At 48.3% G+C, this 72,089-nt stretch overlaps 1 protein-coding gene across 3 annotated transcripts; it reads right to left on the reverse strand.

The window, feature by feature from the left end:
* Positions 1-21,704: 21,704 nt before the first annotated feature.
* Positions 21,705-39,694, reverse strand: LOC140716031 (uncharacterized). Of its 3 annotated transcripts, XM_073028694.1 has the most exons (6): positions 39,599-39,643; positions 38,624-38,753; positions 36,480-36,710; positions 30,597-30,827; positions 30,268-30,519; positions 21,705-22,492 (listed from the first exon to the last, which is right to left on the reverse strand). In XM_073028694.1, exons 1-6 carry the CDS (start codon positions 39,626-39,628, stop codon positions 22,365-22,367), a joined length of 1,002 nt encoding a protein of 333 aa, XP_072884795.1. In that variant the 5' UTR covers positions 39,629-39,643; the 3' UTR covers positions 21,705-22,364. The 3 variants fall into 3 exon arrangements, with proteins under 3 accessions (XP_072884795.1, XP_072884797.1, XP_072884796.1); XM_073028696.1 differs by lacking the exon at positions 38,624-38,753 and having other exon boundaries at positions 30,268-30,522; positions 39,614-39,694; XM_073028695.1 differs by lacking the exon at positions 38,624-38,753 and having other exon boundaries at positions 30,268-30,522; positions 39,599-39,680.
* Between the last annotated feature and the right edge of the window lie 32,395 nt (positions 39,695-72,089).

Below are 72,089 nucleotides of genomic sequence, written 5' to 3' on the forward strand. Positions count from 1 at the left end.
ATCTCCTTCAAACATTTTCCCCTTTCACTGCAAATACATGCCATCACCCTGTGGATAAAGATACCGGCTGTCTGCTCTATCTGTGCCTCTCATAAACCTCTATCAGATCTTCCCTTTTGGCCTCTGCTGCTCCAGAGAAAGCAACCCAGCCTCATAGCTCGTGCCCTCAAATCCAGGCAGCACCCTGCTCTGCACACTGATGGATGCCGCTGCCTCAGTGCAGGAGAGGGTTATGACCGTGATGGAGCTGGCTGAGCCTGCAAGCCTCTATCCTGTGCAGTGGTCCCTCCGACCAGTCAGAATGCTCTCCATGGTATAGGAGGCACCTTGTAAACGGTGGGGAGTGTTGAGGGACCTCTGTGTGCAAAGGTAGGACACCTCATGAATGGAGGGGAATGTTGATGGACAGAGGGGCTTCTGTACACACCATGAATGGTGGGGAATGGAGAGGGGCAGGGACGGTGTACAAGGGTAGGACATCATGGGAATCAGAATTAGATTGAGGTTTAATATCACTGACATAGGCCATGAAATTTGTTCTATTGTTGCGACAGTGCAATATGTTGAGTGTGTGTCTTCGGGTACCTTCTCCCTGGCACTAGCAGTGAGCATGTCCAGGGTGGTGAGGCTCTTTAACGACAGATGCTATTGAAGTACCAGCTATTTTTCTAATGTGTAAAGAGGCACGAGGGGTACCACCCAAGCAGTTTAAATAGTACAGGCTAGTACTCAGGCCCTTCAGCCCATCGAGTCTGCCAACTTTTATCCTGCCCAGTACTAATGACCTCCACCTGGATCGTAACCCTCCAAACTTTATGCCCACAAAACTAAGATAAGGAACGGGTAGTTTTGATGAAGCAGAGTCTGCAGAATAGCTGAGACAGATTAAGAGAATAGGAAAAGTAGCGGATGGTATTCCATCTGTGTTGGGAAGTTTACTGTCATGCACTTTGGTAGAAGGAAATAAAACGCACTAATTTCTGAATTTGGTCCTTTTTCAGAAATTAGAGGTGCAAAGTGACTTAGGAGTTCTTGTGCAGGATTCCCTCTGAGTCAGCGGTGAGGAAGGCACATGCCATGTATTTCGAGACAACTAGAATATGAAAAATAAGGATGCAATGCTGAGGCTTTATAAGGCATTTTTCAGTCTGCACTTGGAGTGTTGTGAGCAGTTTTGGGCTCTTCAGAAAGGATGATCCAGAGCAGGTTCACGAGAATGATCCTAAAAATGTAAGGTTAACATGAGGATTGTTTGACTTCTCTGGGCCTGTATATGCTTGACTTTAGAAGGAAGAGGGAGGAATCGCATTTGAAACCCAGTGAATATTGAAAGGCCTAGAGTGGATGTGGAGAGGTTGATTCCAATAGTGGGAGAGACTAGGACCAGAGGGTACAATCTCAGAATAGAAGGATGTCCCTTTAGAACAGAGAGGAGGAATTGCTCTAGACTGAGGTTGTTGAATCTGTGGAATTCATTACTTCAGGCAGTCGTGGAGTTCAAATCCTCTGGTCTTTTTGAGTTGCTGTTCCAGATTAGTAAAGGTGTCAAAGGTTACAGAAAGGCAGGGCAAGGTTGAGAAGGACAATAAATCTATCATGGTAGAATGGTAGAGCAGACTCAATGAACCAAATAGCCTAATTCTGCTATGTTTTAAGAACTTTAAAAGGAAAAGGATAAGTCCATAATTAAAATATTATTTTTCAGATGTACAACAAAGCATGTACAACAAAGATTATGCATTGTTTTCTGACAATGACCAAGGAGGTTGTGCAGGGGCCAGGCCACAAATGTTGCCATGCATACAGCGTCAACATAGTAGGCTCACAATTTACTAAACCTAATGTGTACATCTTTGGAATGTGGTTGGAAACCGGAGCGTCCGGAGGAAACACACACAGTCTTAGAGAACGGACAAGCTTCTTGCAGACAGGTATAATTAAATGCAGGACGGTGATCACTGGCTCTGTAAAGCAGTATATTAACTGCTACATTACACTGTTGCCGCATTGCTGCAAATTCAGTAATCAACATTCATCTCTGCTCAAAATGGCATGAGAGATTTCAGAATATAATCACCAATTTGAGCACGGGCTTAAAAAGACTCAGCACCCTTGGCTCCACCCAGCTCACTGGATCCTGGTACCTTCTCTCTCCGCCCCCATTCACTCCCTCATTATAACAAAACACCGATCATTCCCTTTACCCATCTCGTTCCTCCACACCCACCCTGCAACGTCGTGTTTCCAGTCAAAGGCATAGTGGCAAGGAAACAATGGCGGCTACATTACCCAGCATGCATTGGGCTGTGACAGCCCTCTGGCTGGATGGGGCGGCGCCGGCGCCGTCTGCCATTGTCCGAGGTTTGGCCAGGCGGACGCAGGGCCATTGATACAAACCTCGCCGCCCCGGATATCGGTTTCACCTGGCCAGGGAGCGAATACTGTACCGGTATTTACAGTGGTCAGAGTTTGCTAATCCAACCCGGATACTGGGAGAGGGGCTACCACGGGTGTTTTTTTTTCCCCGTGACCAGGGTTCGCAATTACCCCTCGGGTCGGTTGGGACAACAGTAGGGGTGGGGCTGCAACGGTGGCGGAGGGACTACAGAGTGAACAGCGCACTGGGGGTGGGGCTACAGTGCTCGGGCGGAACGATCATATGGTAGCTGGATTGGAGGGTACTCCAGTTAAACCAAGGTCGGTTTCCACAAGTGAAACCTCTAACTCTTACCCCTCATCTCCTCCCCTCCACATCCCACCCAATCGATCCTCCCCTCCACACACCCCCATCCAATCCCTCTCTACACTCCCCCAATCATTCTCAACTCCACACACCCACAACCCATTCTTCCAAACCATCCTCAACTCTACACTCCCCAATCCAACCTCAACTCCATACTCATTCCAATCCATCCTCACTCCCCCAATTCACTCAACTCCACACACTCCCAACCCCACCTCAACTGCACACTCCCCAATCCCTCAGCACCCCACCCCCTTCCACCTTCCCTTTGGCCCCTCCTTTTTCCCTACCTCTTCCTCCCACATCCCCATCTCCAGGGGGCCGCGATGCGACACCAGGTGTTGTATGGAAGCCGGAGCCTCCATCTGGACCTGCGGCCGGCGGTGAGTGGGAGCTGTCCGCCGGTGGAGCCGGGGAGATGGCGGCGGACGGACAGTTAATTAACTGGACAGCTTTAACCGGCTGTCAAGTCTGCAGCAGCACCGGCGAGCGGCCGTTCCGTTGCCCGCGGTTTCAATCAGGCCTCCAACCTGGCCCGACACCTGCACACGCATGGCAGCGGGTCCTGGGCGGCGAACACCCACTCTCTCATTAAACGGACTCTCATCTTTCTGTGCCCCTGACTGCCGGCATCCAGAGCCAGTCTACGGAGTTTCCTCTGTTCCGGGAAAGGGGAGTAAACAGGGATCCAATGCAGAGGTTTATATTTAGATTAACAGATCCCCAGGAGTGGGTTACAGGCTGGGATCTAATCCAGGAGTTCGAGGTTTATTATAGAATAACGGATCCCCAGGAGTGGGTTACAGGCTGGGATCTAATCCAGGAGTTCGAGGTTTATTATGGAATAACAGATCCCCAGGAGTGGGTTTCAGGCTGGGATCTAATCCAGGAGTTCGAGGTTTATTATGGAATAACAGATCCCCAGGAGTGGGTTTCAGGCTGGGATCTAATCCAGGAGTTCGAGGTTTATTATAGAATAACAGATCCCCAGGAGTGGGTTTCAGGCTGGGATCTAATCCAGGAGTTCGAGGTTTATTATGGAATAACAGATCCCCAGGAGTGGGTTTCAGGCTGGGATCTAATCCAGGAGTTCGAGGTTTATTATGGAATAACAGATCCCCAGGAGTGGGTTTCAGGCTGGGATCTAATCCAGGAGTTCGAGGTTTATTATAGAATAACAGATCCCCAGGAGTGGGTTTCAGGCTGGGATCTAATCCAGGAGTTCGAGGTTTATTATAGAATAACAGATCCCCAGGAGTGGGTTTCAGGCTGGGATCTAATCCAGAGAAACACCAGAGGACACTTCATTGGGTATAGTAAAAGCATAGGGTGATAGGTTCTTAATAGTCAGTGTGTCCAATTTGCGGGGAGAAGGTAGGGGAATAGGCTTGAGTCATAATGGAATGGTGAGCAGACACGATAGGCAGAATGGCCTAATTCTGCTCTTAAATCTTATGATTTTAAGGTACAACCCCAATCTATTCTTAGTGCAACATTACAAGATTTGGAGGCAGCTGACGGAGAGGGTTAACACCGACGGTACAAGAACACTGTGGAGACCGCCTCCTGGGCATTGTGCACAGGTCCAGTGCCTCTCCCTGAGGACGGGCCGAATCACTGCAGAGCAAGTGCAGCTGGAGTTTCCCAGACGGTATTTGCCGAACATGGACAGAAAGAACAGAAAGGGAGTGGATTCCCTGGGAGAACGAAGGAAATCGTACTGAAAAGGCTCCGTGGTAAGGGGCGAGGGGTGTTGTTTGCCCCCGCCCCCCGGGTTGCAGGATAAAGCGTCGTGCGTCTGGGGTGATTTCGTCCGCGAGAGGCGGGGACGGGGTGGAGCAATAGAATTCGGACCCCCAGAAGCCCCGTCAACGAGTTTTCTGGATGTGGAAAGATGTGTTGGGGGGGGGGGGGGGGAGAAGAGGATGACGCGGGACTGGGGAGGAAGTGGGGTGGGATTTGGGCCACTGGGAAGGGAGGCGGGGGAGAGGACGCTGGGGGACAAGGCAGGGTTCTGTGGGATAGGGGAGGAAGCTGAGTCCGGCTGCCGCCCCCGGTGTGTGATCTGCAGGTAGCGGCTGGGTCTCCGAGCTGCCAGACACTTCATTGAACGCACGGACTGCAGAGTTTCTGGGAGGGCTGGAGATGGACGCCCCAGATCCAATAGAGATTCCCAATGATATAACAAATCCCACCCACAGCTATTTATATCCACACACACACCCCAGATCCAATAGATTCCCAATGATATAACAAATCCCACCCACAGCTATTTATATACACACACACCCCAGATCCAATAGAGATTCCCAATGATATAACAAATCCCACCCACACCCATATCCACACACACACACCCCAGATCCAATAGAGATTCCCAATGATATAACAAATCCCACCCACACACCCCAGATCCAATTGAGATTCCCAATGATATAACAAATCCCACCCACAGCTATTTATATCCACGCACACCCCAGATCCAATAGATTCCCAATGATATAACAAATCCCACCCAAAGCTATTTATATCCACACACCCCAGATCCAATAGATTCCCAATGATATAACAAATCCCACCCACACCCATATCCACACACCCCAGATCCAATAGAGATTCCCAATGATATAACAAATCCCACCCACAGCTATTTATATACACGCACACCCCAGATCCAATAGATTCCCAAAGATATAACAAATCCCACCCACACCCATATCCACACACCCCAGATCCAATAGATTCCCAATGATATAACAAATCCCACCCACAGCTATTTATATCCACGCACACCCCAGATCCAATAGATTCCCAATGATATAACAAATCCCACCCACACCCATATCCACACACCCCAGATCCAATAGATTCCCAATGATATAACAAATCCCACCCACAGCTATTTATATCCACGCACACCCCAGATCCAATAGATTCCCAATGATATAACAAATCCCACCCACAGCTATTTATATACACACACACCCCAGATCCAATAGAGATTCCCAATGATATAACGAATCCCACCCACAGCTATTTATATACACACACACCCCAGATCCAATAGAGATTCCCAATGATATAACAAATCCCACCCACAGCTATTTATATCCACACACACCCCAGATCCAATAGAGATTCCCAATGATATAACAAATCCCACCCACAGCTATTTATATCCACGCACACCCCAGATCCAATAGAGATTCCCAATGATATAACAAATCCCACCCACAGCTATTTATATACACACACACCCCAGATCCAATAGAGATTCCCAATGATATAACAAATCCCACCCACACCCATATCCACACACCCCAGATCCAATAGATTCCCAATGATATAACAAATCCCACCCACAGCTATTTATATCCACGCACACCCCAGATCCAATAGAGATTCCCAATGATATAACAAATCCCACCCACAGCTATTTATATCCACGCACACCCCAGATCCAATAGAGATTCCCAATGATATAACGAATCCCACCCACAGCTATTTATATCCACACACACCCCAGATCCAATAGAGATTCCCAATGATATAACAAATCCCACCCACAGCTATTTATATCCACACACACACCCCAGATCCAATAGAGATTCCCAATGATATAACAAATCCCACCCACAGCTATTTATATCCACACATACCCCAGATCCAATAGAGATTCCCAATGATATAACAAATCCCACCCACAGCTATTTATATCCACGCACACCCCAGATCCAATAGAGATTCCCAATGATATAACAAATCCCACCCACAGCTATTTATATCCACACACCCCAGATCCAATAGAGATTCCCAATGATATAACAAATCCCACCCACACCCATATCCACACACCCCAGATCCAATAGAGATTCCCAATGATATAACAAATCCCACCCACAGCTATTTATATACACGCACACCCCAGATCCAATAGATTCCCAATGATATAACAAATCCCACCCACAGCCATATCCACACACCCCAGATCCAATAGATTCCCAATGATATAACAAATCCCACCCACAGCTATTTATATCCACACACACACCCCAGATCCAATAGATTCCCAATGATATAACAAATCCCACCCACAGCTATTTATATCCACACACACCCCAGATCCATTAGATTCCCAATGATATAACAAATCCCACCCACACCCATATCCTCACACCCCAGATCCAATAGATTCCCAATGATATAACGAATCCCACCCACAGCTATTTATATACACACACACCCCAGATCCAATAGAGATTCCCAATGATATAACAAATCCCACCCACAGCTATTTATATCCACACACACCCCAGATCCAATAGATTCCCAATGATATAACAAATCCCACCCACAGCTATTTATATCCACACACACCCCAGATCCAATAGAGATTCCCAATGATATAACAAATCCCACCCACAGCTATTTATATCCACACACACACCCCAGATCCAATAGATTCCCAATGATATAACAAATCCCACCCACAGCTATTTATATCCACACACACCCCAGATCCATTAGATTCCCAATGATATAACAAATCCCACCCACACCCATATCCTCACACCCCAGATCCAATAGATTCCCAATGATATAACGAATCCCACCCACAGCTATTTATATCCACGCACACACCCCAGATCCAATAGATTCCCAATGATATAACGAATCCCACCCACAGCTATTTATATCCACACACACACCCCAGATCCAATAGATTCCCAATGATATAACAAATCCCACCCACAGGTATTTATATCCACGCACACCCCAGATCCAATAGAGATTCCCAATGATATAACAAATCCCACCCACAGCTATTTATATACACACACACCCCAGATCCAATAGAGATTCCCAATGATATAACAAATCCCACCCACAGGTATTTATATCCACGCACACCCCAGATCCAATAGAGATTCCCAATGATATAACAAATCCCACCCACAGCTATTTATATACACACACACCCCAGATCCAATAGAGATTCCCAATGATATAACAAATCCCACCCACAGGTATTTATATCCACGCACACCCCAGATCCAATAGAGATTCCCAATGATATAACAAATCCCACCCACAGCTATTTATATATACACACACCCCAGATCCAATAGAGATTCCCAATGATATAACAAATCCCACCCACACCCATATCCACACACCCCAGATCCAATAGAGATTCCCAATGATATAACAAATCCCACCCACAGCTATTTATATCCACACACACCCCAGATCCAATAGAGATTCCCAATGATATAACAAATCCCACCCACAGCTATTTATATCCACACACACACCCCAGATCCAATAGATTCCCAATGATATAACAAATCCCACCCACAGCTATTTATATACACACACACCCCAGATCCAATAGAGATTCCCAATGATATAACAAATCCCACCCACAGCTATTTATATCCACACATACCCCAGATCCAATAGATTCCCAATGATATAACAAATCCCACCCACAGCTATTTATATCCACACACACCCCAGATCCAGTAGAGATTCCCAATGATATAACAAATCCCACCCACAGCTATTTATATCCACACACACACCCCAGATCCAATAGAGATTCCCAATGATATAACAAATCCCACCCACACCCATATCCACACACCCCAGATCCAATAGATTCCCAATGATATAACAAATCCCACCCACAGCTATTTATATCCACACACACCCCAGATCCAATAGAGATTCCCAATGATATAACGAATCCCACCCACAGCTATTTATATCCACACACACACCCCAGATCCAATAGAGATTCCCAATGATATAACAAATCCCACCCACACCCATATCCACACACCCCAGATCCAATAGATTCCCAATGATATAACAAATCCCACCCACAGCTATTTATATCCACACACACACCCCACATCCAATAGAGATTCCCAATGATATAACGAATCCCACCCACACCCATATCCACTGAACGAATATAACCTATACACATGCACTGAACCAACAGACCTCACCCAGTGAACTAACAGATCCACCCCACCATATGTGTTCTGGAAGGTTTCCTGACACAATATGTAGATAAGCCTACAGGAGGAGAGGCTGTACGTGATCTGGTATTGGGAAATGAACCTAGTCAGGTGTCAGGTCTCTCAGTGGGAGAGCAATTTGGAGATAGCGATCACAATTCTATCTCTTTTACCATATCATTGGAGAGGGATAGGAACAGACAAGTTAGAAAAGCGAGTAAGGGGAAATATGAGGCTGTCAGGCAGGAACTTGGAAGCATAAATTGGAAACATATGTTCTCAGGGAAATGCAAACGCGAGGAAATCTGCAGAAGCAACACACACAAAATGCTGGTGGAACACAGCAGGCCAGGCAGCATCGATAGGAAAAAGTATAGTCTACGTTTCAGGCCGAGACCTTTCGTCAGGACTAACTGAAAGAAGAGATTTGGGAGGGGGAAGGATGAAGCTAAGAGCTGGAAAACTGATTGGCAAAAGGGATACACAGCTGGAGAAGGGAGGGGCGCACCAGAGGGAGATGGTGAGCAGGCAAGGAGTGATTGTGAGAGGGACAGAGGGAGAAAAGACAAAAAAGGGGGGAAATAAATAAATAAATAAATAAATAAGGAATGGGGTAAGAAGGGGAGGAGGGGCATTAACAGAAGTTAGAGAAATCAATGTCCATGTCATCAAGTTGGAGGCTACCCAGATGGAATAAAAGGTGTTGTTCCTCCAACCTGAGTGTGGCTTCATCTTGACAGTAGAGGCCATGGATAGACAGGGAAATGTACGGCAGAAATGTGGCAAATGTTCAGGGGATATTTGCGTGGAGTTCTGGACAGAACTGTTCCAATGAGACAGGGAAAGGATGGTAGGGTACAGGAACCGTGGTGTACAAAGACTGTTGTAAATCTAGTCAAGAAGAAAAGAAAAGCCTATGAAAGGTTCAAAAAACTAGGTGATAGAGATCTAGAGGATTAGAAGGCTAGCAGGAAGGAGCTTAAGAATGAAATGAGGAGAGCCATGGAAAGAATGGTAGGGTACAAGATTCATGGTGTACAAAGGCTGTTGTAAATCTAGTGAAGAAGAAGGGGAGAGCTTACGAAAGGTTCAAACACTCGGTAATGATAGAGATCTAGAAGATTATAAGGCTAGCAGGAAGGAGTTTAAGAATGAAATTAGGAGAGCCAGAAGGGGCCATGAGAAGGCCTTGGTGGACAGGATTAAGGAAAACCCCAAGGCATTCTACAAGTATGTGAAGAGCAAGAGGATAAGACATGAGAGAATAGCATAAATCAAGTGTGACAGTGGAAGAGTGTGTATGGGACCGGAGGAGATAGCAAAGGTGCGGTACTTAATGAATACTTTGCTTCAGTGTTCACTATGGAGAAAGATCTTGGCGATTGTAGGGATGACTTGTAGCCTAGGTAGGGACATATTCAGCACAAATTTTTGGGCTGAAGGACCTGTATTGTGCTAGAGGTTTTCTGTGTTTCTATCCACCCTTTCAACATTAAATAGTTTTCAATGAGGTCACCCCTCATTGTTCTGAATTCCAGTGAGTACAGGCCCAGAGCCATTAAATGTTCTTCATATGACAAGCTGTGCGATCCTGGAATCATTTTTGTGAACCTCCTTTGAACCCTCTCTGAGGTCTGCATATCTTAGATTAGAGGTCCAAAACTGCACGCAGTACTCCACACGAGTCTTCACCAGTGCTTTATAAAGCCTCAACATTACATCCTTGCGTTTATATTCTAGTCCACTAGAAATGAATGTTAACATTGCATTTGCCTTCTTCACCAGAAGCACAATCTGTCAATTAGCCTTTAGGGAATCCTGCGCAAGGACTCCCAAGTCTGTTTGCGCCTCAGATTTTTGAATTTTCTCTCCATTTAGAAGATAGTCTACACGTTTATTTCTTCCAACAAAAGAAATATATAGACTATACACTTCCCGACACTGTATCCCATCTGCCATTTCTTTGCCCATTCCCTTCATCTGTTTAACTTCCTCAAAACTGCCTCCCCCTCCACCTACCTTTGTGTTGTCCACAAAGCCATCAATTCTATCATTCAAATCATTGAGCTATAATGTAAAAAGTATCGATCCCAACTCAGACCCCTGTGGAACACCGATAGCAGCTGACCAGAAAAACCTCGCTTTATTCCCACACCTGACAATCAGCCACTGCTAGAATCTTTCCTGTAATACCATGGGCTCGTAGCTTGTTAAACAGCTCACGTGTGGCACCTTGTCGAAGGTCTACACAACATCATACCGATTCTCCTTTGTCTATCCTGCTTGTTATTTCTTCAAAAGGATTCCGACCCATTTGTCAGGCAAGATTTTTCCTTCAGAAAACCATGCTATCGCCTCTTTTATCATGTGCCTCAAAACCACATCCTTAACAATCGACTCCAACATGTTCTCAGCCACTGAGTTCAGAATAACTGGCTGATAATTTCTTCTGCCTCTCTCCTTTCTTGAAGAGTGGAGAGACATTGTCAATTTTCCAGTCTTTCAGAACCATGCCAGAATCTATTGATTCTTGAAAGATCATTACTAATCCCTCCACAATCTCTACAGACACTTCTCCGAGAATCCTGGGGCGCAGACCATCTGGTCCGGATGACTTAATTACCTTCAGACCTTTCAGTTTCCCAAAAATCTTCTCCCTAGCAATAGCAACTTCAAACACTTCTGCCCCCTGACACTATTGAACTTCTGGCATACTGCTAGTATCTTCCACAGTGAAGACTGATGCAAAATGTTTATTCAGTATGTCCGCCATTCCCTTGTCCCCATTATTACCTCTCCAGCATCGTTTTCCTGTAGTCTGATATCAACTCCCACCTCTCTTTTACACGTTAATGGATCTGAAAAAAATCTTTTGGTATCCTCTTTAATATTATTGGTTAGCTTACTGTCATATTAAAAATTCCCTTCTTTATGACTTTTTTTATTTGCCATCTGTTGGTTTTTAAAAGCTTTCCGGTCTCACTTTCCACTAATTTTTACTCTATTATAAAAAGTTCAAAGTAAAATTTATTATCAGAGTACATACATGTCACCACCTACAACCCTGAGGTTCTTTTTCTGTGGACATACTTAGCAATTCTATAGAACAGTAACTGTAAACAGGAGCAATAAGAACTTATGATTTTTTTCAATCCCTATCCACAATAACGCATGCACATCCTCCCGTATACTTTAATTCATCTCTAGATTAGTTATAATACCTAATACAATGTAAATGCTATGTAAAATGGTTGTTATACTGCATTGTTTAGGGAATAATGACAAGAAAAAAAGTCTGTACATGCTCGAACAGCAAGTGCTGGAAGAGCACTTCCGTGTTTTCGCAGTTGGTTGAATTCGTGCATGCGGAATTAGATAGATAGATAGATAGATAGATACTTTATTCATCCCCATGGGGAAATTCAACTTTTTTCCAATGTCCCATACACTTGTTGTAGCAAAACTAATTATATACAATACTTAACTCAGTAAAGAATATGATATGCATCTAAATCACTCTCTCCAAAAGCATTAATAATAGCTTTTAAAAAGTTCTTAAGTCCTGGCGGTTGAATTGTAAAGCCTAATGGCATTGGGGAGTATTGACCTCTTCATCCTGTCTGAGGAGCATTGCATCGATAGTAACCTGTCACTGAAACTGCTTCTCTGTCTCTGGATGGTGCTATGTAGAGGATGTTCAGAGTTATCCATAATTGACCGTAGCCTACTCAGCGCCCTTCGCTCAGCTACCGATGTATTCGATGAATTCGCGGATAAGGAGGGCCGACTGTAAATAGCAATAAGTGATGAGCATGAAATAACAAGATAAAGAGTCCTTAAGGTGAGACTATCGGTTGTGGGAACACCAGAAGCAGAATGAGTGGAGTTAACCCCTTCTGTTCAAGATCCTGATGGTTGTGGCGTATTGTTCAAACTTGGTGGTGTGAGGCACTGAGAAAAGATGGTATCATGGCCTGGGTGCTGAGGATCTATGATGATGAATGCTGTTTTTCTTTGGTAACATTTCATGTAGATGTGTTCAATGCCCTCTCTTTTGCTTTTATGTTGGCTTTGACTTGTCTGGTCTGCCACTATTGTGTCACCCTGCCTTTAGAATACTTCTTCTTTGGGATGTATCTATCCTGTGCCTTTTGATTTGGCCCAGAAATTCCAGCCATTGCTGCCCTGTCATTATCCGTGCTAGTGTCTTCTCTTTTGGCCAGCTTCTCTTTCATGCCTCTGTAAATACTCCACTGTAACACTAATGCATCTGACTTTAGCTTCTCGCTCTCAAATGGCAGGGTGAATTCTATCATATTATGATCACCATCTCATAAGGGTTCATAGAAACATAGAAAACCTACAGCACAATACAGGCCCTTCAGCCCACATGTCCCTACCTTAGAAATTACTAGGCTTACCCATAGCCCTCTATTTTTCTAAGCTCCATGTACGTATCCAAAACTCTCTTCAAAGACCCTATTGTATCCGCCTCCACCACCGTTGCCGGCAGCCCATTCCACGTACTCACCACTCTCTGAGTAAAAAACTTACCCCTGACATATCCTCTGTACCTACTCCCCAGCACTTTAAACCTTTGTCCTCTTGTGGCAACCATTTCAGCCCTGGGGAAAAAGCCTCTGACTATCCACACGATCAATGCCTCTCATCATCTTGTACACCTCTATCAGGTAACCTCTCATTCTCCTTTGCTCCAAGATGAAAAGGCCGAGTTCACTCAACCTATTCTCATAAGGCATGCTCCCCAATCCAGGCAACGTCCTTGTAAATCTCCTCTGCACCCTTTCTATGGCTTCCACATCCTTCCTGTAGTGAGGCAAACAGAACTGAGCACAGTACTCCAAATGGGGTCTGACCAGGGTCCTATATAGCTGCAACATTACCTCTCAGCTCCTAAATTCAATTCCACGATTATTGAAGGCCAATACACCGTATGCCTTCAAAACAACAGCATTAACTTGTGCAGCTGCTTTGAGCATCCTATGGACTCGGACCCCAAGATCCCTCTGATCCTCCACACTGCCAAGAGTCTTACCGTTAATACTATATTCTGCCATCATATTTGACCTACCAAAATGAACCACCTGACACTTATCTGGGTTGAACTCCCATCTGCCACTTCTCAGCTCAGTTTTGCATCCTATCAATGTCCCACTGTAACCTCTGACAGCCCTCCACAATATCCACAACACCCCCAACCTTTGTGTCATCAGCAAACTTACCCATCCATCCACTTCCTCATCCAGGTCATTTACAAAGGTCATGAAGAGTAAGGGTCCCAGAACAGATCCCTGAGGCACTCCACTGGCGACCGACCTCTATGCAGAATATAACCTGTCTACAACCACTCTTTGCCTTCTGTGAACAAGCCAGTTCTGGATCCACAAAGCAATGTCCCCTTGGATCCCATGGCTCCTTACTTTCTCAATAAGCCTTGCATGGGGTACCTTGTCAAATACCTTGCTGAAATCCATATACTCTACTTCTACTGCTCTTCCTTCATCAAGGTAAGGTAAGGTTGGGTAACACGAGGGGGAATTTCTTTACTCAGAGAGTGGTAGCTATGTGGAATGAGCTTCCAGTAGAAGTGGTAGAGGCAGGTTCGGTATTGTCATTTAAAGTAAAATTGGATAGGTATATGGACAGGAAAGGAATGGAGGGTTATGGGCTGAGTGTGGGCCAGTGGGACTAGGTGAGAGTAAGCGTTCAGCACGGACTAGAAGGGCCGAGATGGCCTGTTTCCGTGCTGTAATTGTTATATGGTTAAGCTCTCTAATCAATTCCAGTTCATTGCACAACACCCAATCCAGAATAACTGATCCCTCTTGAACTCAACCATTTATTACTTACTGCCCATTACACCGCTGGTGTTTAGGGAAGCAATGCCAGTCCTCCATCTCTCTCTGTACAGAAGAACTCTTCATTGCTGTTTCCATTGCAATTCTTTTTTGACCAGTCGGATTGTTAGCCCTGAACCGAAACCTCGAATCCGGAGGACCAGTGGACCACTCTTAGTCTGGCGTCTACCCTTTGACTGGTTCGGCATGGGTGACCCTACCAAGAGCCAAAGCACAAAGCCCTGACTCCAGCCAGCATAGCTCTCCGGGTCACTGAGACACACAAGCTTCCAAGCCCAGCAAAAAGGCTGTGGTCTTCTTGGAGGGTAATGTGAATCCTTGGATATTCTTTCAACCATGATTCAGTGATGCGCCCAATGACATACATACCAATCAGTAACTGAGCTACAAGTCCATCTACTTTACTCCATATACGGCGTGCATTCAAATATAACACCTTCATCCTTTCCAATTTTACCCGGCTTTTTACATTGCAACACATTCTGCAATTTTACCCTATCATCAGCCTAGCATTCTCACTCCAGGGTTCTGAAAGAGGTGGCTGAAGTGATTGTGGAGGCATTACTAATGATTTTTCAAGAATCACTAGATTCTGGAATGGTTCCAGAAGACTGGAAAATTGCAAATGTCACCACACTAATCAAGAAGAGAGAGAGGCAGCAGAAAGGAAATTATAGGCAGTTAGTCTGACCTCAGTGGCTGGGAAGATGTTGGAGTCAATTGTTAAGTTTTGGGTAATTGATGGCACATGATAAATTAGTCTGTAGTCAGCATGGCTTCCTCAAGGGATAATCTTGCCTGACAAATCTGTTGGAATTCTTTAAGAAACAACAAGCAGGTCAGGCAAAGGAAATGTAGTGTACTTGTACTTGGAAGGCATTCGACAAGCTGCCAGACATGAACCCGTTGTATTACAGGAAAGATTTTAGCATGGATTGGCAGGAGGCAAAGAGTGGGAATAAAGGGCGAAGCATATAGGACTGAAGGTGCTGTATTTAAATACGCTTAGTATTCGGAATAAGGTGGATGAACTTGTGGCACGATTAGAGATGAATCAGTATGATGTTGGTGTTCGATGGCTCTGGGCCTGTAGTCACTAGAGTTCAGAAGAAGTGAGGCATGACCTCATTGAAACCTATCGAATGGTGAAAGGCCTTGATAGAGTGGATGTGGAGAGGATGTTTCTATGGTGGGGGAGTTAAGACCAGAGGACACAGCCTCAGAATAGAGGGGCAACCATTTTGAATTGAGGAGGAATTTCTTTAGCCAGGGAGTGGTGAATCTGTGGAATTCTTTGTGACAGGCAGCTGTGGAAGCCAAGTCTTTATGTATATTTGAGATAAAGGTTGATAGATTCTTGAGCGGTCAGGGCATGAAGGGATACGGGGAGAAGGCAGGGGACTGGGGCTGAGAGGAAAATTTAGATCAGCCATGATGCAATGGCGGAGCAGATTCGATGGGCTAAATGGCCTAATTCTGCACCTGTATCTTATGGTCTTACACATGGCCTTTGTTGTAAACCTCCTACCCCAACCTCAGCCCTATCACTTAGGTTCCCATCCCCCCACTAAATTAATTTAAACCCTTCTAAACATCTCTAGCAAGCCTGCCTGCAAGGGTATCAGTTCCCCTTGGGTTCAGGTTGAACCAGAAGAGATCTGAAACCCTGCCCCTGCAGCAGTTCCTCAGCCTTGCATTCACCTGCCAGATCATCCTGTTCTTACTCTCAGTGGTTATGGCAAAGGCAGCAACCCAGAGATTACTACCCTGGAGTTTATCAGCTTTCTACCTAGCTCCCTAAAATCCCTCTTCAGGACCTCCTACCTGGGTCAAAGTCGCCAATATGTACCAAGACTCCTGGCTGCTCATGGACCTGATCCAAGACATTCCAGACCATGGCATCTTGGAAGCAAATACCATCCGGGTGTCTCTATCGTGCCACAGAACCTCATCTCTGTTCCTCAGACAATGGGATCTCCTATCAACACTGCAGTCCTCTTCAGCTCTCTGCTCTTCTTAGCCAGATACCAGTCGTTCCCCTCTTGCGGGCAGATTTACTGGAGCTGTTGGGAGTGGTTTAAACTAATACGGCAGGGGAATGGGAATGGGAACCAGGATGACAGAGCCGAGGGTGAGCCAGCAGGTTTACAAGCAGATGATGGGTGTAACATTAATGTACGGAAGAACAAGCCAGTGATTGGGTACAAATGCAGACAGAGCAAAGAGTTAAGCTGTACCACAGAGGCAAAATTCAAAAGGGTGAAGAATGCAGGACTGAAGGTGCTGTATTTAAATGCACATAGCATTCAGAATAAGGTGGATGAACTCGTGGCACAGTTACAGATTGGATGGAATGACGTTGTGGGCATCACTGAGTCGTGGCTGAAAGAAAGCCATAGTTAGGAGCCCAACATCAAAGGATATACTTGTGTAGAAAGGACAGGCAGGAAGGCATATGTGGTGGTGTGGCTCTGTTGGTAAGAGATGGAATTACATCTTGAGTAACAGGTGACACAGGGTCAGAGAATGTCAAAAATTTGTGGGTGGAGTTAAGAAACTGCAAGGGTTAAAAGACCATTATGGGAATCATATATAGGCCTCCAGATAGTAGTCTATATGTGGGTGAGTTTGCAAAAGGAGCTGGAAAAAGCATGTAACAAGGGTAACGACACATTTGTAATGGGGGACTTCAATATGGAAGGAGATTGGGAAAATCAGGTTGGTGTGGGATTGCAAGAGAAGGAATTTGTTGGATGCCTGTGAGATGGCTTTTTACAGCAGCTTATGCTTGAGCCCAGTTGGGGAAAGGATATCTCAGATCGGGTGTTGTGTAATAACCCAGGTCTTATTAGGGAGCTTAATGTAAAAGAACCCTTAGGGGGCAGTGATCATAACTCCCATGTACCAGTGTCACAATGGAATAAAGGGAATTACAGAGGCATGAGAGAGGAAGATACTGGCAGAGATGACAACAGAGCGGAGATGGCTGAAGTTTTGGGAATAGTTCACAAGGAATAGGATAGATATGTCCCACAGACAAAATTCTCAAATGGCAGGGGTAGGCAACCGTGGCTGACAAGGAAAGTTAAGGACTGCATAAAAGCCAAGGGAAGGGCATATAATGTAGCAAAAGTGTGTGGGAAGTTGGATAATTGGGAAGCTTTTAAAATATAACAAAAGGCAATTAAAGAAGCTATATGAAGGAAAAAATATTAAATATGAGGGCAAATTGATCAATAATATAAAGCAGGATACTAAAAGTTTTTCTTTGCTATATAAAGAGTAAAAGGGAGGTGAGAGTTGATCTTGGACCACTGGAAAATGATGCTGGTGAGGTACTAATGAGAGACAAAGAAATGGCAGATGAACATAATGGGTACTTACATCAGTCTTCAGTAAAGGGAAATCTTGCCTGACAAATCTGTTAGAGTTCTTTGAGGAAGTAACAAGCAGGGTGGACAAAGGAGAGGCAGTGGATGTCATTAACTTAGATTTTCAGAAGGCATTTGATAAGGTACCACGCATGAAGCTGCTTAACAAGATGAAATCCGATGGAGTTACATAAAAGAAACAGGCAAGAATAGAAGGATGGCTGACAGGCAGGAGACAGGGAGTGGAAATAAAAGGAGCATTTTCTAGTTGGCTGCCAGTGACTAGTGCGGTCAGTATTGGTATCACTACTTTTCACATTGTTTGTCAATGATTTGGGTAGTGGAATTGATGGTTTTGTGGCAAAGTTTGTGGATGATAAAAAGACAGGTGGAGGGGAAAGTCGTGCTGAGGAAGCAATGCGATTCAGCAGGACTTAGACAAATTGGAAGAATGGGCAAAAAATTGGCAGATGGAATACAGTGTTGTGAAATGTATAATAATGCATTTTGATGAAAGGAACAATAGTGCAGACTATTATCTAAATGGGGAGAATGTTTAGACATCAGAGGTGCAGAGGGACTTAGGAGTCCTTGTGCAAGACTCCGAGAAGGTTAGTTTACAGGATGAGTTCGTGGTAAAGAAAACAAATGCAATGTTGGCATTTGTTTTGAGGGGAATGGAATATAAAAGCAAGGAGATAATGCTGAGTCTTTATAAGACTCTAGTCAGGCCACACTTGAGTTTTGGGCCCCAAATCTCAGAAAGGATGTGTTGTCATTGGAGAGAGTCCAGAGGAGGTTCATGAGGATGATTCCAGGAATGAAGGGGTTAATGTGTGAGGCGTGTTTGGCAGCTTTGGGCCTGTACTCACTGGAATTTAGAAGAATGTAAGAGGATCTCATTGAAACCTACTGAAAGGACTAGATAGAGTGGATGTGGAGAGGATGTTTCCTATGGTGGGGGTTAATGAATCTGTAGAATGCTCCACCACACACTGTGGTATGTAGAGGCCAAGTCCATGAGTATACTTAAGGCGGGAGTTGATCAGTCAGGATATCAAAGGATATGGTGAGAAGGCAGGTGTATTGGGCTGTGGGATCGGGGATCGGCCACGATGGAATGGTGGAGCGGACTCGATGGGATGAATGGCCTCATTCTGCTCCTGTATCTAACAGTGTCCGAAACAGCACACTTTCTATTGAGGGAAAGGACCACAGTGGTACTCGGAACTGTAGCTCCTATTTACCACTTCCTCAGCCTGCCCTATGAGCTGAGTGCAGCTCCAGGTGCCTAACACGTTCCCTGAGGGGCAGATGTGGCTATATAGGTGACTATAAGAGGGGCTTGATGCACGAGGTGTGGATGTGGCTATATAGGTTTCCCAGGAATCCACATCTTCCAAAAAGAACCTCGCACTGTCCCTTCAATCATTCTCAATGCTCCAATTATGCCCTAGCAGACCCCAATACGTTGGGCCCAGGATAGGTTTTCAGAAATGTTGACAGCCAGGAATTTGAAACTGCCCACCCTTTCCAGTTCTGATCCCTCGATGAGGAGTGGTGTGCGTTCCCTCAAGTTCCCCTTCCTGAAGTGTACTTTGGTCATTCTGACGTTGAGTTGAAGATTGCTCCTGTGACACCACTCACCCAGCTGACCAGTCTCGTTCCTGTCCACCACCTCGTCAGCATCTGAAATTCTGCCAAAATTAGTCATGTCGTCAGCAGATTTATAGAGGTCTTTTGGGTTGTGCCAAGCCACGCACTCACGTGTGTAGAGAGAGCAAAGCAGCGGGATAAGCACGCATACTTGAGGTGTGCCGGTGTGGATGGTCAGCGAGAAGGAGGTGTTCTTTCCAATCTGCATGGGCCGTGGTCCCTCGTGAGGAACTTGAGGATCCAGTTGTAGAGCGAGGTCCAGATTTTGCAGCTCGTTGAGGGTATGATTGTGTTGAACACTGAGCTGTAAAGAGCAGCCTAACATGGGCACTGCTATTGTCCAGATGAACCAGAGCTGAGTGAAGAGCCAACCAGATCGCATCCATGGGAGACTTATCCTGGTGACGGGCAAATTGCTGTGGGTCCAGAACTTTGCTGAGGCAGGAGTTGATTCTGGCCATGAGCGACCTCTCAAAGCATTTCATCAGAGTAGATTTTTTGGTCAAACACCACTCCCTCACCCTTCCCCATTAGAAGTGTGGTAGTCTGTTGTTTTGGTCACCTATTTCAATCTGACTTCCCAATCCCACGAGTAAGTCCATGGCCTCCTCTAATACCATGAAGAGGCCAACTCAGGTTAGAGGAGCAACACTTCATGTTCCATCTGGGTAGCCTCCAACCTGACAGCATGAACACTGATTCCCCAGCTTCCAGTAGTTTCTCCCCTCTCACCTGCCCATCACCTTCAGCTGGTGCCCCTCCTCTTTCCCTTTCTCTCATGGTCCACTGTCCTCTCCTATCAGATTCCCTCTTCTTCAGCCCTTTACCTCTTCCACCTATCACCTCCCTGCTTCTTACTTCATCCGTCCATCGTCCCTTCCCTTTGCCTGATCTCAGCTATCACCTGCCAGCTTGTACGTCTTGCCTCTCACTTTATTCTGAGTTCTTTCCCCTTTCTTTCTCGTCCTGATGAAGAATCTAGACCCATGTGAACTGTTCATTCCCCTGCAGGGTTCCTCCAGCATTGTGTGTGTGTGTTTCCAGAGTGGAAGACATGGTTACAGGGACCCTCATTGTTCCCCCACCCACCACAGACGCAGAAACTGACCACCGTTTTTGTATACAACTCGAAGTTTATTAGCAGGGAGGGTCTTATAAAAGAGAGTAATAAAGTAGGTATGACTACAGGAACTAGACCATCACAAGAATGATGGGTTTGAGAATAATCCCAGGAATGAAAGAGTTAATGTATGGGGGGGGGGGGTGGTGTATGGGGTGTCCAGGGAGCGGTAGCATCTCTGGTGGGGGGGGGCCCTGCAGTGCCCTTTTTCAGGGCAGCTCGTCCACCTTTGGTCCCCACCTGGCGCTCAACTCTCACCGGTGGCTCCAAGTAGTTGTAACACGCGCAGTGGCCATACCCCGGTAAACCGTCTCGGCAGACGGGCCAAACCAGGTGAGGGCAGGTCTTCGACCCTCGGTGAGGTAGGGGATCTGCCTGTCCCAGCACGTGAATCTGGCCATGGCGGATCGAGCGGAGGAGACTGATTAACGGCCCAATGGTCAAGAAGGCAGGCCAGCAGGCGTCGGTGGGGCGCTAGGAGGCACAACAAGGCACCTAGACGTCCTGGTCATCCACTGCAGGAGGTATTGATCTCTTTAAACTCACCGGGCAGTGGGCAAAGGCAGACCACCGCTGTAACCTGCCACGAACATGGTTTCCCGATATGACAGAACGGCGTGGAGGGAAATCGTCCGCCAACTGGAAATTCCAGATGCGGCCTAACGACGATGATGAATGTACGGGGAGCAATTGATGGCTCTGGGCCTGTACTCGCTGGAATTTAGAAGAACGAGGGGAAATCCATTGAAACTACTAGATGGAGTGGATGTGGAGAGGGTATTTCCGATAGTGTGGAAGTCTAGGACCAGAGGGCAAACCTCAGAATAAGGTTAAAACAAAAATGAGAAGGAATTTCTTCAGGCTGAGGGTGGAATTCATTGCCACCTTCAGGATGTCTCTGGGGACTGAGACTGAGAACGACGGGTTCTCAGTTGTTAAGGAGGTGGTGGGGAGAAGGTGTTTAACAGAACACAGAGAAAAGTTCAGCCAGGATTCAACTGGGAAGCAGACATGACAGACCAAATGGCCTAATTCTTCTCCGTTGTGTGATCTTCTGGCTTCGTCCTCCCTTCAATTCCAGAGATCTCCTTCTCCCCCCCACACCCCCGCTTATGTGCTGTAGGTCCTGAGGTTTAGTGGGCCAGGTTGGAGGTTTCCACTACCTTCCTAACCTCCAACACACACCCTCCGTTCCTGAATTCCCCACCCCAAATTCCGATACCATGAAGGCCTCAGAACCCACTACACTACCAGGTAGATGCAAGGGGCAAGAGTGTTTGATGCGGTAAGAGGAACTAATGAGGTCTGGTGCTCCCATCACCGCCATAACCCCTTGCGATGCAGAGACCCCTCTGCCAGCCCTTCCCACGATGCAGAGACCCCTCTGCCAGCCCTTCCCGCGATGCAGAGACCCCTCTGCCAGCCCTTCCCACGATGCAGAGACCCCTCTGCCAGCCCTTCCCACGATGCGGAGACCCCTCTGCCAGCCCTTCCCACGATGCGGAGAGCACTGCATTTGAAAAACTGAGGGGCTAGATGGCTCGATCTGGCCGCTGGACAGACCCATCAGCCGTCACCGGCCATATCTGCCTGGTTAATGATGACGTTGCCATTCCCGATCTGCAAACCCGTCAGCTCGTCAGTGATGATAGTCACAGTACTCTCACGGTCTTCGGCACTGCCCCAGGGATCTCCTGGCAAAATGGAGGGAGAGCAACAATCAGGGAGTTCAGAGTGAGAGAGAAAGAGAGGTTTAGATAGATAGATAGATAGATAGATACTTTATTCATCCCCATGGGGAAATTCAACTTTTTTCCAATGTCCCATACACTTGTTGTAGCAAAACTAATTACATACAATACTTAACTCAGTAAAAAATATGATATGCATCTAAATCACTATCTCAAAAAGCATTAATAATAGCTTTTAAAAAGTTCTTGTCCTGGCGGTAGAATTGTAAAGCCTAATGGCATTGGGGAGTATTGACCTCTTCATCCTGTCTGAGGAGCATTGCATCGATAGTAACCTGTCGCTGAAACTGCTTCTCTGTCTCTGGATGGTGCTATGTAGAGGATGTTCAGAGTTATCCATAATTGACCGTAGCCTACTCAGCGCCCTTCGCTCAGCTACCGATGTTAAACTCTCCAGTACTTTGCTCACGACAGAGCCCGCCTTCCTTACCAGCTTATTAAGACGTGAGGCGTCCCTCTTCTTAATGCTTCCTCCCCAACACGCCACCACAAAGAAGAGGGCGCTCTCCACAACTGACCTATAGAACATCTTCAGCATCTCACTACAGACATTGAATGACGCCAACCTTCTTAGGAAGTACAGTCGACTCTGTGCCTTCCTTTTAAGAGACAGAGACAGTGAGAGAAATAAGACAAGCACAGAACAGGCCCTTTGGCCCATTGATTACATACTGACCATGAACACCAATCACAGCTCTTTTGGAACAGCTATTTCCCTTCAATCATCTGGTTCCTAAACCAATTAGTACAATCCTATTCACCACCTTAGTACAGCAAAATTGTGACCAACGATCCCCACTGTCTGGGCTAAGCCATCTTCTCACATCTCCCATCCGGAAGGAGATACAGAAGCCTGAAGTCCCACGTCACCAGGTTCAGTAACACCTTCTTCCCTTGAACCATCTGGGTTCTTGACCCAATTAGCACAACCTTAATCACTACCTCAGCAATGAACACTACAGACCAAGGTGACTAGTGAGGGTGAGGTAATGGATGTTGTCCACATAGATTTCACTAAGGTGTTTGACAAGATCCCTCATGGAAGGGTTGTCCAGAAGACTAAATGCATAGTGACTTGGCTGCTTGGATTCAGAATTGGCTTGCCCAGTTAGAGGGTAGTGGTCAATGAGATTTATTTTGGTTGGAGGTCCATCACCAATGCTGTGACCTCAGTGGTGTTCAATAGGGATCTGTACTGGGACCTCTGCTGTTTGTGAAAGATATCAGTGATCTGGATGGAAATGTGGATATGTGAGTTAGTTAGTTCACAGATGACACGATAATTGGTAGAGTTTTAGTGTAGAGAGTGTAGAAAGTCAACAAAGAATACAGTGGTACATCGTTCAGTTACAGATCTGCCAGAGAGTTGGCAGATGGAGCTTAGCCTAGGCAAGTGTGAGGTGTTGCACTTTGGGAGGCCAAATGTGAAGTGACAGGACACAGTTACTGGCAGGACCCCTATCGGTGTTGATGTACAGAGGGATCTCGGGGTCCAAGCCCACAATTCACAGTTGATATGATGGTAAAGAAGATGTACAGCATGCTTCCCTTCGTTGGTCAGATGGGTGGGTCGGGAAGTCCGGTTGCAGCTGTTTTAAGCTCTGGCCAGGCCTTTCTCAGCCTTATTGTTTTTATCTTCTGTGTTTTCATCTGTTCGTTCTTGTTCTTTTGTGCGGGGAGGGGGATTTGGGGGTCAGTGTTGGGGGGCATTATGTGTAGGGCAGGGGTTCTTGTTGTGTTTCATGTGGAGAAGGGGGTTTGAGCGTTGACGATCGTGCTACCATTCTTTCTTTCTTGGTTTCGTGGCTATCTGGAGAAGAAGAATCTCAGAATTGTGTACTGTATAATAAACAAGCCTTTGAACATTGAGTGAAGTTCTGGTCGGCCCCATTACAGGAAGTGTTTGGGGAAGGGAGGGCACTTTGGAGAGGGTGCAGAAGAGTGCTGTCTGGATTAGAGAGGGTGCAGAAGAGGTTCACCAGGATGCTGTCTGGATTAGAGGGCTTGAGCTACAAGGAGAGGTTGGACAAACTTGGGTTGAGTGGCAGAGGCTGAGGGGAGACTTGATAAAGGTTTATAGGATGGACATCCCATCCATCAGGGGTGAAGCCCTCCCCACCATTGGAAATCTGCTTTCCTGTGACAACACTTCATGTAGGTGTGCTCCGTGCCACTCCAGGCATACCCTCTTCTCTCTGCTGCCATCAGGAAGAAGGTACAGGAGCCTCTAAACCCATGCCACCAGGTTCAGATATAGTTATTACCCCTCAAACATCAGGCTCTTGAACCTGAGGGGATAACTTCACCTGCTGCATCACTGAACTGCTCACATGACCAACGGGCTCACTTTCAAGGACTCTTCATCTCGTGATTTTTATTGCTTATTTATTTATTTATTTATTATTATCTCCCCCCCCCCCCCCCACTTTCTTTTTGTATTTTCAGTTTGTTGTTTTCCTGGACATTGATTGTCCGTTCTGTTGGGTACAGTCAATCATGGATTCTATCGTGTTTCTTGAATTTACTGTGAAAATGAATCTTAAGGCTATATATATGATGACACCTGCAGTACCAACAAAAAGTATTCACCCCTGGAAAGTTTTCATGTTTTATTGTTTTACAACATCGAATCACAGTGGATTTAATTTTGACACTGATCAACAGACAAATAGAAACATAGAAAACCTACGGCACAATACAGGCCCTTCGGCCCACAAAGCTGTTCCGACCATGTCCCTACCTTAGAACTACCGAGGCTTACACATAGCCCTCTATTTCTCTAAGCTTCAGGTAGCCATCCAGTAGTCTCTTAAAAGACCCTATCGTTTCCGTCTCCACCACCGTCGCTGGCAGCCCATTCCACACACTCACCACTCTCTTACCCCTGACATCTTCAGGCGAACTTATTATTAAACAAACCACAATTCTGGCAAAGAGCTTTTCTGCAGTGAAAACAGATTTCTGCAAAGTAGTCTAATGTCAAATATAAAACACAAAATAATTGACTGCGTAAATATTCACCTCCCCCTTTAATATGACAACCAATCATCACTGGCGCAGCAAAAGATTTTAGAAGTCACATAATTAGTTAAATGGAGATCTACTTTTGGAGACCTGTGTGAAGTCAAGGTGTTTCAATTGATTGTAGTAAAATACACTTGTATCTGGAAGGACCAACTGTTGGTGAGTCAGTATCCTGGAAAAAATTACACCACGAAGAGAAAAGAACAATCCAAATAACTCTGTGAAGATTGTTGAAAAGCACAAGTCAGGAGATGGATACAAGAACTTTTCCAAGTCACTGAATATCCCTTGGAATACAGTTAAGTCAATCATCAAGAAATGGAAAGAATATGGCACGGCTGTAAATCAGCCCGGAGCAGGCCATCCTCAAAAACTGAGTGACCGTGCAGGAAGGGGACGAGTGAGGGAGGCCACTAAAACACCGATGACAACTCTGGAGGAGTTACAAGCTTAAGTGGCTGAGATGGGAGAGATTGTGCATACAATTGCTTCACCTGTCGCAGCTTTATGAGAGGGTGGCAAAGAGAAAGCCATTGATGAAAAAAATACATATGAAATCTCGGCTAGAGTTTTCCAGAACGCAAGTGGATGGCTATCCAAGATGGCGGCGCGACGCAGCTTGCAGCGGCCACTCCGGAGCTGATTATCTGTTATTTGTGAAGTGGGGTGCCGTGCGCAATCATAATCGATTTAAAACGGACGTGGGAGCACGGAGGAACATCGGGGAATTGCCAGGAAGACCTTCTTCGTTGCTGCTGCTGCTGTGAGGTCCGGGTCTCTGCTGAGAAGAACAGGCCCCAAGTCCTCGGGGTCGCGTTGCCGATGGCCGTTGGCGGGGCTGTCTTAATACGCTCGGCAGAGGATGGTGCTCGGAGAAGCTGTGCCGGAGGGGATGGTCGGAGGCTCGGAGGTTCGACGGACTTGGAGTCCGCTGTGATCAGGTCGCTTTCACTGTGTGCTGTGTCTGCAAGGCAGGGTTCGACGGAGCTTCCATTGTGTGCTGCGTCTGAGAGGCTGAGTCGGGCGATGCCGTGGAAGTCCATAGCGGGGGTATTCCCTTCTGCCGCCTGTGTGGGATGACGAGTCTATCGGGGACCCTGGGGACTTGTGGAAACTGTGGTGATTTCTTTTGAACTTACAGTCTTTTAACATCTTTGGACTATTTTTACTGTGCCCATAGTCTGTTTTTTTTATCAATTATGCTATTGTTTGCACTGTTGTAACTATGTGGTTTTGTGCAGGTCTTGTAGCTTTAGTTTTTGGTCTTGTTTTGTCTGGTGGGATGGGAGCTCCTTTCTGGGAAATGCGCTAAGACGGTAGTGTGATATTGATACGTAGCAGCCTCTCCGGACTCTGGATTGGGGATTGCCAAACGTTATGTGGATTTTCTGGTGTAGTCTGTTTTGTCATGAGCTTTTGTGATATCATTCTGGAGGAACGTTGTCTCATTTTTTAACTGCATGACAATGAACTGAATGGTGGTGTTGTGGATAGTGTAGAGGATTGTCGAAGATTGCAGAGTGACATTGATAGGATGCAGAAATGGGCTGAGAAGTGGCAGATGGAGTTCAACCCGGAGAAGTGTGAGGTGGTACACTTTGGAAGGACAAACTCCAAGGCAGAGTACAAAGTAAATAGCAGGATACTTGGTAGTGTGGAGGAGCAGAGGGATCTGGGGGTACATGTCCACAGATCCCTGAAAGTTGTCTCACAGGTAGATAGGATTTAAGAAAGCTTATGGGGTCTTAGCTTTCATAAGTCGAGGGACAGAGTTTAAGAGACGCGATGTAATGATGCAGCTCTATAAAACTCTAGTTAGGCCACACTTGGAGTACTGTGTCCAGTTCTGGTCGCCTCACTATAGGAAGGATGTGGAAGTATTGGAAAGGGTACAGAGGAGATTTACCAGGATGCTGCCTGGTTTAGAGAGTATGGATTATGATCGGAGATTAAGGGAGCTAGGGCTTTACTCTTTGGAGTGAAGGAGGATGAGTGGGGACATGATAGAGGTGTACAAGATATTAAGAGGAATAGACAGAGTGGACAGCCAGTGCCTCTTCCCCAGGGCACCACTGCTCAGTACAAGAGGACATGGCTTTAAGTTAAGGGGAGGAAAGTTCAAGGGGGATATTAGAGGAAGGTTTTTCACTCAGAGAGTGGTTGGTGCGTGGAATGCACTGCCTGAGTCCGTGTTGGAGGCAGATACACTAGTGAAATTTAAAAGACTACTAGACAGGTATATGGAGGAATTTAAGGTGGGGGGTTATATGGGAGGCAGGGCTTGAGGGTCGGCACAACATTGTGGGCCGAAGGGCCTGTAATGTGCTGCACCATTCTATGTTCTATGTATCTGGATCTGAGACTCTGAAGTCAGCTGAAAGAAGGTTCTATGGTCTGATGAAACCAAAATTGGGCTTTTTGGCCATCAAACAAAACACTATGTTTTGTGTAAGCCAAACACTGTATCTCATCAAAAACTCACCATCCCTACCGTGAAGCATGGTGGAGGCTGCATCATGCTGTGGGGATGCTTCACTGCAGCAGGCCCTGGAAGGCTTGAGAAGGTAGAGGGGAAAATGAATGCAGCACAATACAGAGAAATCCTGGAGGAAAACCCAATGTAGTCTGCGAGTTGGGAGAAGATTTGTTTTCCAACAAGACAATGACCCCAAGCATAAAGCCAATGCCACACAGGAATGGCTTAAACACAGCAAAGCTAATGTCCTGGAGTGTCCAAATCAGAGCCCAGACCTCAATCCAATTGAGACTCTGTGGCTGGATTTGAAAAGGGCTGTTCACTCACGAACCCCAAGCAATCTGACAGAGCTAGAGCAGTTCTGAAAAGAATGGAGAAAATTGCAGTGTCCAGATGTTTAAAGCTGATATCCACACAGACTGTAATTGCTGCCAAAGCTGCAGCCACTAAATACTGACTTGAAGGGGGATGAATACTTAAGCAATCAACTAATTTAGATTTTATATCTGTCATTAATTTAGATCACTGTAGAGATCTGTTTCACTTTCTCACCAAAGAGTTTTTTTTCCGTTCATCAGTGTGTAAAAAAAAAAGCCAAATTAAATCCATCGTGATTTAAGATTGTAAACCATGAAAACTTCCAAGGGGAAGAAAAATACTGTTTATGGGCACTGTACGTACTTTGATAATAAATTCACTTTGAACAATGAGAGGCACATATAGAGTAGACAGCAGGTATCTTTGTTCTTAGCGTGGAAATATACCTCACCATACATGAGCCTCTGACTTCAAACTCACCATCACTCTGACGATGAAGAATGCGAGATGGAGTCAGACTCACACAGCATGGAAAGGGCCCTTTTATGGTTAACCCATATCCATCTATCCTATCAGTGTATCTGCTAAATGTTGAACAAGTCAGAAATGGTAATGACAGTGGGAAAGACCATTTCAAAGCTCACATGCGAGAGGTGGAGAATGAAGTGTGGGATCTAAAGAGAAGAGAGGAATGTCATGAGTGCTGAAGAGATGAAAGGGAAAATCAGAATGATTAATCAGTACCAACATGGCTTGGTATGGCCACTGCTCTCCATTGCTACACAATGTCCTTCTCCCTCCATTCCCCGTACACAATGTCCATCTCCCTCCGTTCCCCGTACACAATGTCCATCTCCCTCCATTCCCCGTACACAATGTCCATCTCCCTCCGTTCCCAGTACACAACGTCCATCTCCCTCCGTTCCCAGTACACAATGTCCATCTCCCTCCATTCCCCGTACACCCATGTGTCTGTCTCTGAACATCTTACCACCTCTATCATATCTGCCTGCACCACTGCCGCAGGTAGCACATTCCAGACACCCATCACTTACCGAGTAAAGAAACTCTTCTCCTGCACATGTCCTCTGAGCTTTCCTCCTCTCCTCTCTCCTGAAGTGCTGGTATTAGACATCTCTACCCTAACTGTGTACTCCATCTGTGCCTCTTACAATCTTATACCCTTCTCTCACATCTCCCCCCAGCCTCTGCCACTGCAGAGAAAACAACCCAAATTTGTCCAGTCTCTCCTTGTAGCTCACGCCCTCTAATCCAGGCAGCATCCCGGTGAACCTCTTCGACACCCTCTCCAAAGACCACATCGCAAATAACCATTGTACAAGACATGGGAGCAAAATCAGGCCATTACTTCTGCTCCACCATTCCATCACGGCTGATGTATTTATTTTCCATCTCAACCCTATTCTCCTACCTTCACACCCTGACGAATCATGAACCTATCGAATTCCACTTTATATATAGCAAATGACTTGATCTCCACAGCCATCTGTGCAAATGAATTCCACAGATTCATCACCCTCTGGCTAAAGAAATTCCTCATTCCTGTTCTAAACAGATGCTCTTCTTTCCTGAGGCTCCCAGATTCCTCTACTATGGAAGCATGTTCCCCACATCCACTCTATATAGGCCTTTCAATACTTGATAGATTCCGCCCCCCCCCCCCCCCCAATCTTCTAAACACCAACAAACATTCCTGTTTGAGCCCAGAGCCATCAAACATTCCTCATACGTTAACCTTTTCATTCCCGGGATCATTCTCGTGAAATTCCTCTAAACCCTCTCCAATGCCAATATATCCTTTCTTAGATAACCGGCTCAGAACTGCTCACAGTACTCCAAGTGTAGAAGTATTATATCTTTGCTTTAATATTCCAGTCACCTGTCTGGGCGTTGTCCCCAGGGTCTCCTGTCCGCGGCATGTTGTTGCCTTCCCCTTGCATAATGTTTCCTGATCCCACCTGTACGTAGCTCGCTCCTCCTTGCACGTGGGTGGTGATACAATTGGAGGTGGTCCCCGATTGCTGGTAGGTAGTGTTCAAATTTCCCAGGACGAAGAAATTGGTCACGTTTGTCTGGGACTGGCCCCAGTCCTTTCTCTCCTCTCCCACCTCATTCCAGGTGACTGCAGGACCTGCTAAAGATGAACCTTGGTAACGTGTGATGACAATAAATGAGAATTAATGGTCTCCAACTGATAGGATCGCTCACCTCTCGACACTGCCCCTCGTTCCTCACCGGTGTTCCCATTCACCTTGTCCTCCTCAGCTAACTTCCAAAGCTTCCCTCCCACTTTCTGCACCCTGCCCTCCTCGGAGAGCTGGTAGAGACTGCGCTGGACGGCCGCCTTGGTGCAGCCCAGCAGCCGGGACAGGTTCAGGGCCGAATTCGGTTCTTTTCCCTTCAGTTCTGACAGGATCTTGGCTCTGTCGGCTTGCAATTCTGGAGGGAGAAAGGAGTCAGGTGAGGGTTACATTGCACCTTACCCCTCCACCGCCTCCACCCTCACCACCCTCCTGTCTTCACCCCCACTCTCCACTCATCTCCTCTCTCCCACCACACTCCCTCAGACACACCACTCATCCACTACTTCCTCACCCACATCTTCTCCATTCACCCCACCTCCTGCTATGCCTTCCCCCTTCCCCCCACTTTAGGGAAGAGAACAGCCCAGGAAAAGGCCCTTCAGCCCATCATTTGACTCTAATAGCGGCTGTATACAGGCCTCCAAACAGCAGCCGAGGTGTGGATTACAAATGACAGCAGGAGATGGAAAAGGCTTGTCAGAGGGCAATGTCATGATAATCACTGGGGATTTTAACTTAAAAGTGGATTTTGAAAACCAGGCCAGTACTGGACTTCAGGAGAGAGAATTTGTAGGATGTCTAAGGGATGGCTTTTTAGAACAGCCTGTTGTTGAGTCCGCTCAGGGATCGGCTGTGCTGGACTGGGTGTTGTGTATTGATCCGGAGGTGATAAAGAACCCTGAGGGAACAGTGATCACAATATGATCGAGTTCACTTTAAAATTTGGAAAAACTAAATTCCAATGTGTCAGTATTTCAGTGGAATAAAGGAAATTACAATGGCAGGAGAGGGGAACTGGCCAAAGTTGTCTAGAAAGACAGTAGCAGGAAGGACAGCAAAGCAGCAATGGCTGGAGTTTCTGCGAAAATGAGGGAAGTGCAAGACAGATATATTCCAAATAAGAAGGAATTTTCAAAGGGAAGAAGGTCACTATCGTGGCTGACAAGTGAAGTCAGAGCCAAAGTAAAAGCAAAAGAGAGGGCTACGTGGAAGTCAAAGCTAATGGGAAGATAGAAGACTGGGAAACTTTTAAGAACTTGCTGAAGGAAACTAAGAAGGTCATTAGGAAGGAAAAGATGAATTATGAAAGGAAGCTGGCGACTAATATCAAAGAAGATACTAAAAGATTTTTTAAGTATATAAAGGGCAAAAGAGAGTTGTGGGTAGATATAGGACCAATAGAAAATGACGCTGGAAATGTGTATTTTGCATCAGTTTTCACAGTGGAAGACATCTGCAGTATACCAGATGTGAAGTGTGTGCAGTGAAAACTATGACTGAGAAGGTGCTCAGGAAGCTTAATGGTCTGAGGGTGGATAAACCTCCTGGACCTGATGGAATGCACCCTCGGGTTCTGAAGGAAGCAGCTGGAGAGATTGTGGAGGCATTAGTAATGATCCTTCAAGAATCAATAGATTCTGGCATTGTACGGGATGACTGGAAAATTGCAAATGTTACTCCGCTATTTGAGAATGGTGGGAGGCAGCAGAAAGGAAACTATAGACCTGTTAGCCTGACATCAGTGGTTGGGAAGTTGTTGGAATCGATTGTCAGGGATGAGATTACGGAGTACCCGGAGGCACGTGACAAGATAGGCCAAAGCCAGCATGGTTTCCTGAAAGGAAAATCCTGCCTGACAAACGTACTACAATTTTTTGAGGAAATTACAAGTAGGCTAGACAAAGGAGATGCAGTAGATGTTGTGTACTTGGATTTTCAGAAGGCTTTAGACAAGGTGTCACACATGAAGCTGCTTAGTAAGATAAGATCCTATGGAATTACAGGGGAGTTACTAGCATGGGTGAAGCATTGGCTGGTCGGCAGAAAACAGAGAGTGGGAATAAAGGGATCCTATTCCGACTGGCTGCTGGTTACTAGTGAAGTTCCACAGGGGTTGGTGTTGAGACCGCTGCTTTTTATGGTGTTTGTCAATGATTTGGACTATGGATTTGTGGCTAAATTTGCCAATGATACACAGATAGGTGGAGGAGCAGGTAGTGTTGAGGAAACAGAGAGACTCAGATAGTTTAGGGGAATGGGCAAAGAAGTGGCAACTGAAATACAATGTTGGAAAATGTATGGTCATGCACTTTGGTGGACGAAATAAACGGGCAGACTGTTATTTAGATGGGGAGAGAATTCAAAATGGAGAGATGCAAAGGGACTTGGGAGTCCTTGTGCACGATACCCTTAAGATTAACCTCCAGGTTGAGTCGGTGGTGAAGAAGGTGAATGCAATGTTTGAATTCATTTCTAGAGGTAAAGAATATAAGACCATAAGATACAGGAGCACAATTAAGCCATCTGGCTCATCGAGTCTGCTCCGCCATTCAATCATGGCTGATCCTTTATTCTATCTCCTCCTCAACCCCAGTTCCCGGTCTTCTCCCTGTAACCTTTGATGCCACGTCCAATCAAGAACCTATCAATCTCTGCCTTAAATACACCCAACAATCTGGCCTCCACAGTTGCACGTGGCAACAAATTCTGAAGGTCCTGTCCTGTGCTGTATTGTTCAGAAATTTCTCCAAATCTCTGTTATAAATGGACAACCTTCTATCCTGAGGCTGTGCCCTCTTGTCTGAAACTCCCCCACCATGGGAAACATCCTTTCCACATCTACTCTGTCATGGTCTTTCAACATTCGAAAGGTTTCAATGAGATCCCCACTCATCCTTCTAAATTCCAGTGAGTACAGACCCAGAGCCATCAAACGTTCCTCGTATGATAACCCTTTCATTCCTGGAATCATCCTTGTGAACCTCCTCTCCAATGCCAGCACATTTCTTCTAAGATGAGGGGCCCAAAACTGTCCACAATACTCAAGGTGAGCCCTCACTAGTGCCTCATAAAGCCTCAACATCACACCCTAGAGTTCTTGAAATGAATACAAACATGACTTTTGCCTTCCTCACGACCAACTCAACCTACAAATTAACCTTCTGGGTGATCTGCACAAGTGTCTCAGATCCTGCACAAGTCCCCCTGCATCTCAGATTCCTGGATTTTCTCCTCATTTAGAAAATAGTCTGCACATTTATTTCTACTACCAAAGTGCGTGACCATGCATTTTCCAAAGCCTGCTGTATAAGAGCAGGGATGTGACATTGAGGCTCTATAAGGCACTCGTGAGACCACACTTGGAGTACTGTGTGCAGTTTTGGGCTCCTTATGTTAGAAAAGATATACTGACATTGGAGAGGGTTCAGAGAAGATTCAGGAGAATGATTCCAGGAATGAAAAGGTTACCATATGAGGAATGTCTGGCAGCTCTTGGGCTGTATTCCCTGGAGTTCAGGAGAATGAGGGGGGATCGCATAGAAACATTCCAGATGTTAAAAGGCCTGAACAGATTAGATATGGCAAAGTTATTTCCCATGGTAGGAGAGTCTAGGACAAGAGGGCATGATTTCAGGATTGAAGGACATCTCAGGATTTAGAACAGAGATGTGGAGAAATTACTTCAGTCAGAGGGCAGTACATCTGTGGAATTTGTTGCCACAAGCGGCTGTGGAGGCCAAGTCATTGGGTGTATTTAAGGCACAGATAGATAGCTTCCTGATTAACCAGGGAATCAAGGGGTATGGGGAGAAGGCAGGGGAGTGGGGATGACAGGAAGAACTGGATCAGCCTATGATTGAATGGCGGAGCAGACTTGATGGGCCGAGTGGCCTACTTCTGCTCCTATACCTTATGGTCTTAAGTTGTGCAGAGCTAATTACACACTTAACCCCTCATGAATTAATTATTTCTGCCTACACAATAAGTACCTCCCTCCATCCTCCATACAGAGTCCATTTTCCTCAGGTTTTACATACACAGTGTCCATCTCCCTCCATTCCCCATAAACAATGTCCATCTCCCTCCGTTCCCCATACACAATGTCCATCTCCCTCCGTTCCCCATAAACAATGTCCATCTCCCTCCGTTCCCCGTACACAATGTCCATCTCCCTCCATTCCCAGTACACAATGTCCATCTCCCTCCGTTCCCCATAAACAATGTCCATCTCCCTACATCCCCCCATACACAATGTCCATCTCCCTCTGTTCCTCGTACACAATGTCCATCTCCCTCTGTTCCCTGTACACAATGTCCATCTCCCTCCGTTGCCCATACACAATGTCCATCTCCCTCTGTTCCCCATACACAATGTCCAACTCCCGTCCGTTCCCCATACACAATGTCCATCTCCCTCCGTTCCCCATATACAATGTCAATCACCCTCTGTTCCCCATAAACAATGTCCATCTCCCTCCGTTCCCCGTACACAATGTCCATCTCCCTCCGTTCCCCGTACACAATGTCCAACTCCCGTCCGTTCCCAGTACACAATGTCCAACTCCCGTCCGTTCCCTGCTCATCTCTGTGTCTGTCTAACAGCATCTGATACACCTCTATCATATCTACTGCCACCCCCACGCCTGCGAGTATACTCTAGGCATCCCTCTCTCTTTAAATGCATTTCCTCTGGTACTCGACATTTGAACCCTGGGGAGAAAGATGCTTTCTGTCCAGTCTGTACGTGCATCTCGTAATCTTATAAACCCTGAGAAAGTCTCTCCTCAGCCTCCACAGCTCCAGGGAAAATAACCCAAGTTTGTCTGATGTTACTCACGCCCTCTAACCCAGGCAGCATCCTTGTGCACCTCTTCTGCCCCCTCTCCAAAGCGTCCCCCACCCGTCCTGTAATGGGGAGACCAGAACTGCACACGGTACTCCGAGAGCGGACAGACCAGAGTTTTATACGGCTGCAACATGACTTCCCGACTCTTGTACTCAACACTTGACTGATGAAGGGAACCATGTCGTATGTCTACTTCTGTAGGGGTTTCCTCTCTACATCAACACTACTAAGGGTGCTGTCCTTAACTGCCTCTTTACATTTGACCTCTGAAAGTGCCTTAACGCTGCTGGTGGTGGTATTGATTAAATGCTCCCAATGGCTTGCGTCTCAACTAGCTTCTAACAACTGTCCATTTCCTGGCCTTCACATGTGGTTGGGCTGTTACGCCTGCCGGAATCCTTTCTACTGACAGACAGAAGGGGCAAATGCGGGTTACTGGTGCCTTAAAACCAGTCACTTCAGGCAGATGGGGCTTGCCAGCCAGGGTTGGCGGCTCATCCGGAAGGAAAACTCTGATCTCGAACCTCCGCTGCCTTGCGTCTCCACTGTAGGTTTGTGAGTCAACCCTGAGATATATTGAGTACATTGAGTCCTACATTGAGTTCAGTGACTCTGCTTTCCTGTGGGTTCATCAGATGCGTGGGGGCAGGGGCAACTGCTCGCTCTTCGTATCGTACTGTCCAGGCTCGTGTATCTAGACAGCTAGGATGCCACATCCGTGGCCAACCCTGACCGATGGGGGCATCAGCTCAGCCCAGAGTGCAACACCTCACACTTGTCCAGGTTAAATACCATCTGCTATTTCTCTGCCCATCTCTGTAACTGATGCTTTGGCAATATTCTACACTGTCTACAAGTCCACCAATTCTTGTGTCGTCTGCAAACTGACCAACACTTCTGCCCACATTCCGGCGCATTCTCCTTCTGCTACCGTTACATCCTTCCTTCCCTCCCACCATCCACTTACTTCCTCTCCTCTTTCCCGTCTTTCCTCCGCATTCCTCCTAGCTTCCACCCTCCCGTCTCCCACGCACTCTTGTCTCTCCTCTACCCCACTGCCCCTCCCTCCTCACCATTTCTTCCCTCCCCACTGCCCAAGAACTATTCTCCAGTGGAGTGGGGCACTGTACATTGGGAAGGAGGGAGATTGAGGTCACTCACCTATTGGCAGTGGCCCTCGTTCCTCACCAGTGTCCCCCTTCACCTCGTCCTCCTCAGCTAACTTCCAAAGCTTCACTCCCACTTTCTGCACCCTGCCTTCCTCGGAGAGCTGGTAGAGACAGCGCTGGACGGCCGCCTTGGTGCAGCCCAGCAGCCGGGACAGGTTCAGGGCCGAGTTCGGTTCTTTTCCCTTCAGTTCTGACAGGATCTTGGCTCTGTCGGCTTGCGATTCTGGAGGGGAGAAAGGAATCGGGTCAGGGTTACATTGCATCAACCAAGAACCAATCCCTCTCCCTCTCTCACCCTCCCCTCCCCTTCCTCTCCACTCCCTGTCTCACCTTCCATCTCCACCCTCTCCTTCCCTCTACTTTGTCTGAACCTATTCTCCATCCCCACTTCTCTTTGCACCCCCTTTTCCTCACTATTCCTCATATCCATCCTTTCCTCCTCCTCCTCTCTCAATCCCAGTTTGCTCCTTGCCTCCCTACTCCCTCCTATCCCCAATCTCCCCCCCCCCCCGCTCCACGCACTCACACGGTCCCCCACGTAACTCCCTGTGGGGGGGGGGGGGGAGTTTGGGAAGGAGGACGCAGGTAAGTGTCACACACTGGCAACCAGTCTCCATCCCCTCATCATCACCCAGAGCTCTCTCCTCTCCCCCCTGCCCATGGCTTTCAATCCCTCTAGAACACTGTGACCCTGGGGTGCGGGGACATGGTTCCCTGAAAGTGGAGTCACAGGTAGACAGGGACCCTGGGGAGTGTTGTGGAACACTGTGACCCAGGGGTACGGGGACATGGTTCCCTGAAAGTGGAGTCCCAGGTAGACAGGGACCCTGGGGAGTGTTGTAGAACAGAGGGACCCAGGGGTACGGGGACATGGTTCCCGGAAGGTGGAGTCACAGGTAGACAGGGACCCTGGGGAGTGTTGTGGAACAGTGTGACCCTGGGGTGCGGGGACATGGTTCCCTGAAAGTGGAGTCACAGGTAGACAGGGACCCTGGGGAGTGTTGTGGAACAGTGTGACCCTGGGGTACGGGGACATGGTTCCCTGAAAGTGGAGTCCCAGGTAGACAGGGACCCTGGGGAGTGTTGTAGAACAGAGGGACCCAGGGGTACGGGGACATGGTTCCCGGAAGGTGGAGTCACAGGTAGACAGGGACCCTGGGGAGTGTTGTGGAACAGTGTGACCCTGGGGTGCGGGGACATGGTTCCCTGAAAGTGGAGTCACAGGTAGACAGGGACCCTGGGGAGTGTTGTAGAACAGAGGGACCCAGGGGTACGGGGACATGGTTCCCTGAAAGTGGAGCCACAGGTAGACAGGGACCCTGGGGAGTGTTGTGGAACAGAGGGACCCAGGGGTACGGGGACATGGTTCCCGGAAGGTGGAATCACAGGTAGACAGGGACCCTGGGGAGTGTTGTGGAACAGTGTGACCCTGGGGTACGGGGACATGGTTCCCGGAAGGTGGAGTCACAGGTAGACAGGAACCCTGGGGAGTGTTATAGAACAGTGTGACCCAGGGGTGCGGGGACATGGTTCCCTGAAAGTGGAGTCACAGGTAGACAGGGACTCTGGGGAGTGTTGTAGAACAGAGGGACCCAGGGGTACGGGGACATGGTTCCCGGAAGGTGGAGTCACAGGTAGACAGGAACCCTGGGGAGTGTTATAGAACAGTGTGACCCAGGGGTGCGGGGACATGGTTCCCTGAAAGTGGAGTCACAGGTAGACAGGGACTCTGGGGAGTGTTGTAGAACAGAGGGACCCAGGGGTACGGGGACATGGTTCCCAGAAGGTGGAGTCACAGGTAGACAGGGACCCTGGGGAGTGTTGTAGAACAGAGGGACCCAGGGGTACGGGGACATGGTTCCCTGAAAGTGGAGTCACAGGTAGACAGGGACCCTGGGGAGTGTTGTGGAACAGAGGGACCCTGGGGTACGGGGATATGGTTCCCTGAAAGTGGAGCCACAGGTAGACAGGGACCCTGGGGAGTGTTGTGGAACAGAGGGACCCTGGGGTGCGGGGACATGGTTCCCTGAAAGTGGAGTCACAGGTAGACAGGGACCCAGGAGTACAAGGACAGGGTTCCCTGAAAGTGGAGTCACAGGTAGACAGGGCAGTGAAGAAGGTGTTTACCACGCTGACCTTCATCAGTCAGGGAACTGAGTACAGGAGTTGGGACGTTATGTTGTAATTGTACAAGACGTTGGTGAGACCGCACTCGGAGTGTTGTGTTCAGTTCTGGTCGCCCCGCTGTAGGAAAGATGCCTTTGAGCTGGAAGGAGTGCAGAGGAGAATTACAAGGATGTTACTGGGGTTCGAGGGACTGAGTTATGGAGAGAGATTGGACAGGTTGGGTCTCTATTCCTTGGAGTGTAGGAGAATGAGGGGTGACCCTACAGAGGTGTATAAAACCACGAGGGGCACAGGTAGGGTGAATGTGCACAGACTTTCCCCAGGGGTGGGCAATCAAGAACACAGGTTGGGCACAGGTTTAAGGTGAGGGGGAGGGAGGTTTAAGGTGAGAGGGGAGGGAGATTTAATAGGGACCTGAGAGGCAACTTTTTCACCCGGAGGATGGTCCGTCTATGGAACGAGCTGTCGGAGGAAGTGATTGAGGGAGGAACATTAACGATATTTAAAAGGCACTTGGACAGGTAGGCAGACAGGAACAGTTACGGGGCAAACGGCACCGGCTCAGATGGGGCTTCTTGTTTAGTATGACCAGTAGGGTCGAATGGCCTGTTTTCATGCTGCTGCACTGGGATGGGAGTTTCGGCCGCTCCCGTTTCAAGGTAGGAGCGTGAAACGAAAGTGAAAGGGGCCGTCTTCCTCTGTGCTGACAACCACCGCGGGTCGGCAGCGTCTGTGGACCCCGAACCCGGTTTGGTGGCCCAGGTGGACGCGGGTTTAACCCGGGATGTTCATTCGGCCCTAATCCCCGTTAGCGAGCCTCACTCCCCGGAATCTCTGTCCCCCTGTCTCCGCTGTGTCCCGGTTCCCGGCGCCCCGTCCCCCCGGAAAACTCGCCCGCCCGCCCACCAGGATCAGTCCCGGTTACCGATCTCCCGTCCCCCCGGAAAACTCTCCCGCCCGCCCGCCAGGATCAGTCCCGGTTACCGAGCTCCCGTCCCCCTGGCACTCGAGCATCCATGTCCGTCGGCCGAAGACGCCGATTGAACGGGCTCCTCCCGCTTGCTGAACCGGGCTGGTGCGCTTCCGCCCACGGGGCGGGACAGCGTCTCACTACCGCTCCGCAAACCGGTCTCAGGGCGGGGGTGTGGGGGGTGAGGGGCTGTGGAGTTCAGTGGGGTGGTGAGGGAGGTCAAGGGGTTGGGGTGAGGGGCTTGAAGGGAGTGAGGTAGGGAGTAGAGGTGAGGGCTTGGGGGTGAAGGAGTGGACGTGAGGGGTGAAGAGGAGGGGTTTGAGGGGGATGGAGATGCGGGATTGAGGGGTGGAGTTGAGGGGTGTGAAGGTAATGGAGGTGAGGGGATGGGGATGCAGAGGAGGGGGATGAGGAAGAAGAGGACGGGGTAGGGGTTAATGGTGGGAGGATGATGGGGTGAGGGAGGAATAGTGGAGTGGGGATAGAGGGTGATAGGGAGAGGGTGTGGGGGTGATGGGGTGAGAGGCCTGAGGGGTTGTGGAGGGATGAGGGGCAGTGAGGAAGGTCAAGGGGGATGGAGGTGAGGGGGTGGAGAGGAAGAGTGTGAGGGGATGTGGGGATGGGGATGTGGAGGAGGGGTATGAGGAAGAGGGTGGGGAAGGGGAGGATGATGGGGTGAGGGGGATGTGGGGGTGTGGTAGAAGGTGATGGGGAGGGGGTGACGGGGAGGGAATGGGGAATGAGGGGAGTGGGATGGGGTAGTAGGATGTGGAAGAGAGAATGAGGGGGGAATGGGGTGGAGGGTGATGTGGTTTGAGCAGGTGAGGGAGGGGAAGGAGAAATTGAGGGGGAATGAGGAATTGGGAGGGGAAGGGCGGAAGGTAAGGACTGGGGAAGAGAGGGGTTGAGGTGTGAAGGGGAGGGAATAGGAGAGTGCGGTCTTGGGAGGGAGAGCTGGAAGAGGGGGAGGGGAAGGGATGGGAGTGAGAGAGCACTAAGGGTTGACATGAACTGTGTGGGGTAAAATGGCAGGTACCCCTCTGTGGTTTACAGAGAAAGCGTGGAGCAGGTGGAATTGAAGTGTGTTGGGATTTCATCAGATGCTCACTGGCGTGTAGTGGAGACTATCCTGATTGATTGCATTACAGCCTGGTTTGGACGCACCGATACCCCAGAACAGAGACCTAGGGGATGCAGCCCAGTCCATCGCGGGTACAGCCCTCCCCACCAGAGACAGAGCCCTGTCAGAAGGAAGCATCGCCCATCTTCAGGACCCCACCATGCTCTCTTCTCGAGGCTGCCATCAGGTAGGGAGTCCCTCAACCATCAGGTCTCTGAACTAGAGGGGATAACTTCACTCACCTCAACCCAGAACAGATTTCACAAGCTACAGACTTGCGTTCAATGACTCACGCTCTCAGTATTATTCATCGATCTGTGCGTTTGCACAGTGTATCTGCTTTTGTCTACGGGTTGTTTTCAGTATATGAGTGCAGTTTATTTTTATTAATTCTATTTTATTTACCGTGAATGACTGTAAGAAAATGAATCTCGGTAGAATTTGGTGACATACATGTTGCTTTGAAATTTTGAACTTGGCTGAGTGAATTGGTGAATCATGTAGTGTGTAAGAAGTCCGTTCTGGACAGTGGGAGCGAGGTGTGTGACCAGACGGTGGGAGGGAGGTGTGTGACCGGACGGTGGGAGCGAGGTGTGCGACCGGACGGTGAGAGTGAGGTGTGTGACCGGACGGTGGGAGTGAGGTGTGTGACTGGACGGTGGGAGCGAGGTGTGTGACTGGACGGTGGGAGTGAGGTGTGTGACTGGACGGTGGGAGCGAGGTGTGTGACTGGACGGTGGGAGCGAGGTGTGCGACTGGACGGTGGGAGTGAGGTGTGTGACTGGACGGTGGGGGCGAGGTGTGTGACTGGACGGTGGGAGTGAGGTGTGTGACCGGACGGTGGGAGTGAGGTGTGTGACTGGACGGTGGGAGCGAGGTGTGCGACCGGACGGTGGGAGCGAGGTGTGTGACCGGACGGTGGGAGGGAGGTGTGTGACCGGACGGTGGGAGCGAGGTGTGCGACTGGACGGTGGGAGCGAGGTGTGCGACTGGACGGTGGGAGTGAGGTGTGTGACTGGACGGTGGGAGTGAGGTGTGTGACCGGACGGTGGGAGCGAGGTGTGTGACCGGACGGTGGGAGCGAGGTGTGTGACCGGACGGTGGGAGCGAGGTGTGCGACCGGACGGTGGGAGGGAGGTGTGTGACCGGACGGTGGGAGTGCGGTGTGTGACCGGACGGTGGGAGTGCGGTGTGTGACCGGACGGTGGGAGGGAGGTGTGTGACCGGACGGTGGGAGGGAGGTGTGTGACCGGACGGTGGGAGTGCGGTGTGTGACCGGACGGTGGGAGGGAGGTGTGTGACCGGACGGTGGGAGTGCGGTGTGTGACCGGACGGTGGGAGTGCGGTGTGTGACCGGACGGTGGGAGGGAGGTGTGTGACCGGACGGTGGGAGTGCGGTGTGTGACCGGACGAGGGGAGGGAGGTGTGTGACCGGACGGTGGGAGCGAGGTGTGCGACTGGACGAGGGGAGGGAGGTGTGTGACTGGACGGTGGGAGGGAGGTGTGTGACTGGACGGTGGGAGCGAGGTGTGTGACCGGACGGTGGGAGTGAGGTGTGTGACTGGACGGTGGGAGTGCGGTGTGTGACCGGACGGTGGGAGTGCGGTGTGTGACCGGACGGTGGGAGGGAGGTGTGTGACCGGACGGTGGGAGGGAGGTGCGTGACCGGACGGTGGGAGGGAGGTGTGTGACCGGACGGTGGGAGCGCGGTGTGCGACCGGACGGTGGGAGGGAGGTGTGCGACAGGACGGTGGGAGTGAGGTGTGCGACAGGACGGTGGGAGCGCGGTGTGAGGCATTTGCCTCTCCTGTCTGACTTCAGCTGGGGCGCCATCTGTCAGTTTGTGCCCATCACCGTATTTTCTGATGCCTTCATCCTCACCGTGAAAGGTTGGGGAGCAGGTGAGGGAGGGGAAGGAGGGCGAGGAGTGTATGAAGGGATAGATGAAAGGTTGGGGAGCAGGTGAGGGAGGGGAAGGAGAGCGAGGAGTGTATGAAGGGGTAGATGAAAGGTTGGGGAGCAGGTGAGGGAGGGGAAGGAGAGCGAGGAGTGTATGAAGGGGTAGATGAAAGGTTGGGGAGCAGGTGAGGGAGGGGAAGGAGGGCGAGGAGTGTATGAAGGGGTAGATGAAAGGTTGGGGAGCAGGTGAGGGAGGGGAAGGGGGGCGAGGAGTGTATGAAGGGGTAGATGAAAGGTTGAGGAGCAGGTGAGGGAGGGGAAGGAGAGCGAGGAGTGTATGAAGGGGTAGATGAAAGGTTGGGGAGCAGGTGAGGGAGGGGAAGGAGAGCGAGGAGTGTATGGAGGGGTAGATGAAAGGTTGGGGAGCAGGTGAGGGAGGGGAAGGAGGGCGAGGAGTGTATGAAGGGGTAGATGAAAGGTTGAGGAGCAGGTGAGGGAGGGGAAGGAGAGCGAGGAGTGTATGAAGGGGTAGATGAAAGGTTGGGGAGCAGGTGAGGGAGGGGAAGGAGAGCGAGGAGTGTATGGAGGGGTAGATGAAAGGTTGGGGAGCAGGTGAGGGAGGGGAAGGAGAGCGAGGAGTGTATGAAGGGGTAGATGAAAGGTTGGGGAGCAGGTGAGGGAGGGGAAGGAGGGCGAGGAGTGTATGAAGGGGTAGATGAAAGGTTGGGGAGCAGGTGAGGGAGGGGAAGGAGGGCGAGGAGTGTATGAAGGGGTAGATGAAAGGTTGAGGAGCAGGTGAGGGAGGGGAAGGAGGGCGAGGAGTGTGTGAAGGGGTAGATGAAAGGTTGGGGAGCAGGTGAGGGAGGGGAAGGAGGGCGAGGAGTGTATGAAGGGGTAGATGAAAGGTTGAGGAGCAGGTGAGGGAGGGGAAGGAGAGCGAGGAGTGTATGAAGGGGTAGATGAAAGGTTGGGGAGCAGGTGAGGGAGGAGAAGGAGGGCGAGGAGTGTGTGAAGGGGTAGATGAAAGGTTGGGGAGCAGGTGAGGGAGGGGAAGGAGGGCGAGGGGTGTATGAAGGGGTAGATGAAAGGTTGGGGAGCAGGTGAGGGAGGGGAAGGAGAGCGAGGAGTGTATGAAGGGGTAGATGAAAGGTTGGGGAGCAGGTGAGGGAGGAGAAGGAGGGCGAGGAGTGTGTGAAGGGGTAGATGAAAGGTTGGGGAGCAGGTGAGGGAGGGGAAGGAGGGCGAGGGGTGTATGAAGGGGTAGATGAAAGGTTGGGGAGCAGGTGAGGGAGGGGAAGGAGAGCGAGGAGTGTATGGAGGGGTAGATGAAAGGTTGGGGAGCAGGTGAGGGAGGGGAAGGAGGGCGAGGAGTGTATGAAGGGGTAGATGAAAGGTTGGGGAGCAGGTGAGGGAGGGGAAGGAGGGCGAGGAGTGTATGAAGGGGTAGATGAAAGGTTGGGGAGCAGGTGAGGGAGGGGAAGGAGGGCGAGGAGTGTGTGAAGGGGTAGATGAAAGGTTGAGGAGCAGGTGAGGGAGGGGAAGGAGAGCGAGGAGTGTATGAAGGGGTAAATGAAAGGTTGGGGAGCAGGTGAGGGAGGGGAAGGAGGGCGAGGAGTGTATGAAGGGATAGATGAAAGGTTGGGGAGCAGGTGAGGGAGGGGAAGGAGGACGAGGAGTGTATGGAGGGGTAGATGAAAGGTTGGGGAGCAGGTGAGGGGGGGAAGGAGGGCGAGGAGTGTATGAAGGGGTAGATGAAAGGTTGGGGAGCAGGTGAGGGAGGGGAAGGAGAGCGAGGAGTGTATGGAGGGGTAGATGAAAGGTTGGGGAGCAGGTGAGGGAGGGGAAGGAGGGCGAGGAGTGTATGAAGGGGTAGATGAAAGGTTGGGGAGCAGGTGAGGGAGGGGAAGGAGGGCGAGGAGTGTGTGAAGGGGTAGATGAAAGGTTGGGGAGCAGGTGAGGGAGGGGAAGGAGGGCGAGGAGTGTATGAAGGGGTAGATGAAAGGTTGGGGAGCAGGTGAGGGAGGGGAAGGAGGGCGAGGAGTGTATGAAGGGGTAGATGAAAGGTTGGGGAGCAGGTGAGGGAGGAGAAGGAGAGCGAGGAGTGTATGGAGGGGTAGATGAAAGGTTGGGGAGCAGGTGAGGGAGGGGAAGGAGAGCGAGGAGTGTATGGAGGGGTAGATGAAAGGTTGGGGAGCAGGTGAGGGAGGGGAAGGAGGGCGAGGAGTGTGTGAAGGGGTAGATGAAAGGTTGGGGAGCAGGTGAGGGAGGGGAAGGAGGGCGAGGAGTGTATGAAGGGGTAGATGAAAGGTTGGGGAGCAGGTGAGGGAGGGGAAGGAGGGCGAGGAGTGTATGAAGGGGTAGATGAAAGGTTGGGGAGCAGGTGAGGGAGGGGAAGGAGGGCGAGGAGTGTATGGAGGGGTAGATGAAAGGTTGGGGAGCAGGTGAGGGAGGGGAAGGAGGGCGAGGAGTGTATGGAGGGGTAGATGAAAGGCTGGGGAGCAGGTGAGGGAGGGGAAGGAGGGCGAGGAGTGTATGAAGGGGTAGATGAAAGGTTGAGGAGCAGGTGAGGGAGGGGAAGGAGGGCGAGGAGTGTTTGAAGGGGTAGATGAAAGGTTGGGGAGCAGGTGAGGGAGGGGAAGGAGGGCGAGGAGTGTATGAAGGGGTAGATGAAAGGTTGGGGAGCAGGTGAGGGAGGGGAAGGAGGGCGAGGAGTGTATGAAGGGGTAGATGAAAGGTTGGGGAGCAGGTGAGGGAGGGGAAGGAGGGCGAGGAGTGTATGGAGGGGTAGATGAAAGGTTGGGGAGCAGGTGAGGGAGGGGAAGGAGAGTGAGGAGTGTATGAAGGGGTAGATGAAAGGTTGGGGAGCAGGTGAGGGAGGGGAAGGAGGGCGAGGAGTGTATGGAGGGGTAGATGAAAGGTTGGGGAGCAGGTGAGGGAGGGGAAGGAGGGCGAGGAGTGTATGGAGGGGTAGATGAAAGGTTGGGGAGCAGGTGAGGGAGGGGAAGGAGAGTGAGGAGTGTATGAAGGGGTAGATGAAAGGTTGGGGAGCAGGTGAGGGAGGGGAAGGAGGGCGAGGAGTGTATGGAGGGGTAGATGAAAGGTTGGGGAGCAGGTGAGGGAGGGGAAGGAGAGTGAGGAGTGTATGAAGGGGTAGATGAAAGGTTGGGGAGCAGGTGAGGGAGGGGAAGGAGAGTGAGGAGTGTATGAAGGGGTAGATGAAAGGTTGGGGAGCAGGTGAGGGGGGGAAGGAGGGCGAGGAGTGTATGGAGGGATAGATGAAAGGTTGGGGAGCAGGTGAGGGAGGGGAAGGAGGGCGAGGAGTGTATGAAGGGGTAGATGAAAGGTTGAGGAGCAGGTGAGGGAGGTGAAGGAGGGCGAGGAGTGTATCATTTCACCTGGGCACCCAGGCCGGCAAACTTCCTCTGAGTCTGGGTTTGGTATAAAAAAAACATCAACGCAAGATGCTGGAGGAACTCATCGAGTCAGGCAGTATCTGTGGATGGACAGAGAGTGTGTGTGCATTCTCGCCTGTTCTCAACCAGAAACACCATCTCTGTCCACTGTCTGACCCTCTGAGTTCCTCCTACAATAGTTCTTTTTCACACTTCTTCACTGAGAAGCTGACAGAGCGTCACAATAATTCTGTACCTACCCACAGTCTGAATCAGGAGGGATGGACAACGGGGGTACGTACACCAATGAACTAGACATGCCCAGGCATCATCCCTGATGAAGAGTTTGCATTGATTAAAATTGATACGTGTCCCTGGTTGGAAGCCCAAAAAGAGTCCCTACTTACTTAGCTATGAGTCCATCACTCCTATTGGGTTATAGGCAGCCGACAGCAGCTCGCCACTTCTCTGTCCTGGGCAAGTCTCCAGGTTCAGCCCATCTTCTGTTTGTAACCCTCTCCCGGGGATATGAGGTCTTTGGAGCTTCTGTAGCTCTGGGGTTACTAGCCCCATGCTCAGTTCTGCTCCTCGACAGAGTGGAATTGGAGAGGATGTTTCCCACGGTGGGGGAGTCTAAGACCAGAGCTCACACCCTGAGAATAGAGGGACGTCCTTTTAGAATGGAGAGGAGGAGGAATTTCTTTAGCCAGAGAGTGGTGAATCTGTGGAATTCATTGCCACAGGTGGCTGTGGAGGCCGAGTCTTTGGGTATATTTCAATACTTCCATTTAATATCAGACAATACAATATACAGTCTGAAATTCTTGCTCTTCGCAGACATCCACGAAAAACAAAAGGGTGAGTGACAGTAAAAATGTGAGAACCCCTACTTGCCCTCCCGCTCACATGTGGTAGCAAAGCATCAGCCCTCCCCTTCCCCTCACCCACTTACTACAGCAAGAAGCATTAGCACCCACCAAGCAAGCAATAGCAAAGCCCCCAGGAGAGATCCATTTTCTGCGGTATTGAAAAACTAATTGTTCACCCAAGAATTAGACATGCCACAGGCCCCCTTCCTAGCAGAGGGGCAGAGAGGTATCACACTTTCCACAGTGAGCGGGGAGACTAACAAAGCAAAACAAAACTGGCTGATTACGACGCTGAAGTCTGCTGCGCCACTTCCCCGAGTTCTCCGACTTTGAGGCAGAGGTTGATAGATTCCTGATTAGTCAGGCCATGAAGGCAGGAGATTGGGGCTGAGAGAAATAGTGGGTCAGCCATGGTGAAAAGGTGCAGCAGACTCGATGGGCCAAATGGCCTAATTCTGCTTCTATATCTTGCGGTCCATGCTGGAGTTTGGAATGAGAATGGCAGAACAATATGAGGGCAATGCAGAAGGGGGGGGGGGGGGGGTCGTACATTGACCACTTTAAGAATTGGTGATGGAACCTTTTCCTCTTGTGCACCAAAACCCAGAATACTCGACCGACTGGGACGGTAGTTTACAGGCTAATGCTATGGAATGTCTCAAAACACTTCTGAAAGCCTACTTTCTAAATTTGATCTACTTGTAAGATTACTTAACACCTGCTGATGTTGATTATATTTACATAATTTGGTATATTCAATTACCTTTTATTGTAATTGTACTGTTGGTAGAGATGGCCTGTGGAAGCGCCTACCAAGATTCAGTTGTCTCCCACGCCTAACCAACATCATCCATCAGTTCCACGAAGGGATTGAAAGTCGCATCAACATGTGTGATGAGTTGTCAGACCCATTTCCCATCGGCAACGGCGTAAAACAGGGCTGTGTTCTGGCTCCTACTCCGTTTGGACTATTCTTCGCTGCTGTTCTTCAGGATGCCACGTCAGACCTGAAGTCAGGGGTCTTCCTACAAACGAGGGCTGATGGCGGCACCTCAACCTCGCAAGGCTGAGAGCAGAAACTATTGGAGTATAAAAGTATAAACTTTAACTATGAAGTCAGTTATTTGCTATGCATGTACTCAATTTAGTAGAATGAAATCTTAGGAATGTAGAAGACAATGGTGTGTTAATGAGAGGTAGCTAAAGAACTAAAGAAACGTAGATTAGAACATTGCTCAGTTCTGAGTTTATTATTTTCTATGCATGTATCCAATTTGGTAGGAGACCGAATGTAGAAGACAATGGTGTGTTAATGAGAGGTAGCTAAGAGATGTAGATTAGAACATGATTAAGCCAATTGATAGGAACAAAAGGGACATGATGTACGTGCAATAGGCAACTAGAGATTTGCTATAAAAGCGGCCGTGTCCGGGGATCGGGGGGGATCGGGGGGAATCGGCGACTAGCTCAATGACTGTCTCAGCTTTGATTTGCAAATTAAAGTTTAACCCTTCTTGAAGAATCTTCTGCGTCTCCTGGTCATTTGGGAGGCACGAAAAACCACAACGTAATTGGCGACCGTGACAGGACTGGAAGTCCCAAGGAGGGGGACAGAGGAGCTATGGGCAAAGGAGACCAGTGAGAAGACAGTGGGAAAGAGAGGTAGAGAGATTGTGCTGGGAATGTAATCAGCCAGGTCACATGAGAAGAGATTGTCCGTTTATACTATGGCCTGTCACACACCAGCAGGAACCGATAAGAAGGGAACCAGAGTTTAGCCAAGGACCAGCCCCCACAGGCCCAAGCGGACCTGTGAACCCCTATGCGAGGTATTAGGGGTGCCCCGAGAACTTGAGTGGGAAGGGACATTACCCAATGATAACAAGGGAGGCAGAGGAGGAACCTATGGTTCAGGTTATGTTAGAAGGGCAACTGACACCAATGATGATAGATACTGGAGCCACGTACACTTGTGTACAGCCACAGTATGCCCTTCACCTTCCCATGTCAGGAAAGTTTATTAAGACGGTAGGGTTCTCGGGGAAAACACAGTTAACACAGTGCACGGCTCCAGTGCGGTTGAGAATGGGAAATAAAGAAATTGTTTTGCCGGTGCTGGTATTTAAAGGAACTCTGATTAATTTGTTAGGCAGAGATGCCTTGTTGAAACTGGAATTAAAATTAGAATGCACCAGAAATGGGCTGAGTGTGGAAAGAGCAGGGGCTCAATTGATAGTGCGAGAAGACAAGAAGGCTAATGTCTTTTGGATAGGAGACATCGCAGATCAGATTCAGGAAACCCGGGAAAAATGGAAAAAGGGCGTGCAGGCTATATTACCCAGGGCTGTAATGCCCAAATCTGAGCTACATTGTACAGTGATTTTTGACGAGACTCAGAACAGGGAGTTCGAGGAGAGATGGCACCTGGAGGCATGTACCCAGCAGCACCTGGAAGGGGAGGCTGTGATAATTGGAAAGCAAGGGGCAGCTTTACAAGTTAAGTGGAACACCTTTTTAGAAAACTGGTACAGGATACCAGAGGCTGCGCACAACGTAACGTTGTTGGTAAACAAGGGATATCAGTCTAAAGACTTAGGACCTTTAGTTAAGAGTGCTGAAACCGTAACAGTGTGGAGGAAAATCACGCCAGAGGTGTGGATATCAGAAGACAACAATTGTATTAAAATAATGGTAAGTGTAGATATGGTAGGGACAGTGAGAGAGGTCGAAATAACTCCCCACCCACACATGCCCGTGCTGGGAAAGGAAAGAGGCCAGCAGAAAGATAAAAGGTTAGATGAGTTGCCGTCTATTCTGTGGTCACAGCATGACACGGACGTAGGGAAAATAAAAACAGCTAGTCCGGTGGAAATAAGGCTGAAAAGGGGAGCAATTCCACCCAGGAGACCACAATACCCTCTAAGACCAGAAGCAGAAGAGGGAATAGCATCGACAGTGCAGGGGTTGCTTGAAATAGGAGTGCTTAAAAGAACAAACAGTCCATGCAATACCCCGTTGTTGCCGGTATTAAAAGCAGATAAATCTAAGTGGAGATTGGTGCATGATTTGAGAGCGGTAAATGATGTGGTAGAGGACTGGCCAGCGGTAGTCCCCAACCCACACACGCTTTTGACTAATGTTCCACCAGAAGCAAGCTACTTTTCAGTGATCGATTTGTGTTCGGCTTTCTTCAGCATTCCTCTAGCCGACCAGTGTCAGTATTTGTTTGCATTTACTTACAGAGGTGCTCAGTATACCTATACCAGAATGCCGCAAGGATTTAAACATTCACCACACATTTTTAATCAGGTATTTTTTTAAAAACTTTTTTTATTGTTTTCAAATAGTTACAGAATAAATGTGTATGAAAAAAAAATGTGTTACCCAGCCCCCCCTCCCCCCTAACATCCCTATTAAAAAAATAAGAAAGAAAGAAAAAAAAAGGAATGCCTGGATATCGGAAGATCCCCACATGCTCCACGGAGTTCGTAATAACTTTAGTATATATATTTATTTATTTCCCCAAGTAACCAATTATTTCATCTTCGGAGCACCTATATATTTAATCCTGTCTTTTGTAAATAAGGGCGCCAAATTTTCAAAAATGTTTCATATTTATCTCTTAAATTATAAGTAATTTTTTCAAGTGGAATACAGCCATAAATTTCGTTCTTCCAACGATCTGTACTTAGATATGTATCCGATTTCCAAGTCACTGCAATAGCTTTTTTGGCTACTGCCAATGCAATTTTTATAAATTCTTTCTGATATTTATTCAATCTGGATATCGGTTTTATCCCTTCAATATCACCTAGTAAAAGTAATATTGGGTTGTGTGGAAGTTGTATTCCAATAATTTGTTCCAGTAAAACTCTTAAATTTGTCCAAAAAGGTTGAATTTTAGAACAAGACCAAGTAGAATGTAAAAAAGTACCAATTTCTTGGTTACATCGGAAACACTGATCAGATAGATTTGGGTTTAATTTATTTATTTTTTGTGGTGTAATATATAGTTGATGTAAAAAATGGTATTGCACTAATCTTAATCGAACGTTTATTGTATTTGTCATACTATCAAGACATAGTCTTGACCAATTTGTTTCTTCAATTTTAATATTCAAGTCACTTACCCATTTTTGTCTTGACTTATGGACTCCTTGTTTAATTGCCTGTTTTTGAATCAAGCTATACATACAAGAAATAATTTTTTAATCTTTCCTTTTTGAATTAAAGTTTCTATTTCATTGGGTTTTGGTAGTAACATTGTTTGACCTAACTTTTCTCTTAAGTAAGCCCTTAGTTGAAAGTAACAAAAAAGAGTGTTGTTTGATACTTTATATTTATTCTTTAATTGATCAAATTACATTAATATACCTCCTTCAAAACAATCTCCTATATATCTAATCCCTTTTTGAAACCAATTATATAAAAGTTGATTATCCATTGTAAAAGGAATAAGTCTATTTTGAATTAAAGATCTCTTTGCTAATAAGGATTTCTTTGTCTCATCGTCAACATTTATCTTATTCCATAAATCAATCAAATGTTTTAATATAGGAGATCCTTTCTTTTCCCGTATCCATTTAGATTCCCATTTATATATAAAGTCTTCTGGTATGTTTTCTCCTATTTTATCTAGTTCTATTCTGATCCATGCCGGTTTATCTTTCTCAAAAAAAGATGCAATAAATCTAAGTTGATTTGCTTTATAATAATTCTTAAAATTTGGAAGTTGTAACCCTCCTAGCTCAAATTTCCATGTCAATTTTTCCAACAATATTCTTGACATCTTACCTTTTCAAAGAAACTTCCTCACATATTTATTCAGCTCTTGAAAAAACTTCTGGGGTAATTGTATTGGTAGTGATTGAAATAAGTATTGTAATCTAGGGAATATATTCATTTTTATGGTATTTACTCTACCTACTAATGTTATTGGTAATACCATCCATTTATCAAGATCTTCTTGAATTTTTTTCAATAGTGGTAAATAATTTAATTTGTATATGTTCTTTATATCATTATCAACTCTTATACCTAAATATTTTATACCATTTGCCGGCCATCTAAATTGGGTTATTGATCGACATTGATTATAGTCTCCTTTAGTAAGAGGTAAAATTTCACTTTTATCCCAATTTGTTTTGTAACCTTTAATCAGGTATTGAAGGCAGACCTAGAGGGCATGCCATTGGAAAGTACATTGTTACAGTATGTGGATGACCTGTTGATTTGCTCCCACAGTAAGGAACAGTGTGAGCAGGACACTATAACTCTGTTAGAGAAGCTAGCACGCGGAGGACATAAAGTATCCAAAAAGAAACTGCAATTCTGCACGCAGCAAGTGGAGTACTTAGGCAGGGTAATATCCAAGGGAGTGAAGGCGATAGCACCAGATCAGATTGAGGCAATAACTAAGGTCCCCAAACCCCAGACTGTAGGGCAGATGATGACGTTTTTGGGAATGGCAGGGTACAGCTCAGATTGGATAGGAGAATATGCTGTGATTGTGGCACCTTTACGAAAGATAATGAAAGAAGCAGGACATACAAATTTGAAGAACGGCTTACAGTGGAATGGAGAGGCGGAGATAGCTTTCAATACTATTAAGCAGGAATTGCAGTCAGCACCAGCATTAGCTTTGCCTGACTACGAGAAGGTTTATCATTTGTATGTATCCAACCGACAGGAGGGTTATGTCACAGTGGTTCTAACACAAGAGACAGGCACAGGAAAAGCAAAGCAGCTGATAGCATACTACAGTACGAGACTAGATGAGGTGGCTCAGGGGTACCCACCCTGTTATCAGGGATTGGCAGCGCTGTACTATGCATATGAAAAGGCATCATCGGTAACCCTGGGCTATCCTGTGACTCTGTACACACACCACAAAGTAGCAGAATTGCTGGAAAGAGGGAAATTTGTGCTGACGCCAGCCAGGATAGCAGCGTATCAGATGCTATTGACATTTCCAAACATAACTATACAGAGATGCACTACCAGTAATATAGCCGATTTTGTCCCTTTAGACTATGAAGGAGAACCCCATGATTGTGTAGGGAAGACGATGGCATTTGCCAAATTGAGAGCAGATTTACGGTCAGAACCACTAGAGGATGAAGATAAAAAGGTTCTGTTCGTAGATGGCTCTTGTTATAGGGATTATGATGGAAATCACGCAGGATTCTCAGTGGTGCAGCAGGATCAGTCGAGCTATAAGATTATTAGGATGGAGTCCTGTCCCCAACCGTGTTCCGCCCAACTAGCAGAACTCAAAGCCCTGACAGCTGCGTGTGAAATGATGGAAGGTGAGAAAGTAGACATCTATACTGATTCAGCATATGCTCACGGAGTATGCCATTTATTCGGGGCAGTGTGGAAGCAGAGAGGTTTTAAAAAAAGTAGCGGAGATCCCATACAACATTGTCAACAAATTCTAGACTTAATAAAAGCCATAATGAAACCTAAAGCATTGGCTATAGTAAAATGCCAGGCACACAAAAAGGGAAACGATGTAATAACAAAGGGAAATCAAGCTGCAGACGAGGCAGCTAGAAAAGCGTCTGGATGTACGTCAGCTGTCATTGCCCCCCAGGTAAGCCTAACTCCAGAACCTGACGTAGAGGACCTAATTGAAATACAAGGTAAGGCAACTTTGGCAGAACAGACAATGTGGAGAAAAAGGGGGGCCAAGCAGAACCCGGAAGGCTTGTGGAGCACGGAAGACGGTTTGTTGGTAGCGCCCACCCCTCTACTGACGTTTCTGATTTCAGAAGCGCAAGGGATGGACCATTGTGCAAGGGGGGAAGTGATAAGGAAAATAAAGAAGGATGGTTTTTGGTCACCTTATTTACAGGCTTCAGTGGACTTTGTCTTGTCATAGTGTGAGGTATGCGCACAAAATAATGTTCAGAAGGGAATTACAACCCCAATAGGTCACATTCCTGTACCTGAAGGACCATTTAAACATCTAGTGATCGATTACATAGACATGATAAAGAGAGTGAGAGGGAAAAGATACATGCTGGTAGTAATTGATCGATTTAGCAGATGGGTGGAGGTGGTACCTTCAAGAGATCAAGGGGCAAAGACAGTGGTGAAATTCCTGACAAATGAAGTGATCCCAAGGTTTGGAATACCTACAGAAGTTAGCTCAGACAATGGTTCAGCTTTTATCCAGAAAGAGGTCAAACTGGTACTACAGGCGCTGAGGATAAAGCAAAGGTTTGGATGTGTATACCACCCTCAGTCGCAGGGCATGGTAGAGAGAATTAATGGAACCCTGAAAGCCAAACTAAACAAAATTTGTGCAGACACTAAACTTAATTGGGTCGATGCTTTACCGTTAGCATTGATGAGTTACCGCATGCAAACTAATCGAATGACATGCCTGACACCGCATGAGATGCTCACTGGGAGGCCCATGCCAGTGCCCCAGTGGAGAGGGCCGTATAAGGGACCTAGTTTGGAACAATTGGAAATAGAATTGAAACAATACATGCAGCAGCTAACTATGATACATAGGTCTATTTATGCACAGGAAAAACAGAAAGAGCCGGAGACCGTACAAGGGGAAGGACCGATCAAACCAGGAGACCAGGTTTACCTGCGAGTTTTTCGGAGAAAGTGGAACAAGCCAAGAAGGGAGGGACCCTTTACGGTGACTAAGGCATCACCCACCGCAGTTCAGGTAGAAGGACGCTCCACCTGGTACCACCTGAACCATTGCACGAGGGCAGACCTGCAAGGACAATCAGGTTAGGTGTCCGAGGTAAGTGATGCGGAAGAGCAGTTAGCAGGAGACAGACAGTAGGAGCAAGAAGCTGACACTGCACCGCAGGAGTTTGATCAATTAGTAAGGGAAATTTTTGATTCTGAGGACGGGCCTGAAGACCCTCAGGATGTGGTGGTGGATAGTAGGGCTTCTCCAGATAATGGGGATGAGCTGGGAACGACCAGTGACAAAGCACCCACATACTCTAGTAGTGCAGACTTGGGTACCATTAGTGGGGCAGATATGGAATGGGACTGGTAACCTGCAGAAAAGAAGTAAGAGGAGCACAACACTTACCTCCTCGCCATGGTTACAGACACGGACTAATCAGTGGTCTCAATGGGCAGCTTACACGGCAGGAATGATGAAGAGACAGAGTTGTTACCTGTGCTCAAGGGAAAGCCCCACTCAGCATGTAGTTCCCATGCCTTGTAACTCCTCCACCTGCACGCGGTGGCGGAGAGAGCACAGGGAACGATGCCAACGACAGTGTCCAGGTCCGGGTAGGGCTTGTTTCATGAGGATTTGTGTTAAAGCAGATTCCTGCTATCAAAACTGTATGAACAATGCACCAATGTGCCCCTATTGGTGCATGTTATATCAGGCTTCCTCGCAGTTTGATCAAAGCAAGCTTGCCTATCACTGTAATTATAGCAGACCATGGGCTATAAACAAAAGAAGCCAGACACCTACACTGCAACAGCTTATAATGCAGGACCATCTGCATTATGAATGTTTCATGCGGGTGGGCACTCACCCGGTTGGCCATTTCCGAGGCAACTGCACTCAGACATGGGATGTAACCCCAGGTAAAAGACACTTGACGGGTTCCCCTCCTCCTGAGGGTGCAATGGAGTCTCAGACTATCCCATTAGCAGACACTTGGTGGCTGTGTGGACAGGAAGGAGGTCTGAGATCTATGCTCCCCCTCAGGTGGGCAGGAACATGTACGCGTGTCATGCTGCTTCAGGAAGTTATAATGTCCCCTGAAGTACAGTCCAATGCTAACTTCCCTGAGCAGCGGACTCTGCTACGGCAGAAGAGAAAATATGACCCGGATCCGACAATCCGGATTGACAGTATAGGGCAGCCGAGAGGTATACCTAACGAATTCAAGGCACGAAATGAGATTGCTGCAGGCTGGGAAGCTATCATACCTGTGATAGGGGTAAGCAAAAATGTTGAATGGATAAACTATATATACTACAATCAGCAGAGATTCATCAACTACACCGATGATGCACTGGAGGCCTTAAGGCAACAGCTAGATGCAACTAGCAGGGTGGTGTGGCAAAACAGACAGGTACTGGATTGGCTTTTGGCAGAGAAAGGGGGTGTGTGTGTAATGTTTGGAGAACAATGCTGCACTTTCATACCGAACAATACTAGCCCAAAAGGGTCTTTCACCAGAGCAATGGATAAGTTAAGGAATCTGCGGACGGAGGTCAAACAGAATGCAGGGTTCGGACATCAGTTCTTTGATTGGTTGGAAAGTAGACTCGGAGGATGGGGAGCATGGCTGACTAAAATGGCAATAACTGTCAGTATTATATTGTTGTGCTGTGCTGTTTTCTTCCTTGTCTCAAATCTCTTGTAGTGCGTGCTGCAACCAAACAACTTCCGATGCTCGTGACAATTACTGAAGCAAGCTCAGTGGAGAAAGGAACACCGAACATGTATCGTTACAGCCTACAACACCTGCAGTATGAACAAGAGCAAAACGACAGTGTGGGAGTAGATTGTAAGGGCTTCTGAGTCTTTTTCCCTGTCTCGGGTACAAAGGGACAGGTTTTTGGCTCAGCGGCCCAGGGTAACAGGGAGAGCATACTTTGAGGTCTTGGCGCAGAAAATTATAGTTTGACCCGAGATTTGGGAATAAGTGCTTGAGTTTATTGGGGCTTTTGTGCGCAGACTCTTCGTCTTCCTTCTCTGTGTGAGACCCTCTGGGTCTCAGGGGGGATATATTGGAGTATAAAAGTATAAACTTTAACTATGAAGTCAGTTATTTGCTATGCATGTACTCAATTTAGTAGAATGAAATCTTAGGAATGTAGAAGACAATGGTGTGTTAATGAGAGGTAGCTAAAGAACTAAAGAAACGTAGATTAGAACATTGCTCAGTTCTGAGTTTATTATTTTTTTTGCATGTATCCAATTTGGTAGGAGACCGAAGTCTTAAAAATGTAGAAGACAATGGTGTGTTAATGAGAGGTAGCTAAGAGACGTAGCTTAGAACATGATTAAGCCAATTGATAGGAACAAAAGGGACATGATGTACATGCAATAGGCAACTAGAGATTTGCTATAAAAGCTGCTGTGTCCGGGGATCGGTGGGCAATCAGCGACTAGCTCAATGACTGTCTCAGCTTTGATTTGCAAATTAAAGTTTAACCCTTCTTGAAGAATCTTCTGCGTCTCCTGGTCATTTGTGAGGCACGAAAAACCACGACAAACCAAAAGTCAGGGACATTGTGGTGCATGAGCTACAGTTTGCTGATGACGGTGCACTGGGTGCCCACTCTCGCGAAGACCTACAGGAGATCGCCAGTCGCTTTGCCAGGGCAGCCAAAAGCTTCGGACTGACAATCAGCCTGAAAAAGACGGAGGTTTTGTACCAACCGGCTCCTGGCTCAAGCTACGAAGAACCAACTGTCCTCATTGATGACTCTCGTCTCAATGCCGTCAACACGTTTTGCTACCTGGGCAGCATAATAACATCCTCAGCTTCTCTGGATGGAGAGATTGAGTCAAGAACCAGAAAAGCCTGCTTTGTCCTTTGGTCAGCTGAAAGATCGAGTTTGGTCACAGAACATCAGGTCGGCCACCAAGTGCAAGGTATCATATCAGCCTTGCTATACGGATGTGAGACGTGGTGCCCATATCAAAGTCACTTCAGCCAGCTTGACCAACTGCAGCAGCGTCACCTACGTTCTCTGATGAAGATCACCTGGCGAGACAAGGTCTCCAATGCCGAGATCCTCTCTCGAGGCGGAATGCCAGCGGTTTCAACCTTGGTGATGTCAGCCCAACTGTGCTGGGCTGGACATGTTGTCAGAATGCCTGATGGAAAACTGCCCAAGGACATCTTGTACAGCCAACTGTCCAGTGGTACCCGGAAACGAGGAGGCCAGCGACTGCTGTACAAGGATGTTCTGCACAGGAGCCTCAAGAAAGCTGACATTCCCCCATCAGCATGGGAGGATCGGGCTCAAGATCGCTCACCGTGGAGGGACGCCATCTGAAAAGGTGTGGACGCCGCTGAGAACAAGCTCAAAGAGGCAACAGAGGAAAGGCACAGGAAGCACCACAACAGAGCTTCTGCCCCTGCTGCCCCTCCAGGTCTCACCTGCCAAGTATATGGCCCGCAGTGCCACTCCAGGACACACACATCAAACCCCACTAACTGACTGAAAGGAACCATTAGCATCGTCTGGGATGGATAGCCAGAGAGAGAGATTCCATATAATGTCTGTCTTGTGATTTTTAATTTTGTCTCGTAGTTTTATAACTATATCAATTTAGCTTTAAATGCTATGTAAAGTGCTTCGTGTCTGCATCTTAATGTATGAAACATGCTATATAAAATTATTACGTCCGCAATCCCTTCTCCGAAATTCTGAAATCCAAAAAGCTCGGAAAACCAAAGTTTTTTTTCGCCAGCAGCTGATGTGACTCAGGTATATACGTCACCATACGTCACCCTGAGATTCATTTTAGACCATAAGACATAGGAGCAGAATTAGGCCATTCAGCCCATCGAGTCTGCTCTGCCATTCCATCATGGCTGATCCCAGATCCCACTCAACCCCATACAGGCAGGTGCCTTCTTGCCATATTCTTTGATGCCCTGACCGTTCAGGAAACAATCAACTTCTGCCTTAAATATACCCAGGACTTGGCCTCCACCGCAATCTGTGGCAGAGCATTCCACAGATTTACTACTCTCTGACTAAAAAAAATTCCTCTTACCGCTGTTCTAAAGGGTGGCCCCTCAGTTTTGAGTCTGTGGCCTTTAGTTCTGGATAACCGCACAAAGGAAACATCTTCCCCCCCATCTAGTCCTTTCAACATTTGGCAGGTTTCAATGAGATCCCCACATTCTTCTAAATTCCAGTGAGTACAGGCCCAAAGCTGCCAAACACTCCTCATATGTTAACCCCTTCATTCCCAGAATCATCCTCATGAACCTCCTCCGGTCTCCTCCAATATCCTTTCTGAGTTATAGGCCCAAAATTGTTGACAATACTCCAAGTGCAGCCTGTTTAGTGTCAGCATTATCTTGCAAACACGAGGAAATCTGCAACACACACAAAATGCTGGTGGAACGCAGCAGGCCAGGCAGCATCTACAGGGAGACAGCACTTCTCCCTATAGATGCTGCCTGGCCTGCTGTGTTCCACCAGCATTTTGTGTGTGTTGCTCAGCATTATCTCCTTGCTTTTATATTCTATTCCCCTTGAAATAAATGCCACATTGAATTTGCCTTCTTTACCACAGACTCAACCTGTAAATTAACTTTCTGGGAGTCTTGCATGAGGACCCTCTGCACCTCTGATGTTTGAACCTTCTCCCCATTTAGATAATAGTCTGCACCAATGTTCCTTTTATCAAAATGCATTGTCATACATTTCCCAACACTTTATTCCATCGGCCACTTTTTTGTCCATTCTTCCAATTTGTCTAAGTCCTGCTGAATCGCATTGCTTCCTCAGCACGACCTTCCCCTCCACCTGTCTTTGTATCATCTGCAAACTTTGCCACAAATCCATCAATTCCATTATCCAAATCATTGACAAACAATGTGAAAAGCAGTGGTTCCAATATCACTCTCACCTCCCTTTTACTCTTTATATAACTGAAAAAAATTTCAGTATCCTGCTTTATATTATTGTCTAGTTTGCCTCATATTTCATCCTTTCCCTTGTTATAGCTTTTTTAGTTGCCTTATTTTGGATTTTAAAAGCTTCCCAATAATCCAGCTTCTCATTCACTTTTGCTACTTTATATGCCCTTTTCTTGACTTTTGTGCAATCCTTAACTTCCTTTGTCAGCCACGGTTGCCCAACTATGCCATTTGAGAACAACTTCTTCTGTGGGAAAAATCTGTTCTGCGCCTTGCAAACAATTCCCAGAAACTTCAGCCATCTCTGCTCTGCCAACATCCCCGCCAGTATCTTCCTCCAATTCACCTGGGCAAGCCCCTCTCTCATGCCCCTGTAATTCCCTTTATTCCATTGCGATACTGATACATGTGAGTTCTGCTTCTCCCTCTGGAGTTGCAGTATGAATTCAATCATATTATGATCATTGCCTCTACATTAAATTCCCTGATAATATCTGAGTTATTACACAACACCCAATCTAAGATGGCCTTTCCCCAAGAAGGCTCAAACACGAGCTGCTCTCAAAAGCCATCTCACAGGCATTCAACAAATTCCCTCTCTTGCAATCTGACACTAACCTGATTTTCCCAATTCTCTTACATATTGAAATCTCCCATTACAATTGTGTCATTACCCTTATTACAGGCCTTTTCCATCTCCCTTTGCAAAATAGTATGACTGGCAGCGATGCTTCACTACCAGATGAACTCAACGCCTTCCATGCACGCTTTGAAAGGGAGAATATAACTACAGCTGTGAAGATCCCTGCTGCACCTGGTGACTCTGTGAGCTCTATCTCAAAGGCTGTCTTTAAAGAGAGTGAACCCTCGCAAGGCGGAAGGTCCCGATGGAGTACCTGGTCAGGCTCTGAAACCCTGTGCCAACCAAGTAGCGGGAGTACTCAAGGTCATTATCAACCTCTCATTGCTACGGGCGGAAGTTCCCACTTGCTTCAATAAGGCAACAATTATACCAGTGCCTAAGAAGAATAATGTGATCTGCCTTAATGACTAACGCCCGGTAGCACTCACATTGACAGTGATGAAATGCTTTGAGAGGTTGGTCATGACTAGACTGAACTCCTGTCTCAGCAAGGACCTGGACCCATTGCAATTTGCCTTTCGCCACAATAGGTCAACGGCAGACGCAATCTCAGTGGCTCTCCACACAAACATCTATGTAAGCCTGATGCTGTTCATCGACTATAGCTCAGCATTTAATACCATCATTCCCACAATCCTGATTGAGAAGTTGCAGAACCTGGGCCTCTGTACCTCCCTCTGTAATTGGATCCTCGACTTCTTAACCGGAAGACCACAGTCTGTGCAGATTGGTGATAACATCTCCTCCTCGCTGACGATCAACACTGGTGCAGAGGTGTGTGCTTAGCCCACTGCTCTACTCTCTGTATACACGTGACTGTGTGGCTAGGCGTAGCTCAAATGCCATCTATAAATTTGCTGACAATACAACCATTGTTGGTAGAATCTTAGGTGGTGACAAGAGGGCATACAGGAGTGAGATATGCCAACTAGTAGAATGGTGCCGCAGCAACAACCTGGCACTCAACGTCAGTAAGACAAAAGAGCTGATTGTGGACTTCAGGAAGGGTAAGACGAAGGAACACATACCAATCCTCATAGAGGGATCAGAAGTGGAGAGAGTGAGCAGCTTCAAGTTCCTGGGTGTCAAGATCTCTGAGGATCTAACCTGGTCCCAACTTATCAATGTAGTTATAAAGAAGGCAAGACAGCAGCTATACTTTATTAGGAGTTTGAAGAGATTTGGCATGTCAACAAAAACACTTAAAATCTTCTATAGTTGTACTGTGGAGAGCATTCTGACAAGCTGCATCACTGTTTGGTATGGAGGGGCTACAGTCCAGGCCCGAAAGAAGCTGCAGAAGGTTGTAAATCTAGTCAGCTCCATCGGGCTCTAGCCTACAAAGTACCTGGGATATCTTTAGGGGGCGGTGTCTCAGAAAGGCAGTGTCCAATATTAAGGACCTCCAGCACCCAGGGCATGCCCTTTTCTCACACTTACCAGCAGGTAGGAGGTACATGTTTTATTTATTTTCCTCTCTCTGCTAGATTGCATTGAACTGCTGCTGCTACGTTAACAAATTTCACGACACATGCCGGTGATTCTGATTCTGCTTCAATTCTACAGCCACGTATTTCCCTGCCGTCTCTGTCTATTCCCATCCTCACTGTCACAGGTATTTACAGGAAAGTTTTAAAAAACAATAGAATTTATGAAAATCCATACATAAATAAAGATGGGCAAAAGAAGAGAAATTGCAAATACAAAAAATATCGAGGACGTGAATTGTGGAGATCCTTGGTGAGTTGTAGGTTGTGGAATCACTTCAGTGTTGAGGTAAGCAAAGTTATCCTCTTTTGTTCAAGAGCCTGATGGTTGAGGGGTAGTAATTGCTCCTGAAGCTGGTGGTGTGAGTCCTGAGGCTCCTGTACCACCTTCCTGGTGTCAGCAGCGAGATGGCTGGTGGGGATTCTCGATGAATGATTCTGTTGTCCTGTGCTCAACGGTGGGGAGGGATTTGCCTGTGATTTACTGGGCCGTATCTGTAGTCTTTTCCATTCCTGGGCATTGTGTTTCACTGGGAAGTGCGGGCCAGTATATGGATTGGAAAAATATGGAGAGCTATGGTCGAAGTGCTGGTTGATAGGACTAGGCAGAATAACAGTTCAGTGTGGTCTAGATGGGCAGTAGGTCCTCTGCCTGTGCTATAATGCTCTATGATCAGGATATGCTCCACAGTGCAACTATGTAACTTTATCAAAGTCTTTGGTGCACATGCTGAATCTTCACAAACGTTGGTGTCCAGGAAGTTCTGTTGAAAGTGTGGAACTGATACTTGCCCTGATTTCCGCTACACCTCCCCCTGTGTTTGGACTCTCACAGCCCGTCTGCATCAGTGGGAACAGGTCCAAGTCCCAGACAGCCAGGGAGTGAAAGGGAATGTGTGGAATCGGAGTGATTGGGCTCTCACAGGATTGCGGGGCAGTGGTATGAGTTTGTGGACTGACACAGGACTGTCGGACAGAAGAAACTACCATCTAGTTAGTGGATTTGACGAATCAAGGACAGGGGAAGCAGATAAACCAGTTGTCCACGTTTTCCCCCATTTTGTGGACTATGAACTGGGTCATCTAATCAGAGGAATTGAATGTTCAGACCATTGTCAGATGAATAGCTACTTATGATGTAAAATGACAGAGCTACCAAGGAGCAGTCCGTAATCTTGTTAGACTATGACTGAATCATCACATTTAACTGGTTTGGACCAGTCAGAGTTGAAAGACAAAAATACACAAGTCTGCAGTGGGCAGAACAATGAAACGATGTTGGTTGTAGCCCTGTGCAACGACCAGTAAGAAGGTGATCCAGGTAGGTCAGGTGAGCCAATGGGATGCAGATCCACCAATTTAATTGATGAGCAACAATTTGAATCGGGATCTCCAAACACGTCGAGGCGATACCTCTCCAGCAACCATCGAGCATAAGGAGGACTCTTCGGACAGGTGGAGTTGGTGACCATGAGAACGCCAAGCCAGCGTAGACCCCTTTCCCGGGAGTACCTTTTCTCTACATTGACAGTTGACGGAGGGTCAAGGAGTGTAGTAGGGTGCACACATGGAGTTAGTTTGTCAACCCACGTGCTTTTTAGATCAGACAATAAAAGACACTTGTCAGTAAATACAGATTCTCTCTGCCTCGCTGATCATTGTTACTGAGGGGAGATCCCTGTGCCTCGCTGATCATTGTTACTGAGGGGAGATCCCTGTGCCTCGCTGATCATTGTTACTGAGGAGATCCCTGTGCCTCGCTGATCATTGTTACTGAGGGGAGATCCCTGTGCCTCGCTGATCACTGTTACTGAGGGGAGATCCCTGGGCCTCGCTGATCACTGTTACTGAGGAGATCCCTGTGCCTCGCTGATCATTGTTACTGAGGAGATCCCTGTGCCTCGCTGATCATTGTTACTGAGGAGATCCCTGTGCCTCGCTGATCATTGTTACTGAGGGGAGATCCCTGTGCCTCGCTGATCATTGTTACTGAGGGGAGATCCCTGTGCCTCACTGATCATAGTTACTGAGGAGATCCCTGTGCCTCGCTGATCATTGTTACTGAGGGGAGATCCCTGTGCCTCGCTGATCATTGTTACTGAGGGGAGATCCCTGTGCCTCGCTGATCATTGTTACTGAGGGGAGATCCCTGTGCCTCGCTGATCATTGTTACTGAGGGGAGATCCCTGAGCCTCGCTGATCATTGTTACTGAGGAGATCCCTGTGCCTCGTTGATCATTGTTACTGAGGGGAGATCCCTGTGCCTCGCTGATCATTGTTACTGAAGAGATCCCTGTGCCTCGCTGATCATTGTTACTGAGGGGAGATCCCTGTGCCTGGCTGATCATTGTTACTGAGGGGAGATCCCTGTGCCTCGCTGATCATTGTTACTGAGGGGAGATCCCTGTGCCTCGCTGATCATTGTTAATGAGGGGAGATCCCTGTGCCTCGCTGATCATTGTTGCTGAGGGGAGATCCCTGTGCCTCGCTGATCATTGTTACTGAGGGGAGATCCCTGTGCCTCGCTGATCATTGTTACTGAGAAGATCCCTGTGCCTCGCTGATCATTGTTACTGAGGGGAGATCCCTGTGCCTCGCTGATCATTGTTGCTGAGGGGAGATGCCTGTGCCTCGCAGATCATTGTTACTGAGGAGATCCCTGTTCCTCGCTGATCATTGTTACTGAGGGCAGATCCCTGTGCGTCGCTGATCATTGTTACTGAGGAGATCCCTGTTCCTCGCTGATCATTGTTCCTGAGGGCAGATCCCTGTGCGTCGCTGATCATTGTTACTGAGGAGATCCCTGTGCCTCACTGATCATTGTTACTGAGGAGATCCCTGTGCCTCGCTGAACATTGTTACTGAGGGGAGATCCCTGTGCCTCGCTGATCATTGTTACTGAGGGGAGATCCCTGTGCCTCACTGATCATTGTTACTGAGGGGAGATCCCTGTGCCTCGCTGATCATTGTTACTAACGGAGATCCCTGTGCCTCGCCGATCATTGTTACTGAGGGGAGATCCCTGTGCCTCGCTGATCATTGTTACTGAGGGGAGATCCCTGTGCCTCGCTGATCATTGTTACTGAGGGGAGATCCCTGTGCCTCGCTGATCATTGTTACTGAGGAGATCCATGTGCCTCTCTGATCATTGTTACTGAGGGGAGATCCCTGTGCCTCGCTGATCGTTGTTACTGAGGAGATCCCACTGCTTCGCTGATCAGTGTTACTAGGAGAGATCCCTGTGCCTCGCTGATCATTGTTACTGAGGGGAGATCCCTGTGCCTCGGTGATCGTTGTTACTGAGGAGATCCCTGTGCCTCGCTGATCATTGTTACTGAGGGGAGATCACTGTGCCTCGCTGATCATTGTTACTGAGGGGAGATCCCTGTGCGTCGCTGATCATTGTTACTGAGGGGAGATCCCTGTGCCTCACTGATCATTGTTACTGAGGGGAGATCCCTGTGCCTCGCTGATCATTGTTACTGAGGGGAGATCCCTGTGCCTCGCTGATCATTGTTACTGGGGAGATCCCTGTGCCTCACTGATCATTGTTACTGAGGAGAGATCCCTGTGCCTCACTGATCATTGTTACTGAGGGAGATCCCTGTGCCTCGCTGATCATTGTCACTGAGGGGTGATTCCTGTGCCTCGCTGATCATTGTTACTGAGGAGATCCCTGTGCCTCGCTGATCATTGTTACTGAGGAGATCCCTGTGCCTCGCTGATCATTGTTACTGAGGAGAGATCCCTGTGCCTCGCTGATCATTGTTACTGAGGAGAGATCCCTGTGCCTCGCTGATCATTGTTACTGAGGGGAGATCCCTGTGCCTCACTGATCATTGTTACTGAGGGGAGATCCCTGTGCCTCGCTGATCATTGTTACTGAGGAGAGAGCCCTGTGCCTCGCTGATCATTGTTTCTGAGGGGAGATCCCTGTGCCTCGCTGATCATTGTTACTGAGGGAGATCCCTGTGCCTCGCTGATCATTGTCACTGAGGGGTGATCCCTGTGCCTCGCTGATCATTGTTACTGAGGAGAGATTCCTGTGCCTCGCTGATCATTGTTACTGAGGGGAGATCGCTGTGCCTCACTGATCATTGTTACTGAGGGGAGATCCCTGTGCCTTACTGATCATTGTTACTGAGGGGAGATCCCTGTGCCTCGCTGATCATTGTTACTGAGGGGAGATCACTGTGCCTCGCTGATCATTGTTACTGAGGAGATCCCTGTGCCTCGCTGATCATTGTTACTGAGGGGAGATCACTGTGCCTCGCTGATCATTGTTACTGAGGGGAGATCACTGTGCCTCGCTGATCATTGTTACTGAGGGGAGATCACTGTGCCTCGCTGATCATTGTTACTGAGGAGATCACTGTGCCTCGCTGATCATTGTTACTGAGGGGAGATCCCTGTGCCTCACTGATCATTGTTACTGAGGAGAGATCCCTGTGCCTCGCTGATCATTGTTACTGAGGGGAGATCCCTGTGCCTCGCTGATCATTGTTGCTGAGGGGAGATCCCTGTGCCTCGCTGATCATTGTTAATGATGGGAGATCCCTGTGCCTCGCTGATCATTGTTACTGAGGAGATCCCTGTGCCTCGCTGATCATTGTTACTGAGGGGAGATTCCTGTGCCTCGCTGATCACTGTTACTGAGGGGAGATCCCTGGGCCTCGCTGATCACTGTTACTGAGGAGATCCCTGTGCCTCGCTGATCATTGTTACTGAGGAGATCCCTGTGCCTCGCTGATCATTGTTACTGAGGAGATCCCTGTGCCTCGCTGATCATTGTTACTGAGGGGAGATCCCTGTGCCTCGCTGATCATTGTTACTGAGGGGAGATCCCTGTGCCTCACTGATCATAGTTACTGAGGAGATCCCTGTGCCTCGCTGATCATTGTTACTGAGGGGAGATCCCTGTGCCTCGCTGATCATTGTTACTGAGGGGAGATCCCTGTGCCTCGCTGATCATTGTTACTGAGGGGAGATCCCTGTGCCTCGCTGATCATTGTTACTGAGGGGAGATCCCTGAGCCTCGCTGATCATTGTTACTGAGGAGATCCCTGTGCCTCGTTGATCATTGTTACTGAGGGGAGATCCCTGTGCCTCGCTGATCATTGTTACTGAGGAGATCCCTGTGCCTCGCTGATCATTGTTACTGAGGGGAGATCCCTGTGCCTGGCTGATCATTGTTACTGAGGGGAGATCCCTGTGCCTCGCTGATCATTGTTACTGAGGGGAGATCCCTGTGCCTCGCTGATCATTGTTAATGAGGGGAGATCCCTGTGCCTCGCTGATCATTGTTGCTGAGGGGAGATCCCTGTGCCTCGCTGATCATTGTTACTGAGGGGAGATCCCTGTGCCTCGCTGATCATTGTTACTGAGAAGATCCCTGTGCCTCGCTGATCATTGTTACTGAGGGGAGATCCCTGTGCCTCGCTGATCATTGTTGCTGAGGGGAGATGCCTGTGCCTCGCAGATCATTGTTACTGAGGAGATCCCTGTTCCTCGCTGATCATTGTTACTGAGGGCAGATCCCTGTGCGTCGCTGATCATTGTTACTGAGGAGATCCCTGTTCCTCGCTGATCATTGTTCCTGAGGGCAGATCCCTGTGCGTCGCTGATCATTGTTACTGAGGAGATCCCTGTGCCTCACTGATCATTGTTACTGAGGAGATCCCTGTGCCTCGCTGAACATTGTTACTGAGGGGAGATCCCTGTGCCTCGCTGATCATTGTTACTGAGGGGAGATCCCTGTGCCTCACTGATCATTGTTACTGAGGGGAGATCCCTGTGCCTCGCTGATCATTGTTACTAACGGAGATCCCTGTGCCTCGCCGATCATTGTTACTGAGGGGAGATCCCTGTGCCTCGCTGATCATTGTTACTGAGGGGAGATCCCTGTGCCTCGCTGATCATTGTTACTGAGGGGAGATCCCTGTGCCTCGCTGATCATTGTTACTGAGGAGATCCATGTGCCTCTCTGATCATTGTTACTGAGGGGAGATCCCTGTGCCTCGCTGATCGTTGTTACTGAGGAGATCCCACTGCTTCGCTGATCAGTGTTACTAGGAGAGATCCCTGTGCCTCGCTGATCATTGTTACTGAGGGGAGATCCCTGTGCCTCGGTGATCGTTGTTACTGAGGAGATCCCTGTGCCTCGCTGATCATTGTTACTGAGGGGAGATCACTGTGCCTCGCTGATCATTGTTACTGAGGGGAGATCCCTGTGCGTCGCTGATCATTGTTACTGAGGGGAGATCCCTGTGCCTCACTGATCATTGTTACTGAGGGGAGATCCCTGTGCCTCGCTGATCATTGTTACTGAGGGGAGATCCCTGTGCCTCGCTGATCATTGTTACTGGGGAGATCCCTGTGCCTCACTGATCATTGTTACTGAGGAGAGATCCCTGTGCCTCACTGATCATTGTTACTGAGGGAGATCCCTGTGCCTCGCTGATCATTGTCACTGAGGGGTGATTCCTGTGCCTCGCTGATCATTGTTACTGAGGAGATCCCTGTGCCTCGCTGATCATTGTTACTGAGGAGATCCCTGTGCCTCGCTGATCATTGTTACTGAGGAGAGATCCCTGTGCCTCGCTGATCATTGTTACTGAGGAGAGATCCCTGTGCCTCGCTGATCATTGTTACTGAGGGGAGATCCCTGTGCCTCACTGATCATTGTTACTGAGGGGAGATCCCTGTGCCTCGCTGATCATTGTTACTGAGGAGAGAGCCCTGTGCCTCGCTGATCATTGTTTCTGAGGGGAGATCCCTGTGCCTCGCTGATCATTGTTACTGAGGGAGATCCCTGTGCCTCGCTGATCATTGTCACTGAGGGGTGATCCCTGTGCCTCGCTGATCATTGTTACTGAGGAGAGATTCCTGTGCCTCGCTGATCATTGTTACTGAGGGGAGATCGCTGTGCCTCACTGATCATTGTTACTGAGGGGAGATCCCTGTGCCTTACTGATCATTGTTACTGAGGGGAGATCCCTGTGCCTCGCTGATCATTGTTACTGAGGGGAGATCACTGTGCCTCGCTGATCATTGTTACTGAGGAGATCCCTGTGCCTCGCTGATCATTGTTACTGAGGGGAGATCACTGTGCCTCGCTGATCATTGTTACTGAGGGGAGATCACTGTGCCTCGCTGATCATTGTTACTGAGGGGAGATCACTGTGCCTCGCTGATCATTGTTACTGAGGAGATCACTGTGCCTCGCTGATCATTGTTACTGAGGGGAGATCCCTGTGCCTCACTGATCATTGTTACTGAGGAGAGATCCCTGTGCCTCGCTGATCATTGTTACTGAGGGGAGATCCCTGTGCCTCGCTGATCATTGTTGCTGAGGGGAGATCCCTGTGCCTCGCTGATCATTGTTAATGATGGGAGATCCCTGTGCCTCGCCGATCATTGTTACTGAGGGGAGATCCCTGTGCCTCACTGATCATTGTTGCTGAGGGGAGATCCCTGTGCCTCGCTGATCATTGTTAATGATGGGAGATCCCTGTGCCTCGCTGATCATTGTTACTGAGGGGAGATCCCTGTGCCTCGCTGATCATTGTTAATGAGGGGAGATCCCTGTGCCTCGCTGATCATTGTTACTGAGGAGGTCCCTGTGCCTCGCTGATCATTGTTACTGAGGGAAGATCCCTGTGCCTCGCTGATCATTGTTACTGAGGGGAGAGCCCTGTGCCTCGCTGATCATTGTTACTGAGGGAGATCCCTGTGCCTCGCTGATCATTGTTACTAGGAGAGATCCCTGTGCCTCGCCGATCATTGTTACTGAGGGGAGATCCCTGTGCCTCGCTGATCATTGTTACTGAGGGGAGATCCCTGTGCCTCGCTGATCATTGTTAATGAGGGGAGATCCCTGTGCCTCGCTGATCATTGTTACTGAGGGGAGATCCCTGTGCCTCGCTGATCATTGTTACTGAGGGGAGATCCCTGTGCCTCGCTGATCATTGTTACTGAGGGGAGATCCCTGTGCCTCACTGATCATTGTTACTGAGGGGAGATCCCTGTGCCTCGCAGATCATTGTTACTGACAAGATCCCTGTGCCTCGCCGATCATTGTTACTGAGGAGATCCCTGTGCCTCGCTGATCATTGTTACTGAGGGGATCACTGTGCCTCGCTGATCATTGTTACTAGGAGAGATCCCTGTGCCTCGCTGATCGTTGTTACTGAGGAGATCCCACTGCTTCGCTGATCAGTGTTACTAGGAGAGATCCCTGTGCCTCGCTGATCATTGTTACTGAGGGGAGATCCCTGTGCCTCGCTGATCATTGTTACTGAGGGGAGATCCCTGTGCCTCGCTGATCATTGTTACTGAGGGGAGATCCCAGTGCCTCGCTGATCATTGTTAATGAGGAGAGATCCCTGTGCCTCGCTGATCATTGCAACTGAGGGGAGATCCCTGTGCCTCGCTGATCATTGTTACTGAGGGGAGATCCCTGTGCCTCGCTGATCATTGTTACTGAGGGGAGATCCCTGTGCCTCGCTGATCGTTGTTACTGAGGTGATCCCTGTGCCTCGCTGATCATTGTTACTGAGGGGAGATCACTGTGCCTCGCTGATCATTGTTACTGAGGGGATCACTGTGCCTCGCTGATCATTGTTACAGAGGGGAGATCCCTGTGCCTCAGTGATCATTGTTACGGAAGGGAGACCCCTGTGCCTCGCTGATCATTGTTACTGAGGGGAGATCCCTGTGCCACGCTGATCATTGTTACTGAGGAGATCCCTGTGACTCACTGATCATTGTTACTGAGGAGATCCCTGTGCCTCGCTGATCATTGTTACTAGGAGAGATCCCTGTGCCTCGCTGATCGTTGTTACTGAGGAGATCCCACTGCCTCGCTGATCAGTGTTACTGAGGGGAGATCCCTGTGCCTCGCTGAACGTTGTTACTGAGGAGATCCCTGTGCCTCGCTGATCATTGTTGCTGAGGGGAGATCCCTGTGCCTCGCTGATCGTTGTTACTGAGGAGATCCCACTGCCTCGCTGATCAGTGTTACTGAGGAGAGATCCCTGTGCCTCGCTGATCATTGTTACTGAGGAGATCCCTGTGCCTCACTGATCATTGTGACTGTGGAGAGATCGCTGTGCCTCACTGATCATTGTTGCTGAGGGGAGATCCCTGTGCCTCGCTGATCATTGTTACTGAGGGGAGATCCCTGTGCCTCGCTGATCATTGTTACTGAGGGGAGATCCCTGTGCCTCGCTGATCATTGTTACTGAGGGGAGATCCCTGTGCCTCGCTGATCATTGTTACTGAGGGGAGATCCCTGTGCCTCACTGATCATTGTTACTGAGGGGAGATCCCTGTGCCTCGCTGATCGTTGTTACTGAGGAGATCCCTGTGCCTCGCTGATCATTGTTACTGAGGGGAGATCACTGTGCCTCGCTGATCATTGTTACTGAGGGGAGATCCCTGTGCCTCGCTGATCATTGTTACTGAGGAGATCCCTGTGCTTCGCTGATCATTGTTACTGAGGGGAGATCCCTGTGCCTCGCTGATCATTGTTAATGAGGGGAGATCCCTGTGCCTCGCTGATCATTGTTACTGAGGAGATCCCTGTGCCTCGCTGATCATTGTTATTGAGGTGTGATCACTGTGCCTCGCTGCTAATTGTGACTGAGGGGAGATTCCTGTGCCTCGCTGATCATTGTTACTGAGGGGAGATCCCTGTGCCTCGCTGATCATTGTTACTGAGGGGATCACTGTGCCTCGCTGATCATTGTTACTGCGGAGAGATCCCTGTCCCTCGCTTATCATTGTTACTGAGGGGAGATCCCTGTGCTCGCTGATCATTGTTACTGAGGGGAGATCCCTGTGCCTCACTGATCATTGTTACTGAGGGGAGATCCCTGTGCCTCTCTGATCATTGTTACTGAGGGGAGAACCCTGTGCCTGGCTGATCATTGTTATTGAGGGGAGATCCCTGTGCCTCACTGATCATTGTTACTGAGGGGAGATCCCTGTGCCTCACTGATCATTGTTACTGAGGGGAGATCCCTGTGACTCACTGATCATTGTTACTGAGGAGATCCCTGTGCCTCGCTGATCATTGTTACTGAGGAGAACCCTGTGCCTCGCTGATCATTGTTACTGAGGGGAGATCACTGTGCCTCGCTGATCATTGTTACTGAGGGGAGATCACTGTGCCTCGCTGATCATTGTTACTGAGGAGAGATCCCTGTGCCTCGCTGATCATTGTTACTGAGGGGAGATCCCTGTGCCTCGCTGATCATTGTTACTGAGGAGATCCCTGTGCCTCGCTGATCATTGTTACTGAGGGGAGAGCCCTGTGCCTCGCTGATCATTGTTACTGAAGAAATCCCTGTGCCTCGCTGATCATTGTTACTGAGGTGAGAGCCCTGTGCCTCACTGATCATTGTTACTGAGGGGAGATCCCTGTGCCTCGCTGATCATTGTTACTGAGGGGAGATCCCTGTGCCTCGCTGATCATT

Source organism: Hemitrygon akajei, chromosome 24 (genome assembly GCF_048418815.1).
Source record: "Hemitrygon akajei chromosome 24, sHemAka1.3, whole genome shotgun sequence".
In the NCBI taxonomy this organism is placed as follows: domain Eukaryota; kingdom Metazoa; phylum Chordata; class Chondrichthyes; order Myliobatiformes; family Dasyatidae; genus Hemitrygon; species Hemitrygon akajei.

Coding starts and splice junctions, on each gene's coding strand:
- LOC140716031 (XM_073028694.1), bottom strand. CDS start 39,628: ATGCTCGAGTGCCAGGGGGACGGGAGCTCG. Junction 30,828..36,479: donor ACGAGGGCCACTGCCAATAG/GTGAGTGACCTC, acceptor TTCTCCCTCCAG/AATTGCAAGCCGACAGAGCC. Junction 30,520..30,596: donor ACGAGGGGCAGTGTCGAGAG/GTGAGCGATCCT, acceptor CATCTTTAGCAG/GTCCTGCAGTCACCTGGAAT.